Source organism: Aythya ferina (assembly GCF_964211825.1).
Source record: "Aythya ferina genome assembly, chromosome: 2".
NCBI classification, from domain to species: domain Eukaryota; kingdom Metazoa; phylum Chordata; class Aves; order Anseriformes; family Anatidae; genus Aythya; species Aythya ferina.
The window spans coordinates 108,703,532-108,775,620 of record NC_140297.1 but is presented as its reverse complement, the minus strand read 5'-3'; the positions used below and the strand labels follow the sequence as shown (position 1 = coordinate 108,775,620).

The 72,089-nt window shown below is 36.4% G+C and overlaps 1 long non-coding RNA gene across 1 annotated transcript; it reads right to left on the bottom strand.

Moving 5' to 3' along the window:
- Nucleotides 1-32,090: 32,090 nt before the first annotated feature.
- Nucleotides 32,091-53,764, bottom strand: LOC311432598. The gene is made up of 3 exons (XR_014690161.1): nt 53,616-53,764; nt 51,522-51,601; nt 32,091-32,778 (listed from the first exon to the last, which is right to left on the bottom strand). It is a non-coding gene; the product is annotated as an uncharacterized lncRNA (long non-coding RNA).
- Between the last annotated feature and the right edge of the window lie 18,325 nt (nt 53,765-72,089).

Below are 72,089 nucleotides of genomic sequence, written 5' to 3'. Positions count from 1 at the left end.
GTTCAGGTCTGGTGTCTCCAAGTCAGGAAGCATGTTAATAAATTGGAGTGGGTGCAGTGGAGACTTCAATTAGAAGCCTTGAAGAATGCTTTATAGTAAAATGCTGAAGAAGCTGCCAAAAAGAAGGTTAATGGAGCACTTCACCAAAGCTGATGAATATTGACATGGAACAATGAAACTTATGTATGGTCTGAATCCTGGAAGACACACATAGAAATAGATCAAGGGACTGGAGCACTAGAAATGAGCTTCAGGTTCTTAAATCTACTGGTAATTAACTATGGGAAGCATTTTACAAAACACTGTAGTGAAATCTCTTTCCCTTGTCTGTTTTTCCTCCATGTTGAACCTCTAGAAACTATAGTTGAAAAAAAAAATAATGATTTTAATTATGAAGTTGTTAACATCTGCCACCTCAGAAACTGCATTTTTTAAGCTAGATTCCGGAAAATGTTTGGGGGATAGGGATGGGAAATCTGAGGAGAAAGAGGTGTCTGAAACTGATAAAAGACTGCTGATGGAGAAGCTCCAGAAAAGTGCTCTTAGCTTTCTGCCTTCTCCATACATTAAGAACCCCTCCCAGGCTGATGTTTCTAGTGACATGTGGACATATTTTGAGAACTGTGTTTGCAAAGGGTGTAGGATGTAGTGAACTTGTCAGTGCCTTCCAGTGGTATAACTTAGGTAATGCCCTCTTTATATAATGCTTTATTTGTATACTTGTATACAAATTTGTATTTATTTGTATACTACTTACTGTTTTTATGGATACAAAGTACAATGCTCAAAAAAAAAAAAAAAGTCTGAGTTATAATTTGTAACATTTGAGCCTTCTGTGCTACACATTTAATGATCACTTTAAAAGGGCATTTTACAATCAAATTGGTTTCTGATTGCAATGTAGGAATTGATGAAGTAGACTGCTTCACCCCAAAAATTAATTTCTCATCAATATATATTACAACACTGAGCAATTTCTCATCTGCTCCCTGCAAGATTTCACAAATCATAACAGAATTGTTCAAATCAACAATCTATGTCAGGAGCCTAAATCAATATTTCAGACATGGAAATATATAACTTCAAGTTCAAAAACAATCAATGCTTAGAAAATTCCACTGACCTCTGTGAAAGCTTCTTATTATTGACTGTTTTATAATAAGGTTACTTTTTTCAGATTCAATAATAATAGAGAAGACTTACTTGCATCTTGACGTCTTAAAAATATTAGGTCAGTTCTTTTTCATGATATCTCCCCAAGTAGTCACAATTACTTATCAGTTTTGGGGCCAGGGAGGAAAAAAAATATATATTTCCTATGCAATAACTATATATTAAATTTTAATTAAAAAATAATAATAGTAATAATAATAATAAAGTCTTAACACTAAAATGGCAGAGAAGCCAAAAGAATAATTGAGTGACTAAATAGTTCCAAAGTAGGTCATATGGCCAAAAGCTAAATCTAGTTCTATTTTGCTATCAAAATCATACAGAAGTGATGCTACTATTAAGGATATAAAGGAAGAAGAAATTTTGAGTTAAATGACTTGACTTGCAGAAGTGCTGAGTACCCACATATCTGACATATCTGAGTCAGGAGGAGCTACAAGTACTTAACTCTGTTGAAAATCAAGGAAAATGCTATTTCTTAGTTTTAGCTTATGCTGATATGCCTTTATAATAGCAGTATTTCCAACAATAAGAACTTGTGGTTTCTTGTGGTACAGCACTATAATGCAAGTCCTGAAGTTTTATAAAGTCCACCTGATGATATTTCATTAGCTGTACAAGCCTATGTGATATTTGTTGAATGTGACGTGTTGAAACTGGTGGCAATGTCTTTGTCCATACACACATCACAGAGTTCTGCACAAATTGAAGCACATTTAAGGGATTTGGGCAAAGCAGACATTATGGGTACCTTGAGGTGAATGAAATTCTTCATTAAGGGGGCTCTTCACTGTTTAAGGTTCATGAGGGACATGCCAATATTTAATTAAACTTAGTGAATATGCCTAGCATAAACCTCTTACTGACTGTGTCTATTCTGAGAGAGAAAATGCAGTAAAAGAATGTAAAGTATTTTCCTTCTTGAGGTTCTGGCTGTCAAAAACATTGTAATATTGCTAGTATTGTCTGCTCACCTGATAAAATTATAAACTATGAATCTAAGACAATTCAGCTGAAAAAGAATCTTTCTTTCTTTCTCAAGAGTAAAAGAGTTTGATATCATTTGAGTGATACCTAGAAGAACAGGCAATAACATAAAAGGTAGGGAAGAGTATTCTTCTGTGAGAACAATAGCCTCAAATCCAGAGATTAGGATCTTCCAATTTATATATATTAGAACTTCCAATAAGGTTTTAGATGTATGGGAAATTCTGAATGCTTTTAAAGCATCTTGAAAAATGTTTTTTTTGGTTTGATTTGGTTTGGTTTGGTTTGGTTTGGTTTGGTTTGGTTTGGTTTGGTTGTTTGTTTTTCCTAGGCAGACTTAAGAGAGAAATTTGTCTTTCCATTTTTACTCCCACTGAAAAAATACAATAAACTCAAAATTGTTGAATATGTCATGTCAAATGATAAAAATTGATTCAATTTATTATTTTTTATCTTTTTTTTTTTTTATGAGTTACCTAAAATGTCAAGTACTGGATCATCATGAACTGAAAGGTGAAACTTCTCTCAGAAATAGTCGAATACTTTTCAAAATAATTTTTACTTGAAAGGGAGATCAGTTAGTAATGTTTTATTCAGTTTAATTTTTTGCTAATTTGATGGAGAAAATATGTACAGAAAACTCCTGTTAGCTGCCACTCTTGGAACTCAGGAATCTTAATCATTATTGTCTCAGAGAAACATTTATATCTTAATCAGCACACTGGAAGATTGCCATGAACTGGTAATAGACATAGGATTATATTTAGCTGAACTTTGATATAACTTGACAAATATTTGGAAATTCACCATGTGTGTTCATGGTCTTAGGTGGACTGTTTATAGCCCTTGATACTGCTTCAGTGAAAACAGCTAAGAGCAACAGATAAGCACATTTGAACAGTACAAAGCAGTCATCTAAACAACACTATATTATTACTTATCCTTCATGTTAAAGACAGTGGAACTCCTTTATTAATTGCAGCCAAAAAAAAAAAAAAAAAAAGAACCATATTTATGTCCTGATGTCCTGATCACAGGAGCAGTAGGAGCATCCATAATTGTTAGGGTGTCTTCTATACTAGAAGATGATTTCAGCAGAGGCTTTAAGTGCTCAGCACCTCTCAGTTTCAAACCATTAGCATTCATCTCCCTTTAGGGAATATGGACTTATTACTCACATGTGAAATGAGACACTGCTGAGGTTAGCAGCCCTCATAGCTCTTTCCAGCTTAGTGTCAAGATGAGTAAGTGACACCAATATGTGTTTGCTGCTTAGAATAAGAACATGCTTGAAAATGGCTGTGCAGGCATTGTGGCAACTGGGTGGCAGCCTGCTGTTCCCAGGCTGTCGACATTTCTCTGTCTCTAATGGCTCCTCTCCTGTATTACATTCCCAGTAAATCTGACAGGATGGGATAATACACTGCAAAGATGATCAAAAAGACTGCTGTGAAAGGGAACTCTTTATATATCCTGTATCTGGGATGGGGCATTAGACTTAAGAAGTTGGCCACCAAATTCGTATAGCCTTGTTCTGTGTTGCAGGGTCACCACGGAACAGGTTGCAGGTTTAGTTTCAAAGAGACTCTTGAATACCATTTCATAGAATAGATAGGCCTCACACTAATTACTTCAGTGTGACCTGAAAATTAAATAGATTCTTAACAATCTTAGCAGATAGAGGGGTGGTTTACAGTTCGGTTTTGCTAACCAGCAGAATGATGCTTAGAGATCCTGAAGACCCTGAGTAGTCCTGCTAGTTTTCTCTGAAGGTTGTAATGCCTTCACCTTCACTGCTTGTATTGGCTGTTCATGCCAGAATTAAGGGTAGGTATTTCCATCCATGTTCTAAGTGTGTTTTCATTTTGTAGGAAGAAATAACTTATATATCTTGGGTGTCCAGCCTCTGCAGGTCCTTGGAACAGCACTTGGAGTGGGGGGATGGGCATCCACAATTTTAGTTCTGCCTCTGTGGAGCACAGTAACATATCTTGGTTTGGCATCCCGACAAAAAAATTCCCTTTCTTGTAATACCCTGTCTTTTGGTGCCTATGCTTTTCTGGTCACGAAGAGTCTGTAATAAATTATCAGTGTTTTTCAGATGCATATACCATTGTTTGGTTTTGTTGTTGATTTGTAGGGCTTTGTTTGTTTGTTTGCTTTTGTTTTTAATGTGCTTTTCCTGTGATCCAGGAAGGATCACAGTAAGTCATTTTATAAATCAATTACATACTTTCAATTTAAAACAAATGAACAAACAACAACAAACAAAAACACTCTGTGCCCTGAGAGGCCACAGTGAAACAACAAGAACTGAAAAAGGAATGCCATTCTCATCTGTTGAAATGATTCTTGACCGTATGTCCCTGACACTGTGATAAAAATGATGGGGGAGGGAGGAGTTTAGGACCCTCTGCAGGCATGCACTGATTAAGCCTCTGGCTTTGAACTGTATCCAAATGTGTCCTTGTTCCGGTTCCACATAACCTGCACACTGCTCTGTCCCAGAACCCCCTGTCTCTCCATCACATGCTTCAACATAGCACAGCACAAAGAATCAAGTACATGGCACTTTTCCTTTACTTTGCTTACTCTGTAGAAGGCAGAAGGTTTGCAGTGCTGTGCTGAAATATGTGGAGACTTTTTCTGTAATCGCTTTTTTTTTATTATTATTATTTCTAGGCCATTGTTTTAGTCATATTTTAATGTATTTAAAAATATTTTAAGGCTATAAAATAAATCTAAGAGGCATTCGCTTATTTCTCTTTGTCTTCTTTATTTTCCTAGAATATCTACTACAGGACAAGTACATCTTTACTGTTGTCAGTTAACCAGCATTAAATCAATACGATTCCTGAGGACTTTCATCAAAAGATGGCTTAATTACTAAATACTTAAATGATAAATATAACCAATACTTTCTCTATTTTTTATCACACGATCTTATGAACAGTCTTGAACACTGAGTGCATTTGTAAAAATAAGACCCCAGCTCTCAGAAAACAATAGAAAATCATGACAAGAATTTTTTTTGTTGTTGAATTTATGCTTTAGAAAAACAAACAAACAAACAAACAAACAAAGTCTGGATTCTTCTTCACATAAGATCATAGGAAACTTTATATTTTCCAGTAGAAAACTATTTTGTATCATTTTCACGTTTGTCTAATCTGACAACATACAAGCCATCTTCAAAGAAACATGTGAAAGTGAAGTGAGTGTATGGTAGTGCAGAGTGGAGATGAAGTGGTGAAAGAAACAGGAACCATATAAATAATAGATGAAATCTCTGCTTTCTGTAGTAAATAAGTGCAAGACAAAAGTGATACAATATATGCCCCACAAGGCCATTGTAACTATGGCAACAACAATACTTGTAGTTTCTTCATTGCAGATTGGCCATATAAATATCTAACTGATGGACCCTACATGCTATATACTTGTACTGCAGTCACTCTCTATCTGTCTCTTTATTGCTAGTGGTCTTTATGTTGCAAAGATATTTAGAATCTTTACAACACCTCCAAGGGGAGAAAAACAACACAGTGCAACCAGCAGCATTTCCTTCTCATTTAGTAAGACTATTTTCTGTGCGAGAAGCACAGAATGTGCGTATGTGTGTGTATGGGCATTGTGCACAACCACCAGCTCCTCTGCCCTTTAATCTTCCACCTTTTAAGATTCCCATTTCTCAAACTAACCCCTTTTGGACAGAAATATTAAGGCAATATTCTAGCTTGATGTCTTTGTCAGATATCACTTCCTTACATTACAACCTAAGAAGGTAGGATTGCCTTGTAAATTCTCTAGCTGCCATGTATTATCTTTGGCTGCAATTGGGGAAAAATCTATGAGATTTCTCACGACATGTAATTTCCCGCTGCCTCAGAACAGACTGACCTGTCTGTGCCACAGATGAATAAATCTCTATACACCCTAAGCATGCATGCCAGGAACCTCAGAGGCACAAGAATGCAAATTTATACTATGTTTCAAGTTTCTGCATTTCATAATTAAAAATTCTCTTTTGTGGATCTTTTTGATTCATTATAATGCTTTCTTGTTTTGCTTATTTAATAGTGTATATATGTTTCTATCCTGCTGATACTGCTATTTCTGCCTGAATGTAAATTGTGTCAAATTTATAAATGCCAGTTATTTCAGTCTTTTCTTTGAAATATTGATAAATAGCTGATGATTTTTAAAGGTCAATTCATATTCAGAATTGCTTGACTTAATTACAGGGATGAATTTTCAAATGGCGCTGTTCATCATCCAGTGACACACTGTCACACTGTCATTTACATTGCAGGGAATGATTTCTCGTCTCTCCTTGGTCTACCTATACTGTACAAATGAGAGGAGCCCATTTTTTGGCTCATCTGAAAAGTACCATATATTTTTAGCCTGTCAACTTAATTATAAAACATAGACTTTTCCATTCGTATGAAACTTAGATTACTACTTGCATTACTATCCCTACCAAAAAGTGGTTAAAAACAGAAGCATATATTTCTGATAGAAGGCAAATAAACACAAAAATGCAAGTGACATGGATCTGTGGAGTTTATGTTTTAGAATATCTGTGATTACTAAGCCTGTAGTCATCTAAAATTGCTCAGGGTCACCTGCTTAGCCTGGAAAAAAATGGAGAAAAGTGAAGGAGAGTTGCTTTGTGGCAAACTTCATTAAAATCCTCTCCCAAATGAAATCTTAGATAAGAATCTGCTGCTATGGAAGGATGTATTGATCACTAGTGTCCTCTGAATTGCTGCTGCCTTTTCTGACTCAGGTGATTCTACCCTTGTGAAGTGGTTTCTTAGCAGCAGAAGATCTTTTAACTCTCTCCACTGCCATTACTTGACAGCAAAGTACCTTTGCTTAGCAGGTGAAGAGATCCACAGGCAGTGCCAAACTGAACAAATGTAGTGACTGGGATTTAGATTAATATAGCTTCTAGTGCCATTGAATAGACTACTAGGTGTTTTATGTTGGTTGGTAATAATATTCCACGTTGATGACAGTATTTAATCATAAAATATTCACAGAAATAATCCAGCCAAATTTGGCAGGGTTGTAAATATGCTTAGATGTTCACTGCTGTAACAAGAAGTCGTTTTGCCCAAGAGAGGAGGAAGAGGGTAGAACATGTCAGAGGAAACTACATAAGGGTTAAAAATGCCTCTGTCTGCAGAAATTCACCTTGTAGCTATATTGAGTCCATTGCAGTCTTTTCACATGCAGTGAAATCCATCCCAAGACTGAGAATCCCTAAAGCTTCACCTTATAGAAAATGTGAATTTAATTTAACAAGCATGGTTCCAGAACTTTTCAGAACTTTTGTATGAAATTTTATGAACCCTTTATTGCTAGACTACATAAAATATCTCCACAACCCAGAACTGAATATTAGCACTTAATTGGCATTGTTTCCTCTAGTAGTTGCTGTTATGCACTTTTATTTATTTTATTTTTTTATTTTTTAAAAGGCCCAGGTACAGAAATGGGGCTGTGTGTGGGAGAGTTTTGAGATAAGAAGTTTTCTCCTGTGATTAATCAACAAAATTTCCTGAGCCTGTGTCACAAAGCAGCCTAGCAACTACCCACATTTTCACTGGTTCTTTCTGGGCTAGCAAATGCATCCAGTTGCTCTTCTGTGCAGTGAATAATTAGAACAACTCTATCTTTTCTTGGGATGCCTGTAATGAGCAGAATTTCACGTTATAAGCTTTACCCAAACAGTAGGCATTTTAAAAGAAAAAATGAACAAAACTCTTTTATTTATTTATTTAATTTCAGCTCTTCTGAGCTCACTGAATGTTTCTTCACTGCTCTGCTTCATATTGCATGAGATAAACACTCCTTGTAACTGTTTTTGTAGGATTTTTTTATTGATCAGTAAAACCAGCACATGATTTATGTAGCCATTTTACAGAGCTTAGATACACTAAAACACACAAAAGACATGGAAAAGACTGTACCTGTTGAATAGAAAACTGCTACAAATATCTGTACTTTATACAGCTGTCTTGTATTTCTCGGTTGTTGTGTATAGAGATAAATGACAGTGAAATGTACTACTGTAGTGGTGGTTACTGGAAAATACAGCATTTTAGCAGTGACTTTTTCTATATTGTATAACACAATATTATGCTTCTGATACAAAACATAGCATAGGATTCTGTAGCATGACAGGGCACAAAATTAAAGATGTCAAAAACATCTGTAGAAAGATTGCTTCAACAGAAAAATTGGAAGTCAGAACAAACATCCAGTGTTGCTTTTTGTCTTAGCATTTTGGTCCTGTATTCATTACTCCTTCCTAAATTTCCATGAGGAGGAACACTCTGCATAGGAAGGCCTGCTATATGAAGGCAGATTGAATTTTTATATGCCTCAAGCAGTGGACAATTATAGGTGCTTATAGGAGACAGTAAAATCACATTCTGCTGAGTAATCTGCTCTAGGGATATGATGAGTGGATTGATGTTGAGCCGGCACAGATTTACTTCTGCTTAAACCATCACTATGAAAACCTAACATACACTAAAACAAATGATAAATATAGAAAGCTTTCCTTAATGTCAAATCTTGATTAAATGGTAAGAAAAAGACCTTGGCAGTTTATTTAGTACTGTTGACTGTAGTCAGAGAAAGCAATAAGTGTAACACAGTCTGGATGCTGTAGAATATAAAGCCAAATATTATATTGCTTTGCTGTGTTTATAGGCAGCTAAACTCTCAGGGAGGTGGTTTAAAAAACACGTCTTAAACCTTTGTATCTTTAAACAATGTTATGAAAACAAGTACAAACACAGTCATACCATGTTTATCACCTCAACAACAAGCTTGTTATGGATATATGGTTTCTATATACTACATGGACATATTGTCATTCCACTTGCTCTCCTTAAGTCCCAAGATTCTATTTTTGGGGAGTAATACAATGGTAAAGATGTCCTGATGTGGTGAAACTTTTGTCAATTGTAATGTTAAGCCAAGAATTATTTTTATGGTATACAAATAGGGAGGGTAAAATTGATCTGCCTTGTAATCATAAAGAATAACTTTTTTGACTTTTTGATGCAGTTGAATAGCTTTGTTAGTTCAGTGAAATGGTAGTAAGGATTATAAAATAATCCTTTTTGATGAAAAAGAGAAATATAAAATAGCATAACCTTTTCATTTTAACAGTTAGGTAAAACACTGCCAAGCATACACTGTTGAGAAACTAAGGAGAAAAGGGGTGCACTCAGCTTGTCAGCTTTATGAGCATGGATCAGAGGCAGACAGCTATGGCCTCTATGGAGCAGTTCTTAGAGTGCTTAATAAACTGATAAATACGTTTTCTTTCTTAGGAATATTCAGCTTTAAAGAATACATGAAGGTTCCTGATTATTTTTTTAATGTATCTGCATCTATCAGTGTTGTAGTGAAATATTTATATTTGAAGGAATATATTTATGGAAAAAAAAAAAAAAAAAACAAAAAGCTAGTGTTAATCTGAACTGTGTTATGTTTGCTAACATGTGTAAACTAGTACTGCAGAGGAAGAAGTGTCATACAGAAAAGCATGGCTTTGGAGAACTGAAGTTGGACAATGCTAAGATGAAAGAATGAATCTGTAGTGCTTACCTTAGTTCATAATTTCCAGCATATTAAAAGTAGATCATTTCAATACACATTTTAAACTGAAGACTAGCAGATTTAACTTTAACTGGCAGGAATTCTCACAGGTTTGCTATTCTACAGAGCCAGCTGCCACAGTGTTAATGCAATGTCCCCTCTTCTCTAGATCTTAGTTCCAATGTCCCCTCTTCCTTCTTCCCCTCCATCCTTTTTTTTTTTTCTTTTTTTTTTCTTTTTTTCTTTTTCCTGGGGCAGGGGAAGGGCTTAACCATATTCCTTTCTATCCATGACTTCAAATTTTCACTTGATTGTTGGCTACCATTTTATCTGCCATATCCCCTTGTTGCACTAATGACATGAATGGCATTGGTTGTCCGTAATTGCCTATTCATGTTGAGGAAGAACTGAGACAGACTCATCATGGATGGGGAATATTGCTGTGGGCACTATATGTGCAGAGGCTTCAGAGAGGCATTTACAGAAACAGATCCCTCTCCTTTCTCCTAACAAGCACTTTTGTATTCTTTGATAACTCTTTTGGTGAATTTCTTCAAAAGCTGAACTTGAATGGACAGTTCCATTAGGACCCTGATTAGGCAAAACAATCAAGTGCATCTGTCCTGTTTGGAAGGACGTTAATTCACTTGAAGGAGATAACTGAATTAACTGTTTATCAGCAAGAAAACCACACCATGACTACTTATAATGTCTATGCACACTTCACTAAATGTAATTCTGGTTGAAGGGTAATGGCTTAAAATAAAAGAGGGGAGATTTAGATTAGATGTCAGGAGGAAGTTCTCTGCTCTGAGGGTGGTAAGACAATGGCACAGTTTGCCCAGAGAAGCTGTGGATGCTCCATCCCTGGAGGTGTTCAAGGCTAAGCTGGATGGGGCTTTGAGCAACCTGATGTATTGGAACATGTCCTTGCCCATGGCAGGGTGAGTAGAATTAGATGATTTTTAAGGTCCTTTCAAACCATGCCATTCTGTTGTTCTATGATTTACATGTGACGTTTTTATGACTGTAGAGGAAGTATTTATTAGAGATGAAATTAGAACAAGCTTTCAGAATGATATCAAGATCACTTGGTTGAAAAAAAAAAAAAAAAGAAGACTCACAAATCCCATCTTTTTCTCATCTGGAGGGAGTGGGAAATTTATTCTAAATTTGTTTTACAGTATTTCTCGTCAGATTTTTTTTTTTTTTTTTTTTTTTTTGTGGAGGGGTGGAAGAATTGACATTATTTTAAAATTATTTTTACCAAAATAATAGCTTCTTCTGTTCTCTCACTTTTGATTTCTAGATATTTATCTTGCCATACATGTCTGTACAACTAACAGAAATAAAATTTAGACTCATTATCTTGTGAGGTGGAACTAAATCATTGTAGCAGCACTAATCTAAATGAACACAATGGGGTGAACAACAGTGAATCAGCAGACCTTTTGCTGCAGCATTTTATTTTTTTTGAAAATTTTTTTTTTTGAAGATGAGATTTTAAAAATTTGTTTCTTATAGACACCACAATATAGGTAACTTAAACAAATCCACATTAGGAAACTCAATACAGCTACCATGTAAACATAAACCTTCCCTAAATTGTTTCATATTTAGAAGCTCTAGAACAGCATCAAGTCTGCATGAGGCTAATTTGTTGAATTTAATACTTATTGCTGCCATCTACGTTGAATCTAAATTACTTGAATTACTTAAATGACATTGATAGCACCCTGGAGGAAAAAAATCCATTGAATTCTAACAGAAGAAAAAATTCTTCCCTCTAGCCACATCACCTATTTTGGCATGACAGCAAGGTTCAATCTCCAGTTCAATCTCTCTTCTAGGGCTATATTCCCAACCATCATGGAAAAATGTGAAGTTATATGATTATTTTTTTTTTTCCCACTGCAGAATACGCCTTTAAAAAGCTAGATTTAAATTAGTGTAGTCCCATTGAAATCACAAAGCTGTATTGATGAATACTCTTTCAGGAGCTTGCTCAAGAGTTGAATGAATAAAATGGTTTAATTCTGCAAATATTTGCACAAATTCTGACATAGATCACATGGAATTAATATATCAGTATTAGGAATAATGCTATTCACTAATACCACACAAAATAAATATTATACTTTAGTTATATCCGCATATGTATGTAAATTTTTCATTCTTTCATTCCTTATCATGAAAAGACTGAGATGTTAGGGCTCTATTACAAAAGAGGAAATATTCCCCTTTGACTTAGTGGAGAATTCAAACAAATCTATGGGCCTGCTCTCTGTAGAAAATTATGTTAAATTTAAACAATGTTTTATATACTGTAATTGAACTGAATTCAATGCATGTAAGCTATCATGACTAAAGACACTTTCTTGATTCCTTTAGATAATCAGGGCTCAGCTGCTTCCAAGATCAAATTCTCAAGCAAATTTTCATCCCAGAGATAGGAACAAAATATTTGTCATGACCTTTACTGTTTTTTTTTCTTATGTCTGAACTTTGCAATTTAACATCTAATAGCAGTATTGAACATGTTTACACAGACAACAAATAGGTAATTCTTGACTCCAGGAACCTGTAATCTTACTGAAAAAAAGAAAAAACAGAGCAAATGATGAAATATCAAAAAAATTTTGGAGCAGTAACGAAGAAGGCATTGATTCAGATGTGCACGTGATCTTTTTTCTGGTTGTATAAGCTACGTAAGAGTTTCTATTGTATAAACTATAATCCCCTCTACTCAGCATTGGTGAGGACTCACCTGAAATACTGTGTGCATCACTATGGAAATATCCCTAGAAAGGAATTCTAACTGCTTCAGATTGTATGTTTAACTGCTTTGTTTAAGGCCATTGCACTGCTTTGTGGAAAACATCAGATGTTCTTCCCGAATTCCCATCAAGAGCCTTGCTGCTGAGTCAGTTAGAAAAGAATTGCTTTTGTCAACAGTCCTGAGTATTCCTAAATTTAGTTCAAAACCAGACACTCCAAAAAAAGATTTAAGAGTATGAGACAAACATGGGGTGACAGTACCCAGGTTTAACAGGGATGGTGTGATTGCCACAATTATAGCTTGTTTTAAAGATATATGGTATAAGATATAATGGTATACATTTCAACTGGGATAATATTCTTATTCCTATATTAATATCTTAAAATTTAATTGTTTTTATACTAGGCAATATAATAGCCAGTTTTAAAATGCCATATACAGTTTCAAAGGTACAGAAGTTTGTAGTTAAAAATAGCATAGTTAAATGATTTAAAACTCTCAGCACCAAGACCAAATCAAACAGTCAATGTTTATGTAAACATGACAAAACTCAGCCTCCAGATATACAGTCTTACTGTTTATTTCAGTAGGAGCTGGATGTATAAATCTGGGGGTGTGATATGTTTGATGAGAGCTTGGCTGCTGTGAATAAGAGCCCTTTTTACTCCTATGGATGTTAAACCGGAGAGTTCTGTAGATGTATATTTTGGTCTTCATTTCTCATATGTGTGAGTCAAGACCTCCATTGTTACAATAACTAGAAGAGTCTGAAGGGCCTCGCCTTCCAGTTGATCAGTCTTTAGCTTCTGAGTGCTCTCTGGGAGGACTCCAGCACCCAGGGTGTCAGCAGGAATGGGGCCAGCTTGAATCCTCACTAAGGATGCAAATTTAAAGGCTTTAGGTACAAACTTTGCTATCATAAGTAGAGGTACAGAAGAGTCTTAATGCAGCTGCATACATGGAGTAGGACACAGAGAGGACTGTGCTGTTGTCTGACATTTTGGGAGATCTTGGAAGAGGTCCTAGGGCAAGGGGGAAAGTTGTTAAAAGGGGTCTGAGCTGGGCCACCCCGGCTTGCAGCTGGTGGCTGGATCCCTGGTGGAGGGAAAGCAGCTGCAACATGGCTGTGGCAGCTTGCAAAAGGACAAAACAGCTGCAGAGCCACTCTGCAGCCAGAAGTAACTGTAAGGATTTGGTCCAGCTGTGAGCAAGAGGCAGAATTTCCCTTCAGGAGATGCATGAAGTGCAAGCTGGCTGAATTATGGTTGCTCTGGAAACCATCCTTTGAGTCTCTTTACTTTAGTAAGTGTAATTTCTCAATCATAACATTACACTAATAATGTTTGGGATTTGATAACCCTTTTTAAAGCCAAAAGAGAAGAGGGAAAGTAGAATTATGACTGATTGCACATTCAAAAAAGTGAACATACATTTACCTGAATATATAATATGGTTATAACATTAATAAGCACTACACTAACCTTTATTTGATGAACTAATTAAAATAATTGCAAATGCATGTATTTGATGATATGGGTGTCTAACTAGATTTTTTTTAATATCTTCCATTCTGCCTCAGGGTTAAGATCCATGCAAAATCCACTCATGAGCCTTGAAAAACCATCGCAGTGGAACCACAGGATATTTTAAGGGACACTTCCAAATCCTGTTTAAGCAAAAACATGTTTACGAAACAAGCTATTAAAAGGGAATAAATTATTAGATGATTTTAAACTCATTCATAGCTTCTTTTTTATTCTTATAAGATAAAGAAAGCAAACTGTATGTCTTGCAGCTTTCATAGTGTTTTTCTGTGTGTTTTGCAGTGTTTTTTCTGAGAATGTTGGGTTGTTCTTTTCCCCACACAGAAGAAAAGAGCAGTAACATCAAAATGATAAAGCAATAAGAATCAAAAGCTTCATGAGTGTTCTTTTGTTGTTGTTGTTTTTTGTTTTTTTTTTTTTTTTTGTTTGTTTGTTTCTTTGTTTGTTTTGTTTTTTAGTTCCTTGAGAGGATAAAGCTTTTGGTGGAAACAAAATTTTCTGCAGGTCCTCGGATGTGTTAAGTTTAGGAGAGGGAGCAGAAAAGGATAAGTATCCATGGGAACACCTGTCCCTTAAGTGAACAAAGGTAGATGGCAAAGACACTGGAAATGCACTGTTGGCAAAATTGGTTCAATGATATTTGGGAGAGATGATTCTTGGTTTTGTAAAAAATGGGAAATATTCGACAAAAGGAAAGCGGTTATTACAGGTACAGATGTTTCAATTTTTGATGACAGGTGGGCTGGGGACAGATTAGATCAGTGAGACAGAAAGGTTTTAAAGTATCTGGTAAAGAGGAGACAATAGAGCAATCACAAAACCACAGGAGCTGACTTCTAATAGATCCTAGCACTGAGGGCCATATAATGTACAGCTGCACTTGTAGTGGTTTCTATTGCTAATGCCAAGAGCATATATAATAATCAAGGTGCTTTGGAGATGTCCAAGAACAGATGAAATATGATGGGGTCAGTGTTAGTAAACTTGATTGATGTTTTTTTTTTGTTTGTTTTGTTTTTTTTTCTGAGTAGGATTTCATGGATAGTGACTATGACATATTCTATGAGGATAAAATTGATGGAAAAACTGTTACTGATTCAGACTCCCAGACAACTCAGATTTACAGGGCTCAGATTTCTTGTGCACTACAGTTCTGACTAGTAAAAACTGAGATGAGCTGAAGGCTGTAGGCAGATTACCAAAACTCAGGGTGGAACAGTGTCGTGGTTCCGCTCGAGTGGGCAGCCGAGCTCCACCACAGCCGCTCTCTCATTCCCCCTCCTCAAAGAGGAATGGGGAGAAAATATGTGAAAAGGGGCTCAAGGGTTGAGATAAGGATGAGAAAATCACGCAATAATTATTGTAACGGGCAAAACAGACTCGGCATAAGGAGATAGTAAGATTTATTGCCTATTACTAACAAGCGAGAGAAGTGAGAAAACAAAGGAAAAAAAAAAAACAAAAGCACCTTCCCCCCCATCCACCCTCTTCCACCTCCTCCCCCTGGGCGCAGGGGAATGGGGGAATGGGGGTTATGGTCAGTCTACAGCACTTCTTCTCTGCCGCTCCTTCTCGGTCACTCTCATCCCCTGTGCTGTGGGGTCCCACCCACGGGATGCAGTCCTTGATGAACTGATCCAGCGTGGGCTTCCCACAGGCAGCAGCTCATCCAGAACTGCTCCAGATATGGGTCCGTACCACGGGGTCCATCCCTCAGGAGAAAACTGCTCCAACCTGGCTCCCCTACGGGCAGCAGCTCCTGCCAGGTCACCTGCTCCTGCGTGGGCTCCTCTCCATGGGCTACAGGTCCGGCCCGGAATCTGCTCCGGCAGGGGTCTTCCACAGGCAGCAGCCTCTGTCAGTGCAGGGCCACCTGCTCCACCGTGGTCTCCTCCACGGTCTGCAGCATGGAACCCTGCTCCACCGTGGTACTCCATGGGCTGCAGGGGGACATCCTGCTTCACCATGGTCCTCACCACAGGCCGCAGGGGACTTCTGCTCCGGCGCCTGGAGCACCTCTCCCCCTCCCTCTACACTGACCTTGGCACCTGCAAGGCTGTTCTCTCACTCCCGGCTGCTGTCTGGCGCAGCGTTTTTTTCCCTGTCTTAAATATGCTCTCACAGAGGCGCAAACAACATCGCTTATTGGCTTAGATCTGGAAAACAATGGGGCCCTTCCCAAACATGGGGCAGCTTCTAGATCTTTCTCACAGAAACCACCCCTATGGCTCCCTGCTACCAAAACCTTGCCATGTAAACCCACTACAAACAGGAGAAGGAACACCATCTATCTGACAGGTGGGGTGACACGAGAATATGGGAAAAAAGCAGGTGAGAGCTTTCTATTTATCCACTGTGTCAGAAGACCTATGGCAAAATAAGCATTTAGAGCACCTACAAAAGAGCAATCTTCGTTGTAGGATTAAAATTGAAATATGTCTCCTCTCTCCTCTCCCTCTTCCCCATGACTGAAGAGCCCCAAGTGAGATTCCAGAGATAAAATATCATGATGGTGAGTCAAGTGTTTGAATATTTCTTGGCTTTACATCTGTTTGATTCAAATTCTCTGTATTCTTCTCAAATTGCCATAGAAATAAAATAAGTAATAATTCTTTTTTTTTTTTTTTTTTTTTTTTTTTTTTTTTTTTTTTGTATTTTGAAGGGTTAACATATTAATTCCCAAGGTTACTGTATTGTCATTTGAAACAAACATGAAAATTCATTACTTCAGCCGTATGTTGCACAGTTGGTAATGATTATCAGAAAGAAAAGTGTCCTGACCTGAAAAAAGGTGTATCAACTAGAAATAACCTGTGAACTAATGTCAAAAGAGGCATCATGAAATTGTAATTTTTTGTTGATTTTGTAAATAAGCAGTCAACTGTTTAGACTGGGAAGAGGGAAACCATTTTTCTGTGATTTTTAATATTCCTGGAAAACTAATTGTAGCACTGTAAAATGACCAAGAAATGGATGTTGTTGTTGTTGTTTTTTACTAGAAATCTGTTCTTGGAACTGCTCCATTTGATACTATTCAGTAATGTATATAAAATAAAAATAAATAAAAAGATAAAACCTTTTTTTTTTTTTCCCTTTTTCTAGGGTTTAGACAGCTTTGAATGAAGGCTGATGTGTTGACTGTGAAGCAGACTACATTCTCATATAAAATATGGTTCTACGGGACTCTGAAAATGAATCCATAAAAAAAGTGGTTACTTAGTTTTTCCAGAACACATTTGCAGCTGGTTTGTGTTCCTGGAAGGTTGCAAGTGTAGACTCACCACACTCCAGATGGGAGCAAGGTAACTTGTCTATGCAAAGGCTGTCAGTTTCTATTGTGGAGTTTAAGAGTATCTCCAGCAAGAAAAAATAGGAGAAAGATGTTCAGCATGATGGCACCCAGGCACCTTTGCAGGGCATCCTAGAGGAGCTGTGGAAGACCAACCAATCTGGGCAAATCTGTATCTCCTATGCAGCGCCACTGTACGCTGCTGGACAACACCGTACACTAACGTCATCCAGCTGCATAACTCTGCTCACTGCCAAATTCACATTAGTAGTCAGCTAATCTTTCCAAGATTATATGACAGGGTATATTTTCTTTCCCAGTTAAAGAAATATTTTTTTATGATGTGGAATATCAGATAGACAGTTTGAATGTTGTTAAGGAATAAGAGTCTTCAATAGTGTTTAGCAGTATAACTTTTTTTTTATACTAATTTCTTAGCTTTTTAAAAAATCTAATCAGAGGCACCTTTTCCAGAAAGAGACAAGAGCCATATAACCATAATATTACAGTCATTAAAGATGAAATTCAGTTTATATAAATATGAAGGTTAAAATATGTCAGATCTACATTTCTAATAAAAATATCTAGAATATGTGGGGATTAAAAAAGATAAGGTAGCGAATCAGCATGACTAAATTATAAATTTCAGTACAAATTTTCCTTACATTTGTCTCAACCAATGCTAGAAGTTGTCAAGTTCTAATATATGTAACCTTTTTCTTTGCTGCAGTTATAATCAAAGGTACAGTACCTGAAGTATAGCTGTTGCTTTTGTTGGCAATGCAACAAAACTCCTGCAACATTAATATTGACTCTGCAACATTAACATTAACAATACTAGCAGGCCTTCTGTGTGTCAGTCAAGTCAGAAAATGTGACAATGACTGTGAGGAAGTAGAAATGATGAGTGTGAAGTGCAATTTTTTTAAGAGGTTGTTTCCAGTGATGTGCTGTAAAGTCTTTGGTCTGGAAGATAAACTCTAAAACTATATTTTTAAAGCAGAAAGTATAAGAATTCTGGGTACAATGTAATTTGGAAATAAGAAAAGCTTTCATCACTTAATGTGATTGCAAAGTTCTGAAGGGGATCAAAGTTGCTCAGTTTAGCTGAGAACCAATTGGCAAACCTCTAAAATAGCAAAATAGCAGAGCAGGGCACATTCACATCTAAGATTAATTACCAGTACAGATTATGAGTTAAGTATTTTATGTTGAAAGGCTCTCACAGTAGTATGTTAAAGCTGCTATGGAAGATTATGAATATTTCACCCTCTTTTCGTGCTGGAATTAATATATTAGTTTTTTGTTTTTTTTTTTGGTGGTGGTTGTTTTTTTTTTAAGACTAATAGAGCTGACTGACACCACATGCAGGAACAGCACAGAGATGACAGCCCTGTGAAACTGAGGAGGAGGAAGGTGGGTGACAGCTTACTAATGACACAGACAGTAGGGGTTCAGATTGCCCCAAGGAGAGGCCATCCTGTCTCTCTCAGCTGGCATGATTTGATTAGGGAGTTACAGGGAGACTCAGGCTGAGAGGTTTTACAGGAAAAAATGTCTGACTCAAAAAATATCAGCGAATGGGTGAAAAGCTATTGTGTTTAGCACAGTAATTATAATTATTAGGAGGCTTTATTTATTTATTTATTGTGATCGCTCCTATAATTGCTCTACACTATCTGTGATGACTGTTCATGTACTGCTTGCTGTTAAAGTTTTGAATGACAGTGCTCTTCACCTGGTGGTTTGAATGTTCAGGAATAAAAACAGCTTGATCTTGGAACTAACTTTCATGCTTTATGAAAATGAAAGTAGATTGATTTTTGTGGAGTCAAGGTCTCATGTATTACTTGGCAAGGGTGATGCCTGCCATCTGTGCTGGGACAGAGTCAGAGCCTCTGGGGCTGGCAGAACAAGCCTAGGCTAAATACTCTGTAATGAATAGTGGAAAGGACCCAGATAATCTTGGACCAAGTGCAAGAATGGGCCTACTGGCTACATATGTTCTGAAGGACAGACATATGATGCTGCTTCCTTCTAGAAATTACCCTATAAATACAATGCTACCTTAATTTTAAGATGATAAATAAATAAATAAATAAATAAATAAATGTTTTAAATTAATTAGTTTGGTAATGATTTTGAAAAGTTCTAGATGACCTTCTGGCATTTGTCTTAATAACTTTTTTTGATGTTGTTGTTCTTGCTAACTTAATTTCATATTTTGATTTATGGCAGCTTTTCATATTGATAAGATGTAAATAAAAGAAGATCTTCTGCAATAAGCCTTCATATCGGTATATCTGAACAGGGGATTCCTGTAAAAATGAATGGGAGACAAAAGACTTTTTTTAGTAGCATTGCCTCTACAACTCACAAAGTATTCTTTTATTAATATTTGTACTATGGATGACCCCTTTTACAGAAAAGAGGCAGAGCCATCCCCGCCACTAGTAAAATTATAGAATCATAGAATCATTAAGGTTGGAAAAGATCTCCAAGATCTTCTGGTCCAACCATCCCCCTACCACCAATATCACCCAATAAACAATCATCTGACATTATTTAGGAATCTCCATCTGGGAAACAGAATTTTGCTTTAGCTTCTCTTCAACTCATGATTTTATATTTACTCTTTCAAGTCCATGTGAGGATTACCAGTTTATGTAGGTGACACTAGAAAACTATTACAAACATGGGAAAATTTAAAGTAGAAGTTGAAATTCTGAAAATTAGGAGTTGGCTAATTAAAATCTAATCTAAGTAAAACTAACCAGCTAACTATATTTCAAATGCTCCCTTGATGGTGCAGATACATTTCTGAATACAGGCAGGTGCAGAGATTCCTTAACCAAGCTACAATTTCCATGTGGATTATCCAAAAACATGGGAGATCCCTGTTTTTCCCTGATAGTAAACAACAAGAATACAATTGTGGTGTTTTCACAGTAATAAATAAATAAATAAATAAATAAATAAATAAAATCTTCAATGATATGTTACAACTCCAGAAATATTCTAGAGGTGTGAAAATGAGGATGCTAACAAAAAATGCAGATTCTGTATGCAAATGCTATATTGTCTTTACATAATTTATGCCAATGGAATTTCAAATGTAAAAAAAATGTCAAAAAGTATAGGTAATTTGGAAGAGGGTAGCAGTTATGACTTTGCAATGGAAATGGGAAGGAAGAGGCAAAAGGCAGTAAGAAGTTATTCAATTAGAAACATCTTTAGAATAGAAAGTCAATGATAGACTAACATCTTCCCTGGTCTCAAAAAGACTGATCTTTCATTTTACAGGTTACTTCCAAGCAGCAAGGCGTTTAAGAGCATCTGAGATTTGTCAACTGGGAAAAAGGGGAGGAGAGAAATATTTTTAAGGAGAATGTACACTTTTTTTTTAAAGAATATGTGGGTACTAGAAAAGGGTACTAAGTCATCCTTAAGTAGTCATCCTTAAAATCTAAAGATGACATCCTAGGCCTAATGAAGTAAATTGAAATATTTCCAGTTATTTACTGTGAGCCATTTTTTTCTCATTAGCAGTTATCATCAGACAAGTATGTTGAGTGAGAGGGCAAAACTGTGGCAGAAATAGTTGTGATCTGGCACTGAAGCATGTAGTAAAATAAGATGATACTGACTAGCATCACCACATGAAGAGGAAACAAACTTTAGAATACAGTTCAAAGAGTATTACTTGCTAAGGTGTGTGGGTAGGAAACAATAGAGCTGGAAGCAATTTCAAGCAAAAGGTGAAAATTAGTTTTCATGATTTTTTTCTGTTATTGTTGTTTTTGTTATGTTTTGATTTAGTGGGATAAATAGGTACACATAAAGAAAACTAAAATGTCTCTTTCTATTGCTGCTCTATAAGCTCTGAGGGGGCTGTTTCTTACAATACAAGGTGTTGAAAACTCATCATATTATTTAGGAGGCGGCAGTGTTTGTTCTAATTTTACTTTCTTGCACTGAATTCCTCAGTGTGGGCAGAGCAATATAGAAAGTCCTGAATTCTGGATTAACCACCAGCAGGAACGTTCTCATGTTCCTGAGTGCCAGAGTGATGAGATCAGAAGAAAACTTGTCCTAGATAAGACCACTTTTTTATTTTTCTAGGGCCAGATCACAGTGACTTTGGTTACTAGTGACTGTGTCTAATACTTAAGTCATTTTCTAAATTAAACCAGTGATTTAGCAGAGCAGAAAGATGATCTGGGCTCCCCACTCCTTTGCCTCCTGTGCAACCTGTAACTTTTTGGAGATGATGTTTTCAAACCCAAATAAAAATTGAGGGAACTGGATGCAGCCGTTGATAGTCAAGACAGCCAGTCTCTCCATATACATTTCGTATGATGCTACCCAGTTTAATGAGTTTAATGAGTTTAATGCTACCCGGTCTCTCTTCAGGCAATATTTAACCTAGAAGGAAAAAAGTTTTACAGTTGACTGAAAGTCCAGACAAAGTTGCGTGGATGAGAGCATCACTCAACAGTTATCATCAGGCAGTCTTCACCCTTTCTCTATGGCATTAGCAGGAAGAGTGATGTAGGTAATGTGTCAGGTACTGCTGTTTCAAAGAGAGATTTTCAAAGGGAAGCTCTGTCAGAGACAATCCCCACTTCCACTTGACTCAGAGAATATTTTTTCTTTCTTTTGTGGCATTCTATGTGCTGTGGCATTCCTGCTGCAGTGGAACTCTCTGCTTTGGTTTCAATAGTGCTGTGTCTGTGAACCATAATAGAATCATAGAATATAGAATATATCCTGAGTTGGAAGGGACCCTTAAGGATCATCAAGTCCAACTCTCGACACCGCACAGGTCTACCCAAAAGTTCAGACCATGTGCCTAAGTTCACAGTCCAATCTCTTCTTAAATTCAGACAGGCTCGGTGCAGTGACCACTTCCCTGGGGAGCCTGTTCCAGTGTGCAACCACCCTCTCTGTGAAGAACCCCCTCCTGACGTCCAGCCTAAATTTCCCCTGCCTCAACTTAACCCCGTTCCCGCGGGTCCTGTCACTGGTGTTAATGGAGAAAAGGTCTCCTGCCTCTTGACAACCCCTTACGAGGAAGTTGTAGACTGCGATGAGGTCTCCCCTCAGCCTCCTCTTCTCCAGGCTGAACAGGCCCAGTGACCTCAGCCGTTCCTCGTACGTCTTCCCCTCCAGGCCTATCACCATCTTCGTAGCCCTCCTCTGGACACTTTCCAACAGTTTCATGTCCTTTTTATACTGTGGTGCCCAGAACTGCACACAGTACTCGAGGTGAGGCCGCACCAGCGCAGAGTAGAGCGGGACAATCACCTCCCTTGACCTACTAGCGATGCCGTTCTTGATGCACCCCAGGATACGATTGGCCCTCCTGGCTGCCAGGGCACACTGCTGGCTCATATTCAACTTGCTGTCTACCACGACCCCCAGATCCCTCTCTTCTAGGCTGCTCTCCAGCGTCTCATCGCCCAGTCTGTACATGCAGCCAGGGTTTCCCCGTCCCAGGTGCAGGACCCGGCACTTGCTCTTATTGAACTTCATGCGGTTGGTGATCGCCCAGCTCTCCAACCTGTCCAGATCCCTCTGCAAGGCCTTTACGCCCTCATTTGAGTCCACAACTCCTCCAAGTTTGGTGAGTTAATAATTTTACTAATTTTTTTTATCCCACCATAGACCTTAAAGACTCAGTTGTCTCCCATCCATTTCTCTTCCTAATTTGCTGAGGAAAAACTCTTAGGTGCTGCAATCCTCAGGCTAATTGGATGTTTATCAGAGAAATAACATGTAAAATGGACATAGAGGTAGCAGCTCTTAGTAGGAAAAGTAAAGGTCTCTGAAAAATGTAGCTTACAGAAACCATGTCCTCTCAAGTCTGCTGTAAATAATAGAGTACACAGTGATCTTCTGCTGGGTCTGCTCTCTTCAGCTTACATTTCAGCAAAGCCAATTCCACTGCTGTTCATTCTAAAGCTGTGAAGTTCCTCCAAAGAAGCCATAGTCAATAGGTACAAAAATTGAGGAGAAATAAGAGCAATATTTGTTTTCCTTTTATGTTGAACTGAAGTAAGCAGTCTGACATATTATGTGGTACAAAGCAGATCTGTGATGATTCATTCTGAAATTAAATCAGTTGCAGTCAATCTTTTCTAGTACCTTCTAAAGGGAGAAAATGAACTTTTCTCAGCATAGAGGCAGACTTTCTTCACTTTACATCATCATACTTCTGAAATTTCCTTCTCTCCTTTTCCTTATTGTTGTTTTCTTTCATGGTTATTTTCTTGATATGATAAAAAAATCCAAATTATATTTTGCGTCTGATATAAACAATGTATATGTATCATAGGGTGCCATTTTGACAATACATGTTGCTTTGTGTGCTGGAGAAGTTATGTAAGTAAGGAATGCTTCTATATTCAAGTCAGTAGTTAAACTATTGTCATGATACAGAACTTCTCTTCTTGTCAGAGTGTTGTCAAGGGTCCCTTTGGATAAAGTAAAATGCTTGAATCTTACTTTTAAAACATTGCAGATCAAATTTGACATTTGTAGGACACCAAAGCCTATCTCTGATGTGTACCTCTGCCTCAGCCACAGAAGCATTTATGCTTGCCTGCTTTGCAGTTCATGTTTTCTCACTTACAAGGATGTCCTATATTTCTACTTTTACAGGCATTATTATGCAAGGCTCTATTGCAAAACCACATGATTTTCTGGTGAAGGGATGCACATTCTCATTCATTCTCAATCTTGACTTCACTTCTACAAATTTTAAAACAAATCAGGTGTATAGTCCAGGTACTAGCCCTAACATATATAAATATATACATTACTAACTCTTTTAGAACGTCATGTAATTCAGCTACTATACTTATGTAGCTATCTACACAGCAAAGGACATTCAAAATATTTTATCATTATTTTGGTATAAGGAACATATTCTTCTTAAAATTAAGTTCTGTTCACAATCTGTTTACATAATGCTATTTTGATGGATAGTTCAGCTAGCTCTAATCTTCAGGTTTGCTTGCAATATCATGTGATATTTCTGCACAAAATTACGGTCACTGTGAGAGTCTCCCTAGAGTCCTTAACAGCTCTCTGTCTTAGACAATTAATGTGGGTCAAGTCATAAATTTTGTTAACTTCTGCCCGTTAGCTCTTAAGGGGAGACCGGAAAAGCAGGATATAAAAAATGCCAGCTTGTTTATTTCTAGCTGTGTATTTCTAGTTCCAAGTCAAAGCAAAAATAACTGCTATTTAAAGACTCACTGAAAGCACACAACAGATTTCAAAAAACATTGTTTCTCAAAATCTCATTTTAAAATGAAATAGATTGGTTTGTTTCTTTACCACTTCTTTTACCAATGAAATCTTCTATGTGGTGATTGTTCTGATTCCTCACCTATTGCTTACTGACAGCTGTTAAAAAGCTGTTAAAAAGAAGATCTAGTCTTGGATGGACACTTAGTCTAAGCCATACAGTTCCTTTAAGCTTTTAGTATTCATATCTTTATTCCCTAAGGAGTACAAGTAGTCTTGCTTTTAATCTGCTTCTGAAATTAGACTTAGTTGTGAGAATTATTGCAATATCTGGACAGAAGAATCCAAACAGAATTAAAAAGCAGTAGCAGGCAGACCATTAATGTGAATATAGTTGTTTCTATCAGATACGGAACAAAAAGAACAACAAAAATTGTTTAGCATGATCCTAACACACAAGGGCAATTCAAATAAGGCTGCCATGCATCTCAGTGTAGTGTAATGGAGATTTCAGTCCCTTTCTTCACAGAATCATAGAATCATAGTATAGCCCAAGCTGGAAGGGACCCACAGGTACCATCTAGTCCAACCCCTGGCTCCACAAATAACCACCCAAAAATCAGACCGCATGTCTGAGAGCACTGTCCAAACGCTTCATGAACTGAGCAGGCTCAGTGCTATAACCTCTGCCCTGGGGGGCCTGTCCCAGTGCCCAACCACGCTCTGGGTGCAGAACCTTTCCCTAACCCCCAGCCTGGCCTTCCCCTGTTCCATCCCCACGCTGTTCCCTTGGGTCCTGTCGCTGTCCCTAGAGAGCAGAGCTCAGCGCCTGCCCCTCCACTCCCCCCATGAGGGAGCTGCAGGCTGCTGTGAGACCTTCCCTCAGCCTGCTTTGCTCTGGGCTGAAGAAACCAAGGGACCTCAGGCACTCCTCATACATCTTGCCCTCAAGTGTAATATCTTTTTATATAATTTAAAAATCAAACTAGCTAGCAGCCTGAAAATTCACAGCTTTCCACAAATATGTGTTATGCATGTAAACAATGCTGACACTGAAAAGAGCCTTTCAAGTTTCAAGAAACATCTTGTGCAAGATTAGTTGTTAACTGTTTTATTTTCATTTAATTTCTGTTTTCTGATTAGCTTTTAGCTTCAGTTATAGCTAGGATTGGCCTAAACTTTACAATACTTTTTTTTTTTTTTTGGTCTTTATTTGCTGGGTTACCAGTTTGGTAAATGTCTGTTTCAAGTGAGTTATTTCCCTGCATGGTTAACAGTACACTTGAGTAATAAAAATTTGGAAGAAAGGTATGGGTTATGCTTGCATTGTAGTGGGTGCAATCACAGAGTAATCAATATAAGTTGATGCATAGATGTGTGTATATTTATAGTTGATAACTTTTAAATATTTGACCATGACAAAAATATCAACTGCTATTCTAATATCTCTTGAGAGGCAAGGAAGTCTTACTTCCACCACTACAGAAATGAAAAGTTGAGCACAGGGAAAATGAGTGGTTTACAAACCCCACACTAAGAGGGAAAGAGCAATTCATCTTAAATCTTCCCAAGGGCCAGTCTAGTATTTTAACCATAAGATGGTTGTTTCAGTTCTTTTCATTCTCTTCAGTCCCACAATGCTAATGTTTTAGAATAATAAATAAGATATCAGACAAAAATTGGAATTGCTCATTCACTCTCCATTCTGAATATGAAATAATGTGTACAGTTTGTTTTGTTTTTTTTTTTTTTTTTTTTCCTCAAACAATAGTATCTGAACATTTCAAGCAGGAAAATGGCTGTTAAGGATTCAAAGTGTCTAGTCAACAGAGTCATAAGCCATGAGCTGTGCTCCCAAAGAAAATATTAGTCTGTTTCAGGAAAAAAATTACCACTGCTGCCATCTTATTTATAGTGTTTAAAGTTATTGTAGTCTCAAAGCTCCATAGTAGTGAAAAACTCAATAAGACATTGAAAGTACCAGTATTAAATCAGAGAATTAAAAATTGCACAGACCTCAAGACATTTACAAAAGAAAATTTAGTTTTTAATCAAAACAGAGATACTATGTAGATATTACTGCGAAGCATGAAATACCTCAAAATCAGTGCAAGATTTTGGCATATAGTTAGGATAAAGACGCATGAAAATGGAGAATCAATTTGATGAAATATATTTTTGAGACGTCTGAACATTTAGTTATTTACTTATAAGAGAAAATACGTTACAACAGAAATATTAGTTAGTTAGTAGGGACTTGTCTAACTTTTTACATATAAATGTTCACTGACCTATACTATATGAGTCTAGGTACTTATAGCCAACAGAAATAGTCACCTGCAGGTCTAATATACCTAAGGCTTTGTCATCTGTTTCAAGAAGGGATGAATTGCCTGTGGAAGTTTCTCTTTTCACTGATTCTAAAGGGATTCTTACTGGACTAAAGTTTCATGAATGCATTTTACCGTTTTTGTTTGTTTGTTTGTTTTTAAGAGAGTATTACTGTCTTAATGTGGATTGTTGTTTGTTACAGAATTCTGTTTTTCTAGTTTTTGTATAAGACAAGCTATATTTTCTAAACATGAGTTTCGGTATGAAAAAAATGTCTAATGATCATTAGCCAACTGCACAAGACAGCACAAGCTATATATGAAGAATGACTATAACTGGCATAAGGTGCATTTTATGTTTCTAAATTAAGGCTTTTTATATAATATTTAACATCAGATATAAGTTTTGACTTTTTTTTTTTTTTTTTTAACAAAATTAATGGTTCCAAAATCACAGCAAGAAAGTCCACTGAAATCTTATCAGTGGAATCGTTCAATCATTACATAAATCTATCACTACATATGCCACACTGTTTTTAAAACAGAGTATGATGTGAATTTTGTAAAAAAAAAAAATAATGATTTTTTAATATGAATTATTTGGCAGGTGTAGCTTGGTAAGCAATGTAATACCTTTCATGTCAAAGGCTAAAAAACTAGCAATTTCATTTGACTTTTCAAATATTGAAAGCCACTGCAATGTTTCTGCTGTTGAGTTTCATCAGAAGCAGAAGAAAAAAAATCAGAAAAGTATTTTGAGAAACTCCTGAGAATCTTTGACCGACATTAATATTTACTCTGGATGTTCCATTTGTTAAAATAAGAGGAAAAAGAAAGAAGGAAAGACAGAAAACAGAGAAAGAGAGAGAAAGAGAGAAGGAGTAGGAGAAGAAAGGAAGGAAGGAAGGAAGGAAGGAAGGAAGGAAGGAAGGAAGGAAGGAAGGAAGGAAGGAAGGAAGGAAGGAAGGAAGGAAGGAAGGAAGGAAGGAAGGAAGGAAGGAAGGAAGGAAGGAAGGGTCTTCTTGCACCTGTTAATAATACCAAGTATCATTTAGCTGTTGGGAATATATATCAGTTGGTTTAAGGTAATGCATCTTTACATGACAATGAATATTTATAAATGTTTAAAAGCATGACAATATCTTAATTCTTTTGTAAATGAATAAATAATTAGAAGATTGATTTTATTACCTTTAATATTGATTTTTATTATTGTTACTATCTTTATAATAGTAGTTTACTTTGAAGATTATGAACACCTTGCCTACAAGCTATAAAAACATATTCTGAGGCAAATCCTGCCACCAAATATATAAATAAATAAATCACTAGTATGCCACAGGAATGGAACATCTGCTACCTTGCTTTGGTAAGTTTGTTGTAGGTGTACTTAACAGAGTTTATGAAGTCTAATCCACCCTTTTAGCAGGCATTATCTCATTTTAGGAAATGTGTTCAAAAATTTCATCACAAAACAAGATCTTAATATCTGTCCTTAGGTGAACTGTATAGTACCTTTTCTGATAGTTGTTAAGATGCCATGCTACCAGATGCATTTCTGAATATGCTTTAATGGTATCAAGTAATTCTGCATAATATGACAGAGATGTAATCTAGATGTACATCAAATTGAGCAGAGGGGAATAGCAGTATGTGAGCAGAATACAAAAGGGGTTTTGCATCATGGCTTTCATGAAACATCTGCTTCTAAAAAGCAACTGAGTAGAACATCAAAAATATTTACTTTTTTTTTTTTTTTTCTTTAAAAAACTATAAAGTAATTTTCAGTGTTCAAAATTCTGGTGTTAATAATACTGTACAAAGGAAACCTGTAAGATTTTGCAAAATACAGAAGGTAAATCTAGGCTGTCCACAGGTTTGCATGCACATATACATATGCAAGTGTGTTATGCACACTCAGTGTTATTTAAATGATCAGACACATGTATGTGTACGTTTGATTTTATGTAAATTTGTTGTATTTATGTAAATTTATGTAAAGTTGATTTTATGCATTTGATTGATTTTATGTATATTAGTTAAGAGATTATGGAAATGATAGAATGATTAACAATGCATCATGGAACTATACAAATGGTTGTTACAAACAAACAATTCTAATTTAAATATTTCAAGCTCCATTAAAACCACCAAGGTGTAATACAAAACTGGGAACATTTCCATAGCAGAATGATTATGGCCTGTAAATATAAAATTTGATTCAAGAGTTCTTTTCCTAAGCTTGCAAGTGGATCATTTCTGAAATGCCATATAAATAAAAATATTAGAGCTTCCCAAGGATAAAAGGGATTAAAATTAACATATACATTTATAACATTTTAAAATACATTCCTTAGAAATATATATTTTTTGTTCCATTGAAATAATACTTCTAACAAATACACAGTTCTAGGAAGTAGTAATATTGCATTTCATAAAAACTGATTTTTTATCACATTACTTTTTAAAGTCAGATTTTAGTAAATGTTGACAAAGTTACTAGCTGTCAAAAAATAAATAAATTTCTATTAACAAAAAGTTGTGGAAAAAAATATTTTTAGTATATCATACTCAAATACAGTTTGGCAGGCAAGCCATTGTATTTTAACTAGCCAGTAATTACACATTTACCTGACTCAGTGATTTGGGAAGAAGTTAAAAACTTCCTAACCAGGTATTTTTTCCTGATAAACAATTGTACTATGTCAAGTGAGTATGGGGTTAGGGAACTGACGCTGGCCTCGCTTTTCAGCTTAAATTACAGTCATGGACAGATACCATATTTTTAATGGCACTTCTGTCCTCCCCCTTTCTCATCTTGGTCTTCACAGTGAAACTGCTGTTGCTCAGATCTCATCTCAGAAGAGTAAGGACCAGTATCCTCTGTAATCAGAGATGATATTTTTCTAGCCCTCACCTAGAATATAATCATAAAAGCAAGTTGATAGTCCACTCATTTGGGGAGAAGACAATAAGTAGATGTACCTCACCAATTTTCACACTAGTATTTTAGAGGGTTTAGATTGTTTTTCTGTTCCAAAAAGGACAGTTTCTCTAATTATGTGGTGTCAACAGTTACAAAAAAAAAGGACATACAGATTGACAAAACCAATAAAATGTAGCATCATGCTGTTACATAGGACTGAATCAGTGCACAAAATTAGTACATGCATGAAGCTAGAAAAATGATAGTTTTGTTTTGTTTTGTTTTGTTTTGTTTTATATATATATATATATATATATAAAGGCATGTTAAAGGACTCAAAGAAAAGATTTATCTTGCATTACTTTACAATATTACCATAGCTGTCAACTGTCCCACTTTAAGTCATTAATAGTATTTTTGTAGGGTGTTCTTCCATGTAGTGTTGACCACATTTGCAATGAACCTCACATTCACCTTCAGACAAGTAAGCTGTCGTCTTTTGTTTTTAGCTCTTATTGTCAGATAATGAAACCATAATTGCTTTTTTTTTTTTTCTTTTTCTTTTTCTTTCTTTTTTTTTTTTTTTTTTTTCAATTAATCTAAGTACAATCTTCCTTTTTATTAAATATTCTTTAAGGTCTGTTACTTGAAGTTCTGAAGAGGATGTCACCGACAACTGATGAGACAAAGCTTTAATCTTACCTTAGTCTAGCCAAATTTGCTGACCTTTTCTTGCAGTCATAGCAAGTATCAATCAATCAGAAGTATTGGCTTGGAGCAAGACTAGATGGGATTTGCCCAAGGAAAAAACTAAAAGTTTTTTTTTGTTTTGTTTTGTTTTGTTTTGTTTTTCCATGTATGCTATTATCTATACAACTTCATTATATAGGAAGATAAATACAAAACAGCAGTTTAGAGGACTCTTCAAAGATACTGAGGGCTATGTTTATATTAAGAAGAAAATTAGTTCACCTGTAAAACTTATTTTAAGAGCAAAAATTTCTTTCCATTTTGTGAGAGCAAAAGTGGTCCTGAGAATACAGCATTTCTGGTCCTGAGAATACAGCATTTCTGGTTTAAGCATTAATAAAGGGAAATCTCAACTATTTCATTCTTAAATGTTAACTGTAGTTAACTGTGTGTTAACTGTATATTAACTGTAATATTACCTTTCACAATGTAGGATTTCTATTAAAGCATAAATATTTTGAAAGTAGCATTCAAAACACATGTTTTGAACAAAATGTGTTTCTATGGTAAAACTGTATATAACCAGTTTCTATAGAAATAAAGCAAATATTCTTGATGAAGAATTCTTCATTTTATATTTTATCTTGTCTAACAAGCTTTCACTGTCATTAATTCTAGTGGAATAGAATTCTTAGATAAATAAAATCTGTTTCAAAACTGGAAATTCCACAGATAACAAGATATTTTAGTGCATGGGTAGCTCCTTTTTTAATTGTTTTCCACTAGTCCCCCTTGTAGATAGTTAAAACTGCTAGAATATCTTTTCCTATTTCCTACCTATACAGAGAGCTGAGTGTTTTATTAAAATACGATAACGTTCATACTACTATTTTCTGCTTCTTGAGATTCAGATAAAAGCTTACTATGGTTTACCCAAGCAAATATCACCACTGTTACCTGAAGTATATGTTAACTACTGAGTTAATGAGGTAAGTCACAACAATTTCCATAAGTATGAACTCTACTTGAGATGGTATATGTTGCCATAGTTCTCTGCTATGGAAGAACCTGTATCTGAAAAAGTCATAGCTTAAATATGATGCAGTTGATGTTGATGCAGTTGGTCAAATATTAAACTAGAACAATGTTTTAGTAAAAGTATGTTTTCGGTGGATTTTTAATGGTTCCTTTTCCTTTTACTAAGAAGAGATTAAATGTTAGCAATTGTTGTACTAATACACTGTATGTTCAAATCTGGCTACAGAAAAAAAAGTGAAAACGTAACTAAAATGTTAATCTTTTCTATGATATGTATCAAGCAAAGGACAATCCAAAATGCTGGGTGGAAAACTACAATGTGCTGATTATAAATGTGAACCTATATCTGAAATATTTTTTTTCTTTTTTTTTTTTTCCTTATTGATAATGAACTGTAATAACATTTACTATTTTTATTGCATGCATGACTATGCAGAATGGTATGCTTTTTTTTTTTTTTTTTTTTTTTTTTTTTTACCTTGGACTGAAAGGTGAAAAACAATCCCCACAAATCCACAAATTTTCATATTCCTGCATCTACAGTCACCCTCACTTCCTAATGTGTCCATGCAAGGAAAGCAGGAAATAGTTTGCTAGTGGCTAAATGATGAATAAAAAAATTACCTTTTATCCAATATATTGCATAGGGCATGCTTCCCAGATAACATATGTGCACATTTCATCTGTAATTACACTTCTTTCCAGCAATATGTTAAAGAAAGGATAAAAGTGAAGGGTGGAATTTGTTATGTTTTGTTTTGTTTTTCTTTTTCTTTTTGATTCTTTTTGTTAGCTAGTTTGTTTTGTTTTTGTCTCAGGAACATAGGCACCAAGATATGCAGGTAATTATTTGCATAAACAAAAGTCCATCAATATTTTGTAGGTTACTTACATCTTTTCTTCTCTTCATCTGTATCATACAGATAACTCTAGCATGAATATTCATTTGCTACTGTGACCTGATTTTTTAAGGCACCATAAGAAGAGATATTCCCACAGTTTCTAGGTATCATCAACAACCCCACACCAGAGTTCTTTCTATACTCCACCTTTCCACATTGCCCTTTTGGTCTGAGGGCTACCACCTCATGATCATGTTGCTTCACCAACCAGAGAGCCGTCACGGCTGTCAGCATCACGCTCTGCAAAGATGAACACTTTGCAGTTAATTTTACCTAAATAGAGCATGTAATTAGAAATTTTAATATAGCTACAATATTAGTACATTAATAATAATACTCAATATTCAGAGTCTCCAAGCTACAGTTATTTAAGTTGTGCTTTGACTTGTACCATTGTATGTATTTAGTTATTTATGGTTAACCAGTGGAATGAAATCATTATGCATGTTTCAGCTGTCCTTTGTAGTTAGGACTTATTTCAGCCTGAAGCCCACTCAGACAGGATCAGTGCTTGCCTCAGGACTGTGTCACTGCCTCAGTAAATTAAAATTAATTAAAATTAACCTATAATTCTGTGACCAAGAGAAAAAATGAAGCCTGATTATCAGTGGATCTTTATTTTTTTTTGATTCTCTTATTGATTCCAGACATCAGACTTAACTACATTAAGACTTTACCTTTATAAAGACTTTGGGATGTATTTGAGACCCTATTCTGAAGCATTTTTCACCAAAAGAACACAGAGCACTACCAATTCTGTGACCCAGAGAATTGTCTCAAGCTGGGCTTTGGGTTTTAATTTCAGAGTACCCTTAATACAGACCACAATGTTCCTCTTACCCAAATGTTCAGGTGGGGAGATACTCATGAGGAGATACTCCCCGTGTCATTACCAGCTCTTCAACAGACTTAGGATACCCTTCAGGCCTGAAGGATATTTCACAGAATCACAGAATCACAGAATTTCTAGGTTGGAAGAGACCATTTGTGTCACTCCTACATCATTAGTAGGAGATACTTTAAAACCTTAGATGCATGGCTATGTCAGGGAAAAGTCCTTGATAGCTGAGATCAAATGAGTCTCAGCTAACTGGCAGAGTCACTGACAAAATCCAGAATTGCTTTTATAATGGTAGCTGCAGAGCATTTGGGTCTTGGTCCACCAACAGCCAGAAAAACATTTCTTTCTGAGCTCTCATTGATTTCTGCCTGGCTTTCTTTAGCAAATAAATTATGGTTATAATTAGGGATCACTCTGATGTAGAGCTGAAAATGCAGCTGTGCATTAGCACTGGTGTAGCTGACAAGTTGTAGTTCCAGGAATTGTTGAGACTAGCACCACCACTGTCTTGTAAAACATTGCTCACACCTTCATGGAGCACAGGGAAGAGCTCTTCTGAAAGTACGGTAACCTATCTAGTCAGGTATAGAGGTTCTGCATTCAATTCGTGAGGTTACCAGATGGGTTTACTACTATGGGACTCCATTTGGAGTTATTGTGGAAGCATAGTTGTGACTTTGCTTTCATGCTGTTTTTTAATCCATCCAGAATACCTTGATATGTATGAGCAGAGTTATGATGCTGTGATTGTAGAAAATGCTTTCTGTAATTGAGGTAATGGCCTGCAGTTTTGAAAATATAATATATACATATTTGTGTGTACAGGCATCTGTCACTAAATGACATTTATAAATTTAAGTATTACACAGATAGATGTAATATGACCATGGTTATTTATCTAGAACAACATTACATAGTCTTATGAATTCAATTATGTTATATCATTGTTTTCTACTCCAACTATTATTTGAGATGTTTGCTTGATCAATCTGAGACTAAAATTTGTTCTTGCATATGCCTCTGTAGTTCCCACTGTTTCCAGTTAATGCTGTCATACACAGAAAGAGTGAGTCTGACTTTACTGACCCTCAAAGCTACAAGCAGGGAGTTTCATGGTGTTGTTTTTTTGTTTGTTTGTTTGTTTTGTTGTTGTTATTGTTGTTGTTTGTTTGTTTGTTTTTAATTACTACTAAAAAATAAGTACAGGGTTACAAGAGAAGTAAGAAATTTAGAATCAGATGGTCTACTGCTGAAAGGAGGGATCTCAGTATATGCATTTTCATGTTTTGTGCAAGGCAGCTGAGAATTCTGCTCTTGGATGCCCAAAATGCACACCACATGCTGCTTCTTGAGCTACCTCTGCTGAAACAGTTTTGCATGAGAAAATACATAATGGCATATACTTATCTGTACATCATCATTAAAATGTTATTTTCATAATAGAGACCAGAAAAAGAAACCTAACTGGAACTTTTTAGGAATACTTGCAAATACAGTGGTGACACCACTAGGAATAAAAAGAGATCGAGTACACGCTAAATTGATACGTTTCTATTTTATTTGTTTTCTAAAGTGTGTATGGCCTGACGTAAAGTTAACTCACTAAGTTCTCAATAAGGCATGAAAAAGTGGTTCTGTAACAAGCAACTTCCCTCCCCTGTGCTGTGTATGTAAGGAGGGGAGTGATAAAAAGTTCAGGTTTGAATTGTCTCATACCTTCTTATTGTTTATTTTTTCTGGCTATAAACCCTTGTCCTGTATTTTTTTTGACTTCATTGCGCCTCAGTTCTTGAAGAAATAAAATATATTGACCATCTGATAGGCCCTTCATTATTCTAATTTTTTTTTCCTTTTTTATGAAAGTCTATTAAAAGCTTGCATGGTCTTTATTGTTCATTATATCTTCAAGAAGCTCAGTGAAGAATTCATATTCTAAGCACAGGTGAGGCAACATTTGTCAGGGTAAATAGTTTATAAATAATTTATTTTATGAGATCATCAGCTGTAGCTGAAGAAAATCCTGGCCACTGTCTGGTTCATAAAACCTCCTCTATTGGCCTAAAGAATATCAATAACTTTCATAAAAGAGACTTTTTTTTTTCTCTCTGCAGACATCAACTTATTTAATTATGTAATCCATCATGGCTGCTGCACTATACTGTGAGCACTGGCTAATTAAAAAGATGCAGATTCAAACCCTTGTGTGAGGCTTTCGAGAGTTATCAAGGTAACAAAAGAAGAAACTTTGGTGCAGGCTACCCCCTTCTCCTCATTTAGCTGTGCAGTCTCCTGGGGCAAGAAGAATGAAGATGAACCCTGTTAATCATCTGAGTTTCTGTGGCAGGTTCCAATGCAGGACAGGCGTCAATGGGCAGAATCTTATAGTAGAGGCTCAGGGTGTACTGCTTCACACAGGAAATCAAATTGTCATAAGGTGCAAAAGGTGCTGCAATTTTTTTTTTGGCAGACACTGTGGTACACTGTCCTCAACCCAGAGTGAGAAGGAACTTCTCCAGCTGCCCCTTTCCCCCTCTTAGAGCACACAACCCACACATTCTTTCCAATTTTCAGTCTCAGCTCATTAAGGCAGTATAAATGTAAAGCTTTATAGCTATTGAATAACATTTATAGATAATCAATAGTTTACTCAGATAATGCGTAAATGGCTTTTCTGCCACTGCTGGCAAACAGTGACCTTTCCATTCTAAATTCATTTGCAAAGAAGTGAGTGCACAAGCTGGAACAGTGGAAGAACTTGAAGCTAACTCAGGTTAGCTCACTGTCTGAATTATTCATTACTAAGATGTGGGACCCAATTCTGATGTGGCAGGGTGCAAATTTCTAAAATACAACAAATAATGGATGCCGAGTAGGGGAAGCAGAATGTGGTAAGACTGCACTGATATTGTTTCTAATTGAAATTTTGCCACAGAAAATTGCATTGTTAACATAATTGCTAGGCTTGTGAGAGAAAGGAAAAAAATATTTAAGGCTTATATTCTGGTTTTTGAAAGGCAAGAACTCTAAATCATAGCCGTTCTTTGGTCCTGACTGCAGTTTGTTGTAGGAAAGAGTTCTAATACAGATACTGAAGTACAAGTACAGATACTGAAATGTCATTAAGGAATTTATTGAAGAAAAGTAGGATGCCCCCACATTACTGTCAAATGACATTGTTTACATACTGATTCTCTCCTTGGGGACATGCTTCAGTGGCATGTCTTTTGGCTAATTAAGGCTTAAAAATTCATCTTTCTAGTGCACAACATAAATCCAAACAAGAGAGTCACAGTGAAACTTGATGCTTGTGTGAGTATCTTTCTGTACCCATGCATTAACCTTCAAAGATTTCTACAGTAATGGATCAGAGTGCTTTAAACACTTGTGACTGATCTCTTCTTACTTCATTAATGACTTTACTAATTACATAGTTAATCGTGTCATCTTGAAAGCTGAAAAAATAGATAAACCATGGCTCTTTTCAGTATTTCATTGCATAAATCCTTTTAGTTTCACTGTAAAATACAGTAGGTTAAAAAAAATAATTTTGACAATATGTAAGTACATTTTAACCTTTGCAGGGGAAAAGGATTGATTTTCTGAAAAAAAAAAAAAAAAAAAGAGAGAAAAAAAAATGATATTTGTATGTCAGACCATAATGCTGAGATTTATGCCTGTTCAGAAGCTCTTGCATAGGTTTATTTCCAGAGTATTCTAACAAAAATCCAGGCAAAGCTACTACCATCTTGGGGCAACTAAACATAAATGAAGTAATGGCTTAATTAATTAAATGAATTAAGCCTAATATCGAATGGATCAGACAAGGTACCCCAGTGCTGTTACAAAGGGAGTGTAAAGCAGACAATATGCTCTTCTGATTCTGCTTGCCTAGGTGCTTTCCTTCCTACTAGATCTTTGATATCCAAGGGATAGTCCTAAAAACTGCTGTAAAACATTGCCTGGAATGGCATCCCAGAAATTCTCTGACATTTGTTATATGCCTGGGTGTGCCTGTGAAGACGCATATTGACATCAGTACAAAATTAGTCTACCATAAAACCTGTAGTCCAAACTGATATTATTCTTTGAAAAACAAGGAAACAAACAAACAAATAAACAAAGTTTGCTTTTTTCTTTTTCGTTGTTTAGGTGTTAGTGGAGCTGCATCTGCCCTGATGCTTAAAGAACAAACAAGGAAATTAAAATTTTTGACAAGCTACTGTTGAGATATGCTGGAGATGTGTTTAAAAATAAAACAAGATCAGCAGATATTTTACTGATGGGAAGGGCCTGAAATTGTCAATGCCTTACTGCAAAACAAGTATTTGTAAAACAAGAGAAAACAAACAAAAAAAAAAGTACCAGAGTATCATCATTAATTGATATTGTCTCCTTTCTTTCATTAAAGCAGTTGTAATAAAGTCCTGTTTTTCTGCCACAGGCCTACTGTTTGATATATTGTTAAGATCTGAGTACAGCATGCCAAGCTAAACTATTCCTAGAAAAAGTCTTAAATGTGGTGGAAATTTCAAACTAGGGATGTTAACAGATGTGCAGTGAATTTTATATACTTTTGATACTTCAGATTTCTGATTTTTAGACTGCATCTTATGATGACTGAAATCACAATGATTTTTTTTTCTTTTTGATTTATAAAGTTTGTCTCAATGAAATGGCTTGGTGCTGATGTCTTCCATGTATGATTTATGTATTTTCATCTGTCTTAGGTGAAAAATTGTTTTCCTTTTGCCTTAGAGATTCTGGGATAATCCACTCAAAAGAAAAAGGGGAAACTTGCACATTCCTAGTGCATCCAAACACTGTACATCTCTCTGAAATTTGTTTCACCTCTTAAAATTGCTAATATTTTAATATCTTAAAATGCCTAAACATATGCATATAGATAATCAGAATGAACAAAAAGAAAAAAAAGAAGTAACCTATAAAACTTTGTTGACAACAGGCTTATATATAAAGATTATCTCTAGTTTCCAACTCATATTATATATTTCAAATGTAACTATAAGCAACATTTTCTTGATTGTACTGGCATGCAAAAGCATCACATGTAAACTAGAAAACAGAAGCAAGGAAATTCAACTCTGCACTTTCAAGATTCATTTAGAATTTTTAAAGAACAGTTCAGAAATTATAAAAACAGAACACATGAGAAAAAATTGCCTTGATTTTACTGTTAAGTGGTTGCCAGATAATAGATTTATTCATTTTTCTGAAGCAGAGTCTGACTCTTTCCTTGTATTGTCTTTTCAATACAATTGTGGGCGTAAATCCTGGTGGGAACATTTGAGCTTTGAAAAAAGAACTGTCAAAATAGATACAAAGGTATTTTCAGAGCCAATTTACAGCAGTGAGTACTTGAATCTTGCTCTATTTGAATCAAAACAAAGTAAGCAAAGCCTTCAGAGTTTATTGACACTATCAGTTCATCTGAAATATGTTTATTCTAATTACTTGCTTAGAGTAGGCTTGTTTTGTATTATGCTTGATAAAAGAAAATACAGTTCTTGGGATTAAGAAAATCTGATCTGATTTCCAAAGAAATAATTGGTCCTGAAAGAGAAGTTGGATTTTTTATGGATTTCTAGGTATGGAAAGAGGGTAGATGCTAGCCTTCATTGCCAGCTGTCAGTGGTAAAAAGTAAAAATCCATTGTTTTTATAAGCCCCCTTTAATTACTGAAAGGCCACAAGGAGGTGTCCCCAGACCTTTCTTTTCTCCAGGCTATACATCCCCAAATCTCTCAGACTTTCTTCATAGGAGAGGTGCTCCAGCTATCTGATCATTTTCATGGCCCTTCTCTAGACCTACTTCAACAGGTATTCATCATGTGTTCCTGACATAAATATTATTTCTCATGAGAACAAACTTCTATTAATATGCTTTAATTTTTGCAACCTATAAAAAATAACTGTGTTATTGTTTGAACATAATAGGCAGACAATGGGCTTTGGTTCACAATTTAGTCTTCTTTGGTTAATTTAATTAAAAACTTTGTAAGAGTTTCTGAACTGGCTTCACACCTTATTTTGACTCTATACGTATAGCTTCAATTTTTATGTAGCTCCTTTTTCTTTAGATTTTAGTCATTCTTTCTTTTCCTTCAGTTGCTTTATTTCTTAACATTGTTCAAATTTACATGAGACAAACAGAAACTTATATACCAAACACCACCTCACTTTAATACTGTGTTATTAGAAATTCCCTCGCAACTCTCATTGTACTGTTTTCAAATTCTGCACAATTATGTTTGGAATTTGTTTCTTTGTTCTTGCACTTTAAAATTTTTCCACCGCTCTTTTTTTGTTTGTTTGTTTTTCATGTGTCCTGTTCCATTTATATATTCACCTTTATCTTTCACATACCCCTTTTACTGCACCACATGAGTTCCAAAACTAAAGGAGAGGCTGAGCTGTGCTACTTTTATCGCAAAGGCAGAGTCTCATCCATAGCTTCAGTCACGTGCAAAGCTCAGTCCTGAGGCTAGCCAAAACATTGTTTCCTTTTGCCCCCAGGTACCCATAGTCCCTCAGAGAAATGAAAGGCATCCTCTTCAGCTGTCATGCTACCAAAATACTACCAATGGACACCAAGAAGTCTTTTTGTTCATGGAACGTGTGTTACAGGTCGTTGTACAGATGCTAGAACATGTAACGTTTTTGAGAAGAGATTTAGCAGTCAAAGGAAAGTCCCATCAAAGGAAAGGTTCAAAGGAGGATAATTCTGCTGAAGGATTAGGTAAGGGGTGATCAAGTAGGGGAAACTTACTTGTGAATAAAAGTTGTGGATTAGGTTGTTAAGCCTGCTTTCACTGGAGCAACTGGGAAAATGTGAAGTGTTTTTAAATATTCCATCTTCAATGGGAAAAAATTGCTACACTTCACAAATCATTATTTTAATTCTCTACTACTGAAGAGTGCCTAGAGATGTTGCAACTTTAAGTGATAACTTGTTTGAATGACTGCTGATACAAAGGCTGGGAGAAGCATCAAAGTCCATTTGAATTTCAATTTGAATTACCTGGCTATCACAAGGGACATTTATTAAACAGCATTTGAACATTTTCTCATTATTTGAATATTTACTGTAGTCACACACTTACTTTTTAGAAGTGTGTACTATTAGAAAATGAAAACAAGAAGAGCAAAGGAAGCATGCCTCTTTTTTTTCTACTCACAGTAAATTGTATTAAAAATAGAATTAGCAGCTCGCGTCATATATGATCATAAATCTTCATGACATCAAGTCTCAGAAACTCATGAATACGTTTGATCATGAGTTTCACAAATAAAAAGTGTAGACACATATTCAGGATTCAAAAATGAAAGAATGAATTCTGCAGTTACTGCTCAAATAAGGATATAACATGCTGAATTTGTTGGATGCCATTTTTAATCAACACAAACAAGCAAAACTTTCTAGAGGAACTCTTGCTATTACTTTCCCTGCTTCTCTCATAAAATTTTCAGTCAAAAACATTTCTGCTCAGCAGGTGCCTTGATACTTGTAGGTAAATATGGCATGTAGTTGAAAATATGTTTGCCTCCTCCACCAGTAACGTTTTGTTTTAAGACAAATTCTTGGCTCAGAGATTGTAATTAGTTGTCTATTTATACATAACCAACATAGCAACACTAAGTATAGTTATGTTTTATCACCGCTTGTAATAATGACACAATCTGATCAATCTTTTCACAAAACAACTTGAAAAATTTCTTCATTAGAGGAAAAATTGTCATTGGCAGTCCAGATTAGATAAACAATATGTCAGCCCTGAAAGATCTGCTAAGCGGGAGTATGGAAAATGCAGTCAAGGCAAAGTAAATCTTTCTGGCATAAGGAATAGACCGCTTGCTTCCTGCCTCAGCAACCTTCCCTCTTGCTTTGTCTGTCACATTAAATATTGACACCTTTTGTTGAGCAGTGGGAATATTGGGAGCCTTCTGTCTGTGTCTGCTTAAAGAGACGTTATTGATATAGTGTACAGTGTATGCAGCATGCTTCTTTCTGCAGTTTATAGCTTTGATTTTTCTATACACAAGTATTTCAACATAAGGGGGTCAAACAGCACTGTCAACTGTCTCCTAAGCTGTAACTTTAAGTCTAAAACTTTTCCAAAAATGTAATTCTTTACAAAGAATCAGTTTACCTTATAGACATTACAGAAAACGTTAAGACACAGAATTTTGACAGAAAAATTATGCAAGAACACAATGTCTTAGTGTTGATTTTTCTCCATTTTCTTTTTAGAAAAAAACTAGGATAAAAAAGGTCACTCAACTTGGAAATATCCCTTCTTGAAGAAATATCCCTTTAGAAGAAAACAAAGATTTTAAAATGTAAATCTAAGATTAAAAAAAAATATATTTTTTGAATAAGGCATAAGATATCAAAAATATTCTCCACTGATATCTACAGGGTTCAGATAAGAGGATTTGATTTAAGCACATAACCACTACCTTAAAATTCAACATTTTCTCAAATGCCATTTTAGCATCACAAATGCTAAAGTCAGAAAAATGTTAAAGTACTTTGAGAACATGAATTGTTATATGTTTAAAACTCATCTCTGAAAATATGGTGATATACAAAACAGAATTCACTTACTCAAAGTTTTTAAAAACCTTAGGAACAGAATCTTGTTGAATTTCAGGGTTACTACAAATATTTCTAAATGAATGTCTACAAACCGACAGAATTTGCTCAGTTGATTGAAACATTCATTATAAATTCAGATTTCAGAACTTTAGTGATGTTTTAAGACAAATATGCAAATGTGGAGACTTTCTTAAGCCTATTATTTACATAATGATGTATAATTCAGGTTTTCTTAGAAAGTTGTGCCAAGTGGACAAATTACTGCATAATTATCTATAAGTTAATGAGTAATTAATTAGTAATTTCTAAATCTGCAGATAACATGGTTGCTTCATGCATATATTAAAGCCATATGCTCAAAGTCATCAGGATTGTATTGAAAACTTCATCAAGATAGGATGCTACTTATCTCAGTTAAACAGTACCTATACTTAACAGCAATTCTTTTTCCACTTTATTGGAATAGACAAACTGAATCTCTAAAAGGAGGTTGGCTCTTATATATTATAAAATTAGGGATTTTTTTTTTTTTTTTAAATTCAAATGAAATAGGATAGTACATGTAATGGGAAAGGAAAATCATAAATAACTTTTGAAATTTGGGTATTGATATTATATATTAACAAGACTCTTCCTTAATCAGGTCGCCTAAACTGTTTCTGAAGAGTGAAGTAGTTGAGCTGCGATACTTAAAATCCTACAATGGAATCAGTAAAGAGTCAGAACTATGAAACCAATCAATTGTTAAATCCCTTTTTCTCCCTCTCAGTGTGTTCAGTGATGGGTGATTTGTTTTTATGAAATTTCTCTCAGACCAGAGCTGATAGCAGATGTTGAGTTTAGCTAGTCTGATTGCTGATATAAAAGGTTTATTGCTTATCTTCTCAGGCTGGACAGAGTTTTGTCTTGATATAACATTTCTACCTTGAGAAAAGGCAGTCGAGGAAGGCAGTGTCTCCTCCCTGAGAACAGGGCACTGGCCCTCCCTTCCTCTCACTTTGCTGTCACGTGCTTGCATCTGAAAATGTTCAGATATCTTAATCTGATGTGAGAGATTGCAGCGGGGATTGCAATGGAAAACATCACATGGCCTCTGTGAGTATTAAGTATTCTGATATTTCACTTCATTCCCACTGGTAGGTACTGCCTGGACTGGTCTGCATCGATTTTCCAACTTGTTTAAGAATAGCTCCTTTTCTCAGACCTTGCTGGAATTTTAGTTTTTGTGTCATAAAAGGCATTTTCAGGACACAAAACAAACAAACAAACAACAACAACAAAAAACTAAGAAAGGGTTATCTTATTTTTTCATGTCATGCCAACACTGATAAGCATGTTAAGAAGCAGTCAGATTTTCCTTCGTTATCTCTCAATGTGCCAGACAACACATTAGTAAAAAGCACCTATGGGCCATGTTGTGCCATCAACCTTTTGAAGTGCTTTGAAAGTGCATTGAAATCAACAGGGAGTCCTATTTAATAAGCAATTGTACTGCCTCAGGATATTTGCTAAAAGCCACACTATTTTCTTGGATGAGATAAGCAAGAGAAAAAAAGAAGGGCACATCATTAGAAAATACAATTCTTTCAGTACAGTTTACTCAAATTAAAGCAGTCCTATTGCTCTGGATGGAGTTCCTTTGCCTAGGTGCAGGGAAATAATTAGCAAAAGAGGGGAACCTTGGATGGTGCTGCTCATGGCACACAAACAGTTTCCAGAAGTGTGTTTTTTTGTTGTTTTGTTTTCTTTTTAATTAGGAAGTGAAGGGCTGGCAGCTGGTGATTGTGGCTCTTATTCAGCACAGCACTTAAGCATGTAAGCAAATGAAATTTAAGCAGTAGCTTGAGGCACTGACTCAGCAAAATCTGCTCCTTCCCCTTAGCAGTCCCCTCTCAACAGCAGATACATGGTCTCTGTTACCACAGTGCCTGCATACCTTTTGTGCTGTTCCTCACGAAACAACTGAACAGTAGGTTCCCCTTTCATAACCTATGGAACGTTCCCTTTTCATAACCATAACTAATGGAAGTACACCTGAAGACAGAGCAGGGAAAGATCAAAGTGTCTTGCCAAGTTCTCATAAAGCCATGTTGCATAGCAAGCCTGTGCAGATGCTAGGCAAAAGCACAAACGTCACACCACACCACCTTCCCTCACTTAAAGGACCTTAGGTCACTTCCCTGACCTAAACGTGGACTTATTTGTTCATGTCACTGAGTCTCTGACCAATCAGGGTGGACCAAAGGTATTTATGTTGACTAGAATAGTCTTCAAGTTGCAAAGGAGTGAAGCACAGTGAAATAGTCTTTCTATGTGCTCCACTGATGATAAGAGAGAGTCTCCTGGACAGTTCCACAACATGAGCAGAGACTCAGCATTTTGAACATAAGAGGATGATGTCAGTAGGAAAATGAAGAAAAAGAAAGAAAAAGAAAGAAAGAAAGAAAGAAAGAAAGAAAGAAAGAAAGAAAGAAAGAAAGAAAGAAAGAAAGAAAGAAAGAAAGAAAGAAAGAAAGAAAGAAAGAAAGAAAGAAAGAAAGAAAGAAAGAAAGAAAACTGTTATGTGTTCTGAAAGGACTAACATATTTAACAACAAATATTTTATTTGAGCATCTGACTGGGGAACCTTGTGTGCTAAGAAACAGCCCCAAAGAAACTTCACAGAAAAATACTATATGGTATGTATAAAACATAGAAAAGGTAAAAGTTTCCAACACAATTAGAAACAGTCTGTGTGAGCTCAAAAGTGCTTTGGAGCTCAGGCTCAATATTTCAGAAGCTGGAACTAGTGATCTTAGAGATTTCATCTAAAAAGAGACTTTCCCCTAGGACTACACATCTAATGTCAGAGTTATAGTTCACAGTGTTGAGTTAGGATCTTATTTCCCTACACACTAGTTGAGAAACACATACAAGACTGGGCACACAACTCTGAAGAAAGTTAAAGTGCACAAAGAAACAGTGTTAGGCCCGAAAATGCCCATAGGTGAGCAGAAGCTCTGGAGTTCTATGCAAACTTATGACTTAGTGGGGACACCTCAATGGCTCTGGAGAAAGAAACCTGCAGGTAGCTGACTGCATCCTGTCAGGTGAAGATGGGCAGAGCCAAGGGCCAGGACAATAAGCAAGGTCCCTGCTCCTCCTGTCTTTTCATAGCTTTATGTTGGACGTAATCCACGGAACCACCTCTGTGCATACTGAAACAGTTATTTTACTTCATATCTCCAGTGAAGTAGTTTGACCAACTTTGTCCATCAATTAGGACAAGTCTCCAGGAGCACAATGAGCTTGAAGATTATAGATATTTTAAAGTTTTTAGGACAAATTCTTTGAAAGTAGTGTCTTAAGTTTTGAGGCTATTCACACTGTACAAAGAGCATTTGGAGAGGAATTCACTTAGAATCTATCAGGATGTAATGCTCTATGAATGTATTTTAGCATATCAATATTATTTGCAGACCAGGTTAACAAATCCTTTTTATGTCATTGTTGCTTTTATTATCTGGGGAAAAAAAAAAAAAAAATCTATACCCTTCATATCTGATATTTCTGAAATTTCGTTTTTATCTTTCACTCCAATTGTTCATATTGCTATGCCAACAGATTATTAGACTGCCAAATAGAAATGTAATTTAACTCCTTAAAGATGTGTCTGTAATATAACAAGTCAAGTACATGACAAGATTAAGGACTGAGTGAGCGCTTAGTGAATGATATTTAGTGAATGATATTTTATACTAGGATTCTACAAAGAGAGTCTTGATTTTAATTCAGATGCATTCTTGAGCAATATTTAAATGGATAGCTAACTATATTGCCATGATGTTCAGATTAAAACTAAGGCTCAATTATTTATTCATTAGAAATGAGAGAAGCACAATAGAAATAAATAAAAGAACAAGATGAAATACTATTTTTCATCATCTAAAGTAGTTAGTTTTTTATAATATTCAAAAATAAAAAATCTTGAACAATACATAACAGAGTTTGACCATTTTAAATTATAATGATCTCATACATGATAAATTACTTCTGAGAAAAGAAAATCCATTTGTCCTCATAAGAAGAATTGCAAACAGGTACATTGGAGTAAGGGCCAAAATTCTAATTTTCATTCCACAGTTAAGCTTATTTGTATGAATAACTAGTGTGAGATCTAAGAAGTACTTACCCAAATGTTGTTCTCATTATATGCCTTTCATTCCAAAATGAGAGTTTCTTTTATCTTACAGTGTAGCATGTAATGTAATGAAACATCTAATGTTTCAAAGCTCTAAAATGTTGGTAATGTTGATTCAGTGTAGTTAGTCCTACTTTTAAGAAAAATAACTCCATCAAATAACCAGAAAATACCTTTGACCAGAAAAATATTATATGGTATGTATAAAACATAGAAAAGGTAAAAGTTTCCAACACAATTAGAAACAATTTCTGTGAGCTCAAAAGTGCTTTGGAGCTCAGGCTCAATATTTCAGAAGCTGGAACTAGTGATCTTAGAGATTTCATCTAAAAAGAGACTTTCCCCTAGGACTGTACATCTAATGTCAGATGTCAGGGTTATAGTTCGCAGTGTTGAGTTGTAGGTAGTTTCCTTTCTGGTATTACCCTAACAAGTCATCTGCTATATCACCATGTTCTTGTCCTGCCAGCACAAGGAATATGATCAAAGAAGAACCTTGGTCAACACTGTCCCCTCTGAGTCTTAGCTACTGGTAACTAACACAGGAAATTAAGCCAGTAACTGAAGAGTTTCTCTGCTCCAGAATCTGGATCAGAAGTCAACTGTTGCAAGCATCTGAATGCCACATCTACCTGTATTTGGTCTTGCATTTTACTTAATCAAAACACCTTGAAACTAAGCTGCTGTCTTCCAGTTTGGAGATGAACCAAGAATTCATTAACAAAACAAAACAAAAGAAAACAAAACAAAACAAAACAAAAGTATAAATAAAGTATTTAGAAATAAAAATTAAAGAATGAGCAAAACACTGAGTTCTTAATTTTTGCCTGTAGAATGTTACTTTAAAAATCTTTCATCGTCATTCATGGTTACTATTGTACTATATCATTCTGTATTATACATACATAAATAAAATCCTAAGGGTGTTTTTTTTTTACTGTTTCCTCAGTTCTACCCTGCACTATCAAGGACCTTACCATTATGGAGCAATTTTCTTGGAAATTTAACTGCAATGCAGTAATTCTTAGACATTTCAGAATGATTCCTTCTGATAAGTTTTATGATGCTTCTGTTCATTAAAGTGCTTCACAATTGTTAATTGTTAGCATATAAGACTATTCTGTGGGCACCCACTTACTCCTGTTTTATGGACGGGAGAAAAAAGTAGAAAAAAGCAGTATAACAGGAGTCACATCACCTTATTCTGCTGCCTAAAAAATCAGGTTTATTGTTTATACCAGTCATCTAGAGTCCCTCTCATGAATAATTATTTCTTATAGAGTGGGGTAAATTGTCCTCTGGGGAGGCCTGATTCTCTCCTATACTCTGGGCAGAGTTTAAAGGATTGCATTCCTTGCTAAGCAGGTTGTCTAAGATACAGACTAAAGGATGAACTCAGGTGCACTGGGTACAAAATGAGTGCTTGGACCACGAAACTATCTAACAGGCACTAAATTAGTTTTCAGTGGCTTTATGAGTGATATTATGCAGGCTATGTTTCCTCAAGGATAACAAACTCATAACCAGAGTCTGCCATAGAGACAGATAAGGTTAAAAGCTTGCACAAAGCAGTAGACAACTGGGAGGGAGCAAAGAGATGACCATAGCTCCTTTGCCAAATGAGAGCCCTGGGAAACCAGACTGATTGCTATTTTGCTGCCTATGAAGGTGGTGTTGTGTTTCGTGTAATGACAACTGCTGAGGGAGGTGGCCCTTCCAAAGGCTGGAAGATTCTCTGCAGTCCTCCCATTCTCTTAGAGAGCCAAGAGGAGAAGAAAAAAAGCAAACTTCATAACTGTCTTCACCTCTGGTTTGCTCCCACTGTCTCTTAAGATTCCTTAAGAATTGCTTATTCAGTACAGATTGGCAGCTTTTTGCATGGTCATTTTCAGTCCATAACTCAAAAAGTACATTAGCTTTTAGGGTTGGTAGGTAGTTAGACTATACTATTACAACTTAATGAATAAACACTTGTAGGTAGGGTTTGGGTTTTGTTCAGTGACTGGATGATTGAATTTTTATGATCAGGAGAAGAGCTCTGCTAAATCAGTAGAGGATCTGCATCTTTTATCAGGAGAATAAGTGTAGCTTGCAAAGAAGAAAAAATGACAAAGGCAGGCAACAGGATGATTAACTTTTAAAGTACTTCCAAATTTTTCATTTGTGTTTTATATATGTTATAATTACAATAAGAATAGAATTATTTTGATATTATTAGGCAAGGTCAGATTCAAATTTTCTCTGTAGTCACAGACAGGTAAAGGACAACATTTATGTTGCTTTGAATAATAGGTGTTTCTGTGGGAGTAATTTAAGAATTATACCCGTGTTATATTACCTTGGGCAAAATATACCTGTCCTACAAAAGAAAGCAGTTGCTTTTCTTCACTGAACTGCATTAATGTTGTAAATAATCCCTTGGATCTTAGAGAACACTTCTCTAGTGACTAATTCCACATTTAACACATGTAACTTCTAAAAAGCACATTCTGTTTTTCCACATGCTACAGATAAGCCCCGTTCTTTCTACTGATAACCACATGCACAACGTGCTGCAGTGCAAAGTGCAAAGCTCAATCCCAGCTATGAAGAGTGCAGCCAAGTAGTTTCTGTCTTATTCAGTTGATTGTCTCCATACCGGTCCTCCAGCTGGGCACTTTAGCAATGCTTCTAAATGATGGGTTAAATTTCCAATTTAATGCAGAATAATATTATTCCCACATAGTGCATTTCAGCACAGTCAGCAGCACATGTGCCTTCCATTAAGCTGCAAAGTTCATCTAGCAGGTCTGTATAAATTCTTAAAGGCAAATATGTTGTAACTATTCTTTGTGGACCTTTGGCACTCAGGTGTACTTCCCAACATTTCCATGTGTGCCAGAGTCCTGATGGTTATCTCTAGTTACCAGTGGTGATCTGGACTCGTCTTTTAAACTATTATGCTTGTCTTCTGTGGGGACAGATTTGGAAGAATTAATAATTTTTTTCTAGATGAAATACAAATTTCCCTTTGAAAATGTACTTCTCAGAAGCCATTTTTTTCATTATCTAAGTGTCTGCAGTTATAAGGGTACAAACATGCTTAAACTAAATTCAGTTTATAATTCTTGTGATGTATATTTTTTCACACCTTTTCAATATTGATGACAAACAAGAATAATGAAAATGCAAGTATATTCCACAGCTTAGTTTTCAAAAAATTAAAAATACAATTTCTATTTTGCAGTTTGAGTGCTTCTCCTGAGATGTTATTTCACTGTGTAAATACTCTAGGCTGTCTAAAGCCTCCTGCTGATCATTATTTTACTCCTGTTTTTAAACTGATGCGGAAAAAAAAAGAAATATGTCAAAATATCACTGTGAATTTATTAGAAGAATTAAGTGAAAGAGTGGTGGTGAGTGGAATTCTGTGTCAATGCTCTTGTTCAAGAGGTATTGATTACCTCAGAAATTCAGAATTATGAACGTATTTGAAACAAATTGTTAGCTAACTAATCATGGATCAATTTTCTCTTAACTGAGATATCTTGTAAGAAGAATTAAAAAGGAACTTTTTAAGTAAGAATAGACAGGAAGGGGAAATGCAGCGGGAAAAGTTTTGGTAAAAGGGCAGAAAGCTATCATTTCACAAAGTTATCATTTTAGTGATAATCCAATGAAAATGATTACAAATAATAACAATGATAAATAATAAAATTAAATTAATTAATAAAGTCTTTAATTAAAGACTCACAAAAGGGGAGAGAGGGGAACTGATCTTAATTGGAATTTATTAAATACAACACAGAGAAAAGTGTGGTTAAATACAAAAAAGACAAAAATCTGCATCAGAAGAAAATCGTTTTTGAAAGTATATTAGGAATGAACAATAGTAAACTATTGTACTGGTTTCAGTTAGAACAGAGTTAATTTTCTCCCTAGTAGCTGGTAGAATGCTATGTTTTGGCTTAGGATGAGAAGAGTCTGATAACACCCCAATGTTTTAATTGTTGCAGAGCAGTGCTTACACCAAGCCAAGGACGTCTCAGCTTTTTGCTCTGTCCTGCCAAAAGGCAGGCTGGGGGTGTAGCAAGAGCTGGGAGGGGACAGACCCAGGACAGGTGATCCAAACTAGCCAAAGGGGTATCCCATCTGACATCATGCTAAACAATATATAGGGGTGGCTAGCCGGGGGAGAGGGGCCGGACTGCTCAGGGTCAGGCTGGGCATCGGTCAGTGGGTGGTGAGCAATTGCATTGTGCATCACTTGTTTGTACATATTATTAGTAGTAGTAGTATTATCATCATTGTATTATTATTATTATTGTTATTATTATTTTCCTGTCTTATTAAACTGTCTTTATCTCAACTCACAGGCTACACTTTCACGTTTCTCTCCCCCATCCTGGGGGGGGTGGGGAGGGGGTGAGCAAACAGCTGTGTGGTGTTTAGCCAGGTTAAACCATGACAACTATTCATAAATCATTTTAAAACTTTAATATATGTTTCTGCTCTCCATTTGAACAAAAAAAAAATATATATATAAAAAAAAAAAGATGCAGAGTTTTGTGCTTAGATTTTGGATTTCAGGAGGAAGCTACACACTTTACAGTACTCTAACACTGAGAAAAGACATGAGTCACATTTAGCCAGACATAGATTTCCTAAATATCACCCAGTTTTATACCCAGTCTGTCTGAGATAATCTTTGGTCTTTAAATATATTACAGAATCTCAAGCAAGCAGAATAATTTGCTTTAATTTGAAAAGAGCAAGGACCTGAAGAAGTGTTTGCTGCCCAGCATGAAATTAGAAGTTTACATGAAGAAGAACACGAGAAGTTTAGAGGCTGTTGGAAGCATTATCTGCTAACAAACACAAAATGTAGGAGTACTGGAGATGTAAATAGCTCTTTAAACCTCATTTTGTGAAAAATAGGTCCTATTTCCATTCTTTAAGGCTAGAAAATTGATTAATAGTGTAGTAACAAACTTTTGTAAGTTGGTTTTACCATTAAAACATACAACTCTAACACACTAATAAAACACACTCTACACAAGTGACAAAGTGGCCTTCTAAGAGCTATCATCAGTGGGTAGTGTTCTTGAAATAAAGGTCCTGGGAGAATTAAGAGCAGCTGACACTAAGTGTTTTCACCAGTGAAGGTGTTAGTGATAAACACTGTGATTGCAAATGATCCAGGGACTTGCGGAACAGTGGTGTGAAACTCATTACACAGAAGGATCTCTATTACATGGTAAGCCATTTGAACAAAAATGCATGTTATAAATACTGAGGACTGTGAAAATCTCTCTCTAAAGAGATACCTACACAAGTAGTGATGGTGGTATATTTGAAGGAACTTACTTGAAAACAATCTAAGACTCCAAGGGGAAAGACATTTCAGTTTCTGATTGTAGATGCGCCAAAAGGGTTGAATGCAGCTCCTGGATGAATACATAACGAATGATGAGTAGGAGGAAGAAAATTATTATTATTATTATTTTATTATTATTTTTTATCCTGACAGAGTTGAAGCCTTGATACATTTCTGATGTGTTAATAAAAAAAAAAAAAAAAAAAAAAAAAAGACTGGGAAGAAATGTTGAGATCTGAATGAGAGGTAAAGAAAAAAGCTGGACTGAAAATTCACTATAGTAGATGTAAGCCAGGAGATAACATAAACAATTGCTGTACAGCCCCAAATTGTTGCTTGTATTATTTGATTTATAGAACTTGACTCAAATTCCCTGTGAAATGCAGTGAGGTGATGGTTAGCTTTGCAAATGCGTTTTCTACAGCATAAAAACAGTCTATGTATATTCCCTAGACTAAAAATGGGAAAGGGCTAATATTTTTGCTTATTTATTTTTAACTGCAGTATTATTAAACACTGAAGAACTGAAACAGCTACAGTACTAATGCTAAGAATGCACAATTTTGTGCTTGTTGAAATCAACACAAATATTCCTACTTGTCTGTTCTCTCCGATTATTAGTGTAGTGCAGGTTTAATGTATATAACAATGGATGAGGTCCAGGTCCAAAAACAGAGCTTTTAGATGCTATTATAATGCAAATAAAAAGTGATAATAATAATGAAATATTAGCCCTGGAATATTTCTTTGGAAAATTAGCTGCAGTTTGCCTGCCTCCAATATTTTAAATTCCCATTTAAATTCATGTAGAGGCAATGGGACGATTATGAAATGAAGTTTGTTCTTATTCTCATAACTAGTGAACAGTTTCTGTAGTAAATAAGTACATACCATGATATAATTCAGAGTAATTGGGCAGTTCTTGCTTTAATAGAGGTTGTAGGACATAGAATGCCCACAAAGAAGTATTTTTTAATTATTATTTTTTTAATTTATGATTTTACTTAACATATGTAGACTCTCTCCTCAGGAGTGCACCCTTTCAGCAGAGACAGTGACCTAGTCCTCTTATTCCAGATACCCAAGTCTAAAAACCATTGCTGAAGCTGTTGTCTTGAGTGTGGTGTGGTTTTTTTTTAATTGTCCTTCTTTAAGAAATATATAAAACTTTGTTGCTAGGTCAAAAAGCTTTAAATGGAATAGAAAGAACTCATCACTTAAGAGTCCAAATTTAAATTGTATTTTGTTTTTTAATTCTTGTGGTGGTTTTACCCTTCTATACAGCTGAAGTTCACTACAGTCACTCTCTCACTCCTCTTCTTCAGAGGACAAACGGGGAGAACGTATGATGGGAAAGTGCTTAAAGGTTGATATAAGGACATGGAGGTCACTCAACAGTTACTGTCACAAGCAAAACAGACTCAGCATAGGGAGATTAATAAAAATTATTACCTACTGCTAGAGTACTAGAACAGGGAGAAACTAAAAGCAAACTAAAAACATCTTCCCCTCATCCACCCCCCTCTACCTCGTTCCCCCCAAGATGTGCAGGGGAACAGGGAATGGGTGTTGTGATCAGTCCCTGACACTTCGTCCCCCATGCTCCATCACGGTCACTCTCTGTCCCTGCTCCCCGTGGGGTCCCTCCCACGAGATGCTGTCCTTGCCCAGCTGAGACTGTGGGGGCTGCCCACAGGCAGCAGCTCTTCAAGAACTGCTCCCAAATGGCCCATATGTTACCACAGGGTCCATCCCCCAGGAGCAAACTGCTCCAGCATGGGTCCCCCACGGGTGGGTGGCAGCTCCCCCCAGACCCCCTGCTCCTGCGTGGGCTCCTCTCCACGGGCTGCAGCTCCGGCCCAGGGCCTGCTCTTGCGGGGGCTCTCCATGGGCCGCAGCCTCCTCCAGGCCACATCCACCTGCTCCACTGGGGGCTCCTCCACGGGCTGCAGTGTGGAGATCTGCTCCATGTGGGACCCATGGGCTGCAGGGGGACAGCCTGCTCCACCAGGGGCCTCTCCACAGGCTGCAGGGGAACTGCTGCTGCATGCCTGGAGCACCTCCTGCCCTCCTGCTGCACTCACCTTGGGAGCTGCAGGTCTGGTTCTCACTTCTTTCTCCCAGCTGCTATTGTGGAGCAGTTGTTTGTTGTTTTGTTTGTTTGTTTGTTTTTTTTGGGGGGGTTGTTTGTTTGTTTTTTTCTTCTTCTTCAATCTGCGTCCACCCAGCATTGCTCCCTGGCTCAGCTCTGGCCAGCAGCGGATCCCTTTTGGAGCCGGCTGGAGCTGGCTCAAATCTGACATGGGGCAGCTGCTGGGTTCTGCTCACAGAGTCCACCTCTGCAGCTCCTCTGCTTCTAACCCCCTGCCAAATAAACCCGATATAGTTCTATAGCCCAGCTCTTGTTTGAATGCACTCCTTTTTATCTGTGAGTTTATCTAGATGCGTTTTACTAGATTGTCCAAACAGTGATGGTGTAACGAGCTAGAGAATTTATCTATGATATGGACTTAATATTATGCAGATGTCTGAGGTAACCTATTGTTACTACAGACTTAGATTTCAGTAATTCATATTCTGTTCTGTTGTTGTTGCTGTTTGTTTGTTTTTATTTTTCTTAGAGAACAATGGCTTGACTGGCTTTTTGACAAACTGTTATCACAAATATTTCACATATATCTAATGGAACTGTGCTCAGATAATATTCACGGTATGTACAATGACGTATTTGGTGTAAATTGGGAACTTCAGCATTATGAAAATTATCCACCCTGAATAAAACAATATAAGCCACCATTAAATTTAAAATGTGGATGATAAATAGCTTGTGTAATTCTTTGACTTCAGTATGGAATTACCACGTTGTGATTAGTACTTCCTTTGAAAAATATGGCTGCCCTTTCCAAAACATTCCTTAGTATATAGTGGACTTGATTCTATAATTGCATGCTATTTGCAGCAAAGGGAGTTTTCAAATTCAAGTCCTTAAGTGCCTTTTACCTGCAATGATAGCAATTACAGTACATTTTTTCCTGTTTTCATTCCTCTCTTTGCTTCCATTCTGGCTGGTGTTGTCAAAACCACTGGCTTCCCCTAGTTCTGACCTCTGTGGCCACCCACATAGGATCTTGTGTTCAGAAGGTTGCTGAATATTAAATTATCTGTATAACTCAAAGTAAAGATTCATTCCATGCTCTTCTTCTTTAAAGTAAAAATAAAATAAAAATAAAAAATAAAAATATCTGGACCTCTAGCAAAACAAGATACAAAATATTTTCATATGCATTATATCATTTATTTTCCAACAGAATATACCAATGAAACAAGCATACAAGTCTTTCTCTCTGTTTATTCTGCTACAGCTGAGCTGATTTGATTATGCAGGCACAAGTGCTTATCTCTTCTGATTTTCCAGGAAACAGTATTCAAACAGCTGGAAGCTAGAAGTGTTCCAGCTAGAAGCTAAAGCACTGAAATGATGTGATCTGTAAAAGAACTTACACCTTAAGAAAGATTTAATGTTTTCTTTTCAGAGCTAAGTGCAGCATGCTCCTATCATGGTAATACTGTATTAGAAGTTAATAATTAAAGGAGCATTATAAAACTTGAAATGGTAGATAGAAGGCTAAAATATTACAGATGGGATTAGTGTCCACTATTAATTCACAAAGAGTGAGAAATATCTGATTTTGAACATAGATCATTCTCCAAGTAAAAGACCTTGTTTAGAAGATCCTTTTTTCACCTTTTTCTCAAGTTAGCTAGAAGACCTCTGGTAAATAGATACCTGATATATAGTATTATTGTCCCATATCCAGTCTTCTGCATATGGCATTATATTGCCTGCCCCATAAGACATCTCTTTAGATGTCTGGTATGACCATCACCATGGTAACAAGGAATGAAACCCATTTCTCTGGTGATGTTGCCCAGCAGAGTTATGTAATATGCATCTCATTTGGTTCAGCAGTAAGTGCTGCTGCAGCAAGCACAAAAGCCAAATTCCCCTGCATTCATCCCTTTTTCTCCCTCTGCAGTTCAGGGAGTAGTGACAGGTATTCCCTGTGACCAAAGGAAAAGCTTCTGATGAAAATTCCTTAAATGCATAGAAGGAGCACGGAGTGCTCAAGCTTTTACAAGCATTCCTATGTGGTGATCGCAGCTTCAGTCTCCATTTGTGCTGTTGCTCCTAGCACCCATTGCAAAGCTTGTGTCTTGCTAGCTCTAACCTGCTGAGATGGATTTAAGAGTCTGCTGTGAGTGACAGGATGAGACCCCTCTCATGCACACTGGCTCTTGGTAGTGCCATGCTAGACAAGTGAGAATCCTTTTACATAGAAGTTGTTCAGTTGGAAGGGACCTCAAAGATCATCCAGTCCAACTGCCTAATCTCTTCAGGACTAACCAATAGTTAAAGCCTGTTAGGACATTGTCCAAACATATCTTGAACACTGATGTGCATGGGAAGCAGCATCAACCACCTCTTTAGGAAGCCTGTTCCAAGTGTTGACCACCCCCACAGTAAAGAATTTTTTTTCCTAATGTCTGGTCTGAACATCCCCTGGTGCAGCTTTGTGCCATCCTGACGTCAATATCTGGGAGCAGAGATTGGCACCTCCTGCTGTGCTTCTCCCCAGGAAGCTGCAGAGAGCCATGAGGTCCCTTCCAAGCCTTCTCACCTCCATACTAACCAACCCAAGTGTTTTCAGCCTCTCCTCATAGTACATGCTTTCTAGACCTTTTACCAAGTTTGTTGCCCTCCCCTGAATACTTCCAAGTACTTTAACATCCTTTTGATGGAGCCTGGAACTGCATGCAATACTCAAGGTGAGACCACACCAAGGTGAAAACACTGGGAGAATTGCCTCTTTTGACCTTCTGGCTATGCTTGAATTCAACTGCCTTCAGCCCTCAGGCAGTGTTTCCTCTTTACCTTTTACTAATGTTTATTAATGTCTGTGGCCAAAATCTATTTGTTTTGCATCCACAGCTTTCCAGATCAAGCAGAAGTATTTTCCTCCTTTACATCTAAATATCAGGGTTGCTTTGAAAATATTTTGGATCCGCTAGCCTACTATTTCCAAATTGTACAAGAATTTACTTCAGCAACCCCACTGCAAAGGACTGGTACATAGCTAAAGCTGGAAGACTGTGTCTATTTTAACAAAAATATAAGTAGATTTTAAAATTACAGTTTTTACACTGCATATATTAAATAACACTTCTCAATTGCTTGCAAAACTTTTACTAAAAATAATCTTACATTAGTTTACAACTGAAATCACGTCACAGTTTACCAATATCATACTGTCTTAATTATGTTCTGTCTTTAATAGGCTAACTGTAAGTCTGCAATTAAAGTATTATATCTGATAATCCTCATCACTAAAAAAATTAATTTAAACAATGAAAAAAGAAAGTATGGAATTCCAACTCATAAAAGATTTAAGCATGAAAAAATCCATTGGTACTGATCTACTTTTTCTTGGGCCATTAACTGAAATTCAACAACAATGGTAAGTTATTTTGTTATTACAAAGTCATGGATAGTGCCTTCTAATATCCAGCACTTATTTCTGCCCTCCCCTCTGTAGAAGTACATAAATAGTAGCGTAAGTATATAAATTACGCTGGTTTATCAATTTTTATGGCCTTCCAGGAAATTGAAGGAGCACCTTTGTTACCCTAGTTGTGGTATCTGAAGCTCCTATAAATGTGACCCATCTTTGGAACTGTGAGTCCCAAAGACTTGTTGAGACTTAAAATTTGGTTGTAAATCTAAAAGCCAGAATGTGAAGATCTTTAAATCTTTTGAAGCACAGATATGCAAAATACTTTAATATAAGTTTTTCCTATTATTTAAATCAAGACTCTCTTTCTGCAGTTACTCTTTCCTTATTACTATTTTTCCTATAGTATAGAAAATTTCATTTTTCCTCATAAGTCAGACTTGTTAACTTCTGGGACATGCTCACCCCATTCTGCTGGACATTGTCTGGTAGCTCTGTCACTTGTCTAAGCAGAGTTATCTGTACCTGTGTCAGACAGCTGAAATGGTGCTGAATATGGTTCTACTCGTACAAGATTGTATTCACACAATCTTGTGTTTATTATATATTTTCAACATCAGAGTAACATTGCTGATTCCCATGGAATTTCACTTCAGTAAGATCAACTATAGCCATATTCATGCAACGGTTACCAAAACAATTGATTTCTCATACTGTATTTTGCTTACATTTTCACTGATCCCCATTGAACAACATCTTACCTTTTCAAGACAGTATTTGTTAAGGTTATTTTTCTTTCAATTCCTTAGTCTTTTGCAGTCTGACATGATTTCCAAATTAATTGACATATTTTCTTTTATGTTGCACATGGATAATAATGAGCAGTACTAAACCTAGGATGTATAGTATCTTTGCTTCATATATCCTCTATCCCTTGTGCAAATGATAACAGCTACTCTGAGTCCATATTTCCAACTGGATTTGCTTTCAGCAAAACCACAATTTAATCTGGAAACTTTCCCTGCTGGCATTAAAGAATACCAGGAGAATATCAGAATACCAATTATATTTTCATTATAATAAATGGGCATTATCAACACCAAGATAAGATGCAATTCACTGTTTTTAATACTTTTAATGGGATTAATATTTTATTCCATCTGTGTTGTCAATTTTCTGACATTGTTGTCTCATTAAAAAAAAAAAAGTATATACATACATAATTATTACAATCATTATACTTGAGTGTGTTCCCAGAAGACCCATATATTTTGGAAGTCTGTGACAGAATGAATATAATCAAAGAGTACATCTTAGAAGAAATGGAATTTAAACTGATGTTACAGTATACAATGAAAAAGTCACTGCATTCATTTGTTCCTCTAGTTGTATTAACATTGCTCCGTCCTCTGCTTTTCTTCAGATAAGGGATATGAAGTAAAGTTTTAAAAAGTGATGTGAAAATAGGTTTATTTTAATCCAAAATCCTAGAAAATATGAATTAAACATGAATCGGACATTTCAGTCATCTAGACTCAGAAGGATTTTAATTTCAGTTGCTAAAGTTTTCCCCTTTTCCATCTCCCCATGATGTCCAGCATCTCTCCAACCTTGCTCTAATCTGGCAGATGTCCTCCTGCTTGCAGCAATACTCTTACAAGTCACCCAAAGTCTTTAAAAATCAATGAAACTCAGCTGAGTGGAAACTCAATCACACCCTACACTAAACAACTAATTTGCAGTGATACCCGTGGGACAGCAGAACATACTGAAGAGTTGGCAGGCTTTTGATGGCTTCCCGAGCTGAAGCTCCCATGGTGCCAGCTCCCATGCTTTCCAAATAATTTGCCAGAAAATCTCCAAGAATTTCTCTGGTCGTCTGTGTGAGAAGGGAGGGTTGCTGGGAAATGCAGTTACAAGTTTGTAACAGTCTCAGAAATTTCATGTGTAATTAGTGTCACCAGCAAGTACCATCTGGGAGGAGAAGGAAAGGGTCGGTAGCATCTCCATGTCTATTGTATGTGCTTTCAGTTGACATTTTGCTGCAATCTTCATTATAAGGGTTCCAAGATCTTCCATCAGAGTTCAGTAATGCAGTTTTTAGTTAAATTAGGTTTACTTTTTTCTTAGCTTTTTGTAAATCTATGGCAGCATCACAAAGTATTTTATATTGACTGTTTAGGACCTTTTGCTATTTAATTTAAGAGCACATCTTGCAAGGTTCTGACCCTACTGAATAGAATAGTAAAAATCCCATCACGGGTAGGACTCAAAAAAAAAAAAGAAAGAAAGAAAGTTAAGGCTACCAAGTACTTCTCAGGCTTAGGCCCTAGTCGAAGATGACTTTTTTCTCAGTCTCAGATTATATTTGTCAGGTCAAAGAGCCCGAATGTGACTATGCTTTGAAATGTACCAATAAATAAATAAATAATATATACATATATATATAAATAAAAGATGTTATTAGTGTTGAAAATTACAGCAAAAACTATTTCTTTTCATGAAGTATCTTGACATTTATTGTACATTAGGAAGTAGTAAAACACAAAAATTTACAGATTTCCATGTTGCTTGTTAACATAATGACCCTATAATCAGAACCAAGCCATTGTTATAACAGTGCTGTGACAAACTGTTAGTGATCAACATATTCTGGAGTTATGTATAATGAAATGGTATGCCCTTTTAATTATGTCATCATTTTAAGATAAGCATTTTTTTTCTTGCATTTACAATGTATACAAGTCACAGGGTAGTAGAGGTTGAAAGGCACCTCTAGAGATCAGCTAGTCCAACACACCTACATAGTATGGGCAGCTAGAGCAGATTATTCAGGACCATGTCCTGAATGGGTTTTTAATATCTCCAAAGATGGAGATTCATCCTTTCTATGCAACCCTCAGAGTAAAAAATGTTTTTCTTAGTTTAAATAAAATTTTCTGTCTTCAGTTTGTACCCGTTGCCTCTTGTCCACTGAACACCACTAAGAAGAGTCTGCCTCCATCTTTTTTACTCCCGCCGTTTGATGAGATTCTCCCCTGAGCCTTCTCTCCTTCAGGGTGAATAATCCAATTCCTTCATGCTCTTCCTATACAAGATGCTCCGGAAGTTTAACTTTTTTTCTGGCCCTTTGCCTGACTGTCCCACGTAGCTTCATGGCTTACTTATATTGGGGAACCCAGAGCTGAACATCCAAATGGAATACCATGGTGAGATTAATATGTCATGCCTGATAGACATCTGCTTGCATTCAGATATAACCACACATAGTGCTGGTGATCTCACTATATATGTCATCCAACCCAGGGATATGGGGAGCTCACCATCAACCAACAAACTTCTAAAATACAGTTTCTCATAACAATAATAATAATAAAAAATTCCTAAATGAAGGTTAAGGTAGGTACCATTTATGTGAATCAAACAGGATTGTCCTTTGTGATGAGAAATAGTCTGATTGTAGTCTATAAAATAAAATGTGATTTGCACTCCAGGGAACAAAAATGAGAGAACATATGGGACTGGCATTACAGACAACCACTGTTGGCAGGGAATTATTGTCATTTCCATCCCTTTACATCTGCCTGGATTGAATTACTTATTCTTAACCATCTTAAATAGAATAATATCTCCCAGGATGGCAATTCAACAACTTGTCTTGGCAGCTTTCTGTAGCTTCTTTTTGTTTGTTTGTTTGTTTCAATGTAAATTCCTTACTGATTGTTTTCTTTGAATCATTCCTCCACATCTTCTTCACTGAATTTTTGTAGTTTATCAGTATACAATAGTAAATGTCACCTTCATTCCTGACTCAGTATTCTTTCTTCCCCTCTTTCAAGCTCTTATACAACATAGCAACTTTGCTATTTGATTTGATTTTAGCTTTTTCCAGCTTCTGCCCTTATTATGTGCATCTTTGAGGAAATTCTCCAAATGTTTTTAGATTCTTGTGGGAAATTTTCTCTACTGGGTTGCTGGATTTGCATCTCTTATTCAGGACACTGTCTAATGTAATTTCTTGATGGCAGCAGCAGCAGTTCTTTTTGTGAACAATTTGCTGCCTGACTCTGCTACACTGAGTGGGAAGAAATGCCATCAGTCTGATTAACTGGAATGCAATGGTTAAATGGCCACTACCTAACATTTTGCACTATTAACCATGAGCAAACCATCAGAGTCACATCTGTGGTGATGGTGACTTAAAAATCTGTTGGAAGTACATTTCCTTTTCCTCCTAACTCCCTAATGAACAATTTGTGGCAAGTGGTAAATTTTGCTTTTACCTAGAATTTATAACTGCCATCGGAGAAGTATCAAAACCGGGTGTTTGTTTCTCACACCCTTGTGCTGTCTCAAACTGACGGTGGAGTGAGTTTCAGTCAGGTTATCAGACTGTGCCTTCTGCCACCTGAAGTATGGACAATTTCCCCCTCCTAAATTACTGCAGTTTCCAAGAAGCTGTGTTCTCTGGCATAGGGCCAGCAGGTTTGGCTGGCACTTAGCAGCAGCAACATCTTAATCCAGCATGCCTAAATCCTTGAAGGTTCATTTCCAGTAGTCCTGTGGAAAATCAAATAGAGTTTCACACAAGATAGTTACCTTCATATCAGAACATGACTACTAAGATGGTATTGACTTTTCACTTTCTGTGTAATAGGTTTTGCTGCACTTCATTAATGTTATCTCCAACTGTTAGACTATATTCTTCCTAGGGCCTGGGGCAGAACACAATAATTTTGAAATTAGTCCTTGTTCATAAATAATTATGTTTAAATCTATTTGATGCTCTTTACAGAACAGTATGACTGTCTAATCTCCAAACACTGAAATAAGAGTATAGTTGCATTTTCTGTTAGGAAAAAAATAAATCTGTGTTAGAGCTTGAAAGCAGTGAATGGATCACTGCTTTTATGTATATATGAGTGGCAGGAGGGTGTAGCAGTTTCCTCTAAAACTGTGGAAGAATTGCAACTTAATTGAGTAAAGTCTCCAGAAAACAAGTGCCATTTTTCATTTTAAGTAAAATGGTTATTCAATTAAGCAACCACTTTAGCAACCACTTGCTTCAGAAATATTGCTGAAAATTGTTTCCAGTTTTTCTTAGTTGGTAGTCTTGCCTGCAAAAGTTTTCAATAAGAAATAACATAAAACAACATTTTATGGGGTCTAATGTCTGAAGACTAGGAATAAAAAGTTGATTTCTACATTTTCACTTCTTTGGGAAAATTTCAAACACTGAGGGGAGGGAGAAAATTCTTGTTTTTATTTTATTCTCTATTTTACCTATTAAAAAGATCTGTTAATGAGCCATAAAGATTACATCATACTGATAGAGTAAAACAGAATCCTGTATTGACTTTCATCTCAGACTATCAGTTTAAACCATTTGCTTTCTTAGAATAGAAATGAAAATAGTATTCATTATCCTGTCTTTGAATATACTCTGATTAGGAAACCAAAATAGATTTTCCTCAAAAGCATGTGCTCTGCATAGCTTCTTACTTTGACAATGACAGGGAAACCTACAGAATCAGTACTGCAGCTGGTCAGAATTGGCAAAGATCTTACGAGTTTGGAAACTTTATTGAAGTTCAAAGCAAAAGTTCAAACAGTTCTGTGTGACGATTGCTGTAAGCAAATATTATTAACACTTAGATACAATGATTTATTAAATAATCAGAATTGAACCGTCCAGGTGTTCTAAAAAATCCCATTCCTCCAGGTCTTTACTGAATGATGCTGTACTTTAGCCCTGGAAGGCACCACAAGCCATTTACTCTCCCCAGGTGGAATGGGAGAGAGAATAAGGAAAGGTAAAATTGTGAGAACCCGTGGGCTGAGATACAGACAATTTACTAGGTAAAGCAAAAGCTGTACATGAAAGCAAATCCAAACCAGAAATCCATTTGCTGCTTCCCACCAACAGGCAGGTGTTCAGCTGCACCCAGGAAAGCAGAGCTCATCACACATAATGGTTTCACAGGAAGACAGTTTGAATGTCCCCTCCCTCCTTCTTTACCTCAGCTTTCATTGCTGAGCATGGTGCCACGTGGTGTGGAACATCTCTTTAGTCAGTCTGAGCCAGCTGTCCTGGTTCTGTCCTCTCCCAGCTTCTGGCACACCCTAGTCTTCTTGCTGGCCAGATGGCATAAGAAACAAAAAAGTCCTTGGCTATGAGTAAGCACTGCTCTGCAAAAACTAAAAACATCAGAGTATTATCACCACTATTTTCATCAAAAAATCCAAAACACAGCGTTGTGCGACCTTCGACAAAGAAAATTAACTCTGTCCTAGCCAAAACCATGACAAATTATAGTTGTGTTTTAGTAAGGCTGTGAAAAATAAATTGGGCATTTTAAGCTTCTTACAAAATTCACCTATGGTGCCTGGTGAAAATTTGATACTTCATATGCCATTTTGCTTATACACACAGAAAAACAAAGGTCTGGATCAGCTGAGAGGACCCCAGCATGCTGTACTTTGGGATACTCAACTTCCAGCTGTTTCTCTGCTTGGCAGAACATGAGATGTCTAAAGTGCTGAACACTTGAACATCCATGCATGGGAAGATTAGCTTTATAGGAATGTGCCAATATACTGACTAGGGAGCTTTGCAAGGCTAATGATATCAAACACCGTGGGCATGTGAAATCAGCCACCATTAGCATCCACACACTTCTTCTGACCCTCTGGCTTTAGAACTGTACCACTTAACTCTTATGTGGTCTTAGCCCCTTTCACTCTATTAAAGAAATATTTCAAGTTCAGGACTGAGGATGGTAAGCTGAGCTTTTCCAACAGTTCCTGCATGATTCCTTGTCAGGGAGCTTGTTCATCACAACTAAGTCCTGCTGGCACATATTATTAGAAGTTGAAATTATATTTCAGCATAGTATCACAGTGATACCTAGGTGTATTTCATGCTATTCATTTGCCTTGTACAGCTAGGATCAGGCCATTTGAACAGATTGTAATCTTGTTGGTGATAATACAGCATGAGCATGTGATTAAACATATGACAAGTGGGTAATGAAGCAAAATAAATAGGCAGAGAGTTGTTAATAAATGCTAAACTATGATTTACAGGTGCAGAATATCCTATATATATTACTAATATTAATCTTTACAACAAAAATATAAAAAATAAATAAATTTAATAGAGCCAAATCATCCTGAAAACCTACATACAAATATTTCCTGGCTTTGAAAGCACGTATTTGCAATAGAATGTTAAAAAAAAAAAAAAATAGTAATCCATAATTTTCACTTAAAAGAAAAAAATATTTAATTTTTGTTTTGGTCCCCGGATCTCATTTTTATGCCTGTGCCTATGCACTTTCTAGTTTTTAAAAATAAAGTAACTCATAATTATTAGTGCAAACTTTTAGTTGTCTTCCTGTCCCATGAAAAGGAGACAAGAGCCATTGCTTTTGAGCTCTTGAAAATATTTAAATTTCACTAATTTAAGCACTGTTGTTGATGTATCTAACTCAAGTCTATTAGACGTATGAGAACTTCTACCTCTTCTCATGGCCACCTTGTCCCTGTGGAGTGCTCTGGAAATGCCAGGCTAATCTTTACATGTGCCTCACACTGTCCAGGAGTTTGGGAAGGCACAAGCAGGCTGAGAAGTGTTGAGGGAGGAATCTGCCATAGTCTCCTCAAAGGACCTCCATGTGCATAGTAAATAGCCAAAAAGATCTACTCTCTGCCGGGGATAGCCATGATTACGTGACATGTCTCCCTGAGGTTTTGCCTTTGGGTAGCAATTCTAGAAAACTCTGTTTCTCTAGTGCGGTAATTCATGTACGTTTGTCATAAGGGGCCAGATTGTCCATAGCCTTGATTCAGTTTAGAAAGAAACTAACCCTTTTGCCACTTGCACAGTCCTGGCAGAAGGGCTCAGCAGAGGAGCCCAGGGACCATGTCCCCTAAGATGCTCCTCAAGACCAGGAATCAAACAGCAGGGAGGCAGTGCTGAAATTTTTCTGTCTGTGCCAGGGAAAAGAGCCCCCCACAACTTTTTAAGGGCTGCCTCAAATGTCTGTTATGCATAACAAGGGAGTGCTGGAGAAGTAGTGTTTTAGATGTGAATGTAGAACTTAAGCCTTTGCCTGAGGATGGGATGAATAAGGCTTTACATCAGGTTGACCTAAAAGTACAATCTATCTCTAATAAGTTGCATATTTGACCTAAAATATTTATTTTTTCTTTCATCCAAACCCTGAATGATTTTTTCTCTTGAACTTCATTCTTTGTTCTTTTCAGAAATGCAATAAATACTTCAACTTAGTGCATTAAATATGAAAAGACTTACTGAAGGGGCCCAACTTATAAATGATTCAAAAGGCTGTATGCTGAAAAACATCTATTTGAAAACATTTATTATTAATTTCACAGTTTAGATGAAGTTCTTACAGGGCAGTCATTTATTCAATATTGACTTGTGTCCAAATATATTTGTCTGTGCAACATCACTTATAATCAAATAGCAGCAAAGTACTAAAATGTTCCAATCACTGGATTTAGACAATGAATAGAAAGTGTTTGTTTTGCTAAGGAGCCAAACAAAACCAAAGCGTTTAGTTGAGACAGCAAACATTGTGTCACTAAAGCAAAGAGTGATCTGAAAGTTAGAACAAGTAACATTAAACTAAATAGAGGGGGAAAATGTTATAAATATAAATTGAACTCAAAGAAGTATAGTAATTAAGAACATGTCACCCTCGAAAGAAGAAAATAACTGCAGAACAAAACTCCTTCATCTGTACCAGATCTATAACTGATTTATGAAGTAGCAAAATCCTCCTGAAAGGTCTACTTGAAAGTGCTTCACCAAATGGTGGCAAGTTAGCTCCTTCCTACTGGACAACTCTTTCTTGACTGAACAAGTGATGATTTATTCACATAGTTCACACAAGTATCATTTTGCAATTGAGCCAAATCACAAATCTTCAAATCTACATATGAAAGTGAACAATAAATGTGAAGATTACTTTTTTTTTTTTTTTTTTTTTTTTTTTTTTTTTTTTTTATCCTTTTGGGGTCATTTCATGTTGGAAAGCTGGGTGTAGAAGTAAAAGTGGGTAATCCTCTTCCAAAAATGAATGAGTGATGTTGGATTGTGGAGGTGCATACAGACATCAACAAAATACTAAATTAACCCTTATTTCCAAACTCAGAAAAAAAGAAAGTTAATTACCATTGTGTTGTCACTGTAGCAAAGCATTATAATTAATGTTAACTACATTAACACCAAGACAAAAGAAAAATACAAATCTGTAGCAACTTGCAAATTATTTATGTGTTACTGCTGTTGGATCTATGTGTGACAATCTGAATCATCACTAAAAATTCCCCACTCACCCCCAGCCATGTTGGTCATTCACTGCTATGGCTTTGACTGTGAGCCAGGTCTGAAAGGGCAAATTTATAAAAAAAGTCCCATTTCAATAAAGTGTTTTCCTTTAATCAGTTCCACATCTCCAAGGATGAGCATTTGGGACTCTGTATTTTCTTGCCATTCCTATGATCAAATTGTTTAATAGCCAAGCAGACTTCCCACAGGATTAAAAAATACCCAAATTGTTTCACAGCTCAGTAAGCCTGAATTATATTCATGGTTAGTAGTTATAATCAAGGATAAGTAAGTCTATCCTTATAACCAGAAATTATCCTCAAAGAGGAATTTCCCAAAGCATCATCAAAACATTCAAAGTAAATGTTCTGTAGTGCTGACTGTAAATAGTGATTCAACATCAGTGATGCTGGAGATCTCTAGGAAAATTTAAAATAACAGAAGCAGATCAAAACTTCACTATGATTCCATGAGAAGAGGCTGATCTGAAACTCAGTGAGAGTCGGGAGTCATCCTTTCACTTACCTGCAGTCCTTTGGTAGTAACTAAGACTAGGTGGAGGTCTGCTTCAAAGGGATCAATGGATCTGGTAGGATCTTTGTACTCTTTGCACTGCCAGTATCGTGAGAGGGAGCCAACTGAGGGACACAGAGCACCGATCCAAAAAATTTGTCACACTCAGTTCAGATTCAACACCACACAGAAATTACTTGAGAACTATTTTAAGAATTTCTACTCTATCATCGTCCTGCTGTTCTGAACATTACTGTGCTTCTTGATATTGCTTTAAATTTTCATTTAAATTCTCCTTTAGAGTTTGTAGTGACCATGTCTTTCATTTTAAAGTTGCTTTCTCTTGTTATTGTAGTGGGAGAATATAAGTATGATTAGATGATGTGTTTTGAATACTGAAGTGAACTAATCACCTAGTCAAGCTTAAAATAAAAAGACTTTTATGTACAGTAAAGTATGTAGTAACTTCCTTTTAACTTTTCTTCTTTGTTAGCATTAAAGTCTAGTCATGAAGGGAAAAAGTTAAACACATAAATATTTATATTGACATAACAGTCTCCACTCTGATGTAATTTACATTTACAGGACTAAAAACTCTTTTACACTGCTATCCCACATTATAGGTCCAGGTAAATCTGGAGAACCATTTATGGATTTACAATAGCCTAAATGAAACTGAGACCTTAAAAGCTTATATTTCCACTCAGTACTCATTGTACACATTCATATTTCATGATCATCACTACTAGTCATCAGCCACTTTCCCATTTGCAATGAGCTACTGTACTGTACATTCCTAACCTAAAACATTTTTCAATCTTCTGCTGAAGATTGATTAAAGACAAGGCTGGTGACTCTTTGAATGAGTACCAAGTGACATAAGAACAGTTGTGTGCTCAGCTGGAAGATATTCCTCTGATGAAAGGACATATTTTTAACATGTGACTGGCAGGTAAACAACAGCACATCTTTAGAAACAGTTGTCTACATCCAAAAAGGCACTCCTTCAATTTTCAGCAGCTCTCATCCCCCTATGTTCTGGAAGAGAATGATGTTTGCAAGGTAATGAAGGCCTAATCCAACAAACTCAGACATTGAGAGGTATTCATAACTCCTTTGTGAGTGACAAATCTATTGCTAATGATCAAGCAGTTTCTAGTATTAAGGGAATGCTGGATTGAACTTCCTTACACATTAAAAGATCTAGCACTTACCATGTGTTGAGCTCCTCCATAATGAACAAGTGCTGTTATAAGTGACAGAACACCAAAGAGACTGAAAAATTGATCCAGCTGAGGTGATAACATATCCTTTCCCTATTTACAACTCAGTTTTTAGACTCAGCTAATACTAGCGTTTGATGTTTGTCTGTAATGCAGGATGAAGGGATGGTCTAGACACTCAGAAGCTGTAAAATACAAGAAGTGGTAGAAAAGATAGAAGCTTGGTTTAAGAAGCTTAAATCCCTTGGGTAGATGTTGTTATTCATGGTTAAGATTTGCTAATTGAGATGTCAGCAGTTCTACTAAAGAAACTGCCCAGCTGTGAAATCCATCATTAGCAGAGTGTTGAAACAACAGCATCTTCAAGAACCTCTAGCTGAGGGGCCATTCACCTGACTGAGACACCCAGAAGAAGCATTGGCCATGGGAGCAGCTCCCTTCTTGAAAATGCTCCCAGTGCACATTTTCATTTTCATGCTCTGGTGATCACATGAAGTCCTTGGTATTATTGCAACTTTCTGAAGGACAATGCATATTCAATGCATATTTTAGCAAAATAGTTGCTATGTTTTGCAAATAATTATGGTGTGTGTTTTTTTGTTGTTGTTGTTGTTGTTTTTTTTTTTTTTTTTTAATGGCTTTTCTTAGTTTTTCTGAGCCAGATCTCAACCAAATCTGTAAGATATCTATCCTTTATCTTCTATTACCTCTGTAGAAAATATTTCTGAAAGAGCACCAAATAAGCAAGTTGGAAAGAGTGATACATGGGCATGCTTCAGGATTTACACTATCTGAATTAAGGAAATAGAGGTGAGATTGTGTCTGCAAAAGGTTTCTCAAGATATGGTTGGCAAAGACCTGTCTGAGGTACGCTAACAAACAAACAAAACAAAAAAAAAAGTGGGATGTGAAAGGAAGAGCAGATGCAGGATAGATACTGATCTAGAAACAAGAAGAAAATGCAGTAGCCTTCAGTCCTCCCTGAAGTGTTGAGAAAACAGGATGTTGACATTATTGTTCATGATCATTTCATCTAGTAAGGTGGTGAGGCTTAGGGACACAGTGGCCTTATGTCCTTTGCTGTGATAACTTATTGATCTTTTCTCATCAATGCATATAAATATCTGAGGGGAGGGTGTCAAGACAATGGAACGAGACTCTTTTCAGTTGTGCACAGCGACAGGACGAAAGGCAATGGGCACAAACTGAAGCACAGGAAGTTTCAGATGAATATGAGAGGGCATTTCTGTACTATGAGGGTGACAGAGCACTGGCATAGGTTGCCCAGAGAGTTTGTGGAGTCTCCTTCTCTGGAGATATTCAAACCCCACCTGGATGTCATCCTGGCAGTGCTCTAGGTGGTCCTGCTCAGCAGTGGGGTTGGACTCGATGATCTTCAGAGGTCCCTTCCATCCTCAGTCATTCTGTAATTCTGTGATTTTCAATAATTGTAGCTGACTTTGCACTGTGAGGTGGTAAAAATAGACTCATATGTGTCTGTCTCTTGACCATGCAAATGCTGGTGTGTTTTTTTATTTTATTTTTTTATTTTATTTTTTTTTGGGGGGGGGGAGGGAGGTAAGAGTGGGATAATTTCTGCAGGATTCCTCAGGGTTTTGCTATTCTGTCCTTAAATTGATGCTTAAAGACTCATCCTACTGCCTTGGTGAAGGACAAATTAATGGGGAATTATCACATTTATGGTGAGCATAAGAAGCACATTGTAAAAGCAGGGCGAGTCTGCGGAAAGGGAGAGGGGCTACAACAGGCGGGTCACAACTCAGTACAGTCGAGGTCTGAAGGGCTGTGCAGGTCTTCAGATCTAGTTGAAAGAAAACATGTCATTCAGGATGAGAACTCTCCTCTGCACCATTGCAGCCTACTGCGTGCATGGAGGAATTGTCCAGCTGCCTTATACAAGGTCACGGGAATTAAAAGACGCCTGGCTACTTGGCCAAGCTAGATGTTTGCAGTGTGGGGCATCACATTAAAGGTAACATGTCCATACCAGTGTTTTCCTTCTGATAAGATTCAGTAAGAGTCTTAAAAGCAAGTAAAGAAAAAGAAAGGGGTCTCAACTCCAAAATAGATAGGGTTCAAATAGTTTGGGAGAATTCTGGATTCAAAATTTAGTCTTGACACAGACTTTGTTGTAGTTTCTCAGTGATTTTTGTAATGTGTCATTTCAAATTTATCAAGGGTTGCTCCATGGGAGTATTAAAGAATGTTACACCTTTTAAAAAGCATCAAATATGCTTGAACCTATAAGATTATTAAAGGAATACATATCTTGGCATTTGTGAAACACTTGTGCAAGGGAAATGGGTTGTTTTTAATATTCTACCCACATTAAGATCTAGATCCATCCAAGTAGTTATTTTACATTATTTTCCCTTGGTTTAGGAGGTGTAAGGCTTCCTGTCATTCAATATTCTGTGGAGTACGGAATAGTTACAAACAGGGAATGGTTGTTTTGTAATGTTTAGATTTTAAAACTGAAACTCTGCTGATGTTAGTAAACATTCACAAAAGGAGAAAACATCTTATGAAGTGTACATCACACTCATCAGTAACTGTTGTCTACCACTCCTTTCCTCTACTAAGAAACTGTGGAAAAAAAGTTATAGAAAGGAAAGATCATTATAATTTTAATTAAGATCATATACAATTATGCATGAAATCTTTTTGTCTCTTTCTGGCAAGCTGTATGCACACCACTGTGAAATAAAATAGAATGTTATTGGCCTATGATTCTACAAAAGGATTCCCTTCAAAACTGTCTAAAGTCAATTAGCTATGTCTCTTCGCCTGCAGCATGAATATCAACACATACTGTAAATCTTCCCAGTTCTCTCATTTCCTTTGGCTGTTTAAACTGTTTTGAGGCAGTAAGTAGCAAACAGAAAATATGTTACTTCATTCTGCATGCTTCTGAAATTATGATGCTTTTCTAAATGAAGATTATACTTTTCCACTTTCGTGCTTTGTCTGTCCCTCAACAATTGCTGATTCTGTAAGAGACAACTTTATGCCAGTTAAAGCAGTCACATATTCTTTCATCTGCAAACAGGTCTGTTAAAACCTGATGCAGCAGCCCTGCCTGCCCAGCCTGCAGCTCCTCCTGTGGGCACCAGTGGAGGGTTACTGGTCCAGCTGCAGTCGTGCCCCTTTCAACTGGTGGTTCCTCCCTGATCTTTCCCAAACCTCCACTTGCTGCAAACCCTCATGCCTAGGAAACCTGACCTATTGAAGATATCTTTTATAGAATTAAGTTAATCACACCCAGAGTGCTTATTTCTCCCCACAGGCAATGAAGAGGTAACCAGATTCCTATATTTGGGTGGTGAACCACACCCAAAATAATAAATGTTGTCTTCATAACTTGAGCAGCAAAATTTACTGTATACTGTTTACTGTATAGCAATGAGAAGTCCTAGGCTAGCTAGGTCTATTTAGAGTCCGGTCCTTGCAAAGCTGAACTGCCATTTGTTCTGCAGTGCCTTCCCAGGTCCTGGTCCTGTGTTTGCCTTCATTGCTAACAGTTATTATCTCACAGGTTCTTTGAAATTGTCTCCAAAAATAAAACTGTATAATTTAAACTATTGACCACATATGTTACACTTTGCAAAAGACGGTATTTATTCTTGTGGACATCTGGTGAAGACTGAATGAAATTTGTTCTCTTCTGCCCCAGCAAGTCCTCCAGCACTACCCCATGAGATGTATAATCCTTAGTCACCTTCATAAGCTTTCATGACATACTTCCAAAAATGTATGCAACACACATTTTGAATTTCACAATGTGAAAATACCACAATAAAACCTCACATAATTTTGCACTATGGAAACAGAAAAAATAATGGAAAGATCATGATGTCTTAGGGTCACAGAAACACAGGGCTAAGTGCCTGATATCACAGACCAGACCAGTCTGCTCTTAAAAAGGCTAACCAC